The sequence below is a fragment of the Protobothrops mucrosquamatus genome, unplaced genomic scaffold, assembly GCF_001527695.2.
Source record: "Protobothrops mucrosquamatus isolate PMUCROS unplaced genomic scaffold, P.Mucros_1.0 scaffold461, whole genome shotgun sequence".
Classification (NCBI taxonomy): Eukaryota; Metazoa; Chordata; class Lepidosauria; order Squamata; family Viperidae; genus Protobothrops; species Protobothrops mucrosquamatus.
Window position 1 is genome coordinate 984112 of NW_015386782.1, and position 72089 is coordinate 1056200.

Consider the following 72089-nt stretch of genomic DNA (forward strand, 5'->3'; position numbering starts at 1 on the left):
CAGAGCCTTCTCTGTGGGCACACGCACCCTCACCCCAGTCCTAGGCCTTCAGCTGGGTTTTATAAAACCTTTTCGCTTTAGGCTTCCGCTGCCGTGTGCAAAAAAAAAAAAGGTTCAATCAGTCAATTTCAACTTCTCGCGGGGGAAAAAAAAGATCTTGCAAAGTTGGAACTGATTGATTGAACTTTTTAGTCCCACCCAGTCTGCCGTTACCACAGCCACGCCCAGCCAGTGGGCCACGCCCAGCCAGTGGGCCACGCCCAGCCAATTGGCCACACTCACCCGGCACTCGATGATGCATAAGTGGGTTTTGGGTTGTAGTTTGGGCACTCGGTCTCTAAAAGGTTCGCCATCACTGAATTAGAGCATAAACACTGGTCAAAACAGTTTGTTCAGCATAATAAACCATTAGGTGGCACTGTAACATTATGCTCAACAATTTTTCAAGGAATCTACAGTATTTTAAATATGAATTTATGCTAGATTAAAATTCTAATTGACTTCATAAAGAAAAATGTCCCTTAAATACTTGGCTATTTATACTATCATCTTACCTCTTTCCTATCCTAAAGAGCTCATTAATCAAGTGGCCATTAGCCTAGTTTGGCTATTATTGTCACTTTGCAGACATCAAAATTTGAAATCAATATTAGTTGAATGGAGCTGGACTGGGGTATAGCATAAATTGCCCTTAATTATTAGAGAGGGTGAATGTGTCTTTAATGATTGTGGTTTATGACACATTGAAATACAATCTAGTTAACCCGCTCTTAGTGCTTAGGAAGTTTCATGGTTTCAGTTCATGTGCTCTTTTATGACTTGGTGTAGTCTGCAACTCAGAAAATTAGATTAAGCCAATTGTAACTCAGTGTGTTGTGTAACACTACCACGGAGTTATATGTCTATTGCTAATGTTGTTCTAGGCATCTTTGCAAAGAAATAATCCCATTCAAACAAGTGTCCACATATCACAAAAAACACTGATGTTCTCTTGTCAGGATCCTGGCATTTCTTCAATCCCATTAAGGCAACCGGATTCATAACAGGATATGAATCATAATTAGACTTGTGTAGCGTCAGTCGAGTCGACGTCGAACCTATTCCCGGGAGAGAAGAAAACACTAACAAGATTAAAAGACTGTTGTTACTTTTAATAGATGGATCCTCCCTTTATGGGTTGAGGGTCACCACTCAAGACTAATGACATGACTTACACTATATTATTAAACTTCGTTATCACAATTATACGTAGCTAATTTTAGCGTTTGGATGGCCTTATTAAAAACATTTAATCTAAATATATTTTTGCAGCATGAAATATATACACAGTAGTCTATCTACATAGTTTGTATATGTCCAGTTATCTCCCAGAGGAGGAAGACAGCTGATGTTTTACACCACATATAAAGGCACATCTGGTGTGAATCTTGGGGAAGTTATTTACCCAGCTGTGCTTACACAATATCCTAAACTACTGTTCAATAAACAATGCTTTTTAATACAATGTCTATGGCTTACAAACTGTGGTTGAGTTTATACCATATGCTAAGCTACAAAGAAGCAAACTACATTTTGGATTAAACTAAAATGTTGGGTTTCTGGCATCATAATACATTGCCAAGCAACTTAGCAATCAGAAAGCACTCCTAGTTTGCTGAAGAATAGTTATCTTATCTTGGTTAGTTTCAGTGCACTACTTGTTTTTATTCATATGTTTAAAAACTCCAGTGGTTCTTTAAATTGAAGCTACTGACAGAGATGGAAAAATGCTCTGTCTGCTTTCACTCATCTGCTGTCCCCCTTTTACATATACAAAGAAGCTCCTCCAGAGCAGATGTGTAAAAATAATAGAAAAGAAGATATGGTGTTAATTATAGCAGTCCTTTTTTGCAGCTTCTTAGCCTCCTGTTTCTGTGTCCAAAAGCTGGTAGGAAATTTATTTAGATCAATTAATTTATAATTGGACAAAAGTGTCTCAGACATTAGGGACATCATTCAAGATTGACATACCAACTGATCTTAGCTTGTGAATTCATATTAGTTATTTGAGGAACTATCCAGCTTGCCCAGTAGAACTGTGGAATCCAGCACACTGAGCGATAATGTTTGCTTGGCGTTGGCTTAGTCTGTTCTGTGAATGCAGCTAGTTATGATACTGTATATTCAATTTAAAAAGGGTTAAACAGACATGACTTAGCAAGTTGGGGAAACAGTCCAATGAGTGGGTTCACCCTATATACAAATTTTTGGCTAACTGATACTATTGCTTCTTTTTGTTTCCTTTTTTATAAAAAGGAAACTATGATAGCCAAATGAGAGCAGGGAGCAATTGTGCATGGAATGGAAAAAAGCTAAGCTTCCCTTGTCTCTTTAAAAGCCACATGCTTTATCATATGCCTAACTCACTATTTATGCCCATAGGCAGGAGCTACTAGTTATGGACAACAGCATTTTTGATGGCTTTAGAAGATAACAGCAAAGATTTACAGAAAACATTAATGTTTTGCTGCCATCTAGTGGTCATCAGGATTTTTGCAATCCAGATTTGATAATATACATTCTGTGCTTGGGAAAAGACTGAGACAGGGAGCTTCCAATGGAGACAAAAAAGTTTCCATTGAAAGGATGATGTTAGCATAAAAAAAAAGATAAACATTTTGTAGGAACTTGTACTGGAATCCAATTTATGAAAACTTATGGAGAAATTTTCCGCAATCAGGCAACCACCCAAACAAGTTGAACTGTAATTCCCAGCATGCTGACTGGGAATTCTGGAAGTTGTTCTCCAACACATCAGAAGGGCACCTACAGTACTTCCAGTAGGAGGAATTCAATGTGTTTCCTAAGCTGCTTGTAAGAACTTTACTAAGCAATGCCGTTATTGTTTCTTCTTTTTTTTAAAAGTACTAATAAAAGGTCTCCCAAATCCTACATCCTTCAAATAATCTATAAATGCGTGCCAGTTTTGCAGGCTGATCGGTCTGAAATAACAAACCGCTCACGAGAAATACAGATCCCGCTTTGATTCATTACTTCACAGGAATCTTAAAGTCCCCCCCCCCCAAAAAAAATCACGAGGCGCCCCTCGCCGCTCACTTTTATCAGTGAAAAAAACATCTTTAGCGTCTGTAGAATCAAAAAGCCCCGCTCGCTTTCGGAGGAAAAAAAAAACCAGAAGGAAACGGGGGCGGGGTGGGTGGGTTGTCCTTCTGGCTCCAGCCCAAAGTGGCGGGATTAGTCATCTGTTGTCCTCCTGATGCTGCTGACGTGGTGCCAGGGCCAAAACGCCCACCCACTCCGGAGGGAAAGACGGACTGATTGGGATGGGAATTAGCATCTCTCCCGCCGCGTTACGTAGGCAAGGCAAGGCAGAAAGCTGGAGGCGAAGCCAAAAGCGCCTCAGGAAGGCAGAAGCGAAGCAGACCCGCCGCCGTCCCATCGCGCGCCTGCTCGCCAACGCTGCGCCCGTTGCGCCCGCCAATTTGCCTGAATCTGCCTCCCTCTGAGGCTCACCTGCAGCCGCCTCACCTGCCCAGCCGAGGGGAGGGGGGGGGCTGCTTTCTGCAACGGCATGGCCAGAGAGAGACGGGATCGCAAGGCGGCGGCATTCTTCTGCCTGGCCTGGGCACTCTGCTTGGCTCTCCCGGGCTTCCCGCAGCATGTGAGTGGCCGAGAAGACAGAGCGGACTGGACTCAGGAGAAGGTGGGTGGCTTGCTTTGTGGGTGCAGCCGGATGCGAAGGGAAGGGGCACAGGGACAGTACAGCCAAGGAGGGGACAATGGCTGTGGGGTCAGCATTTTTGGCCTTCCGGCAACGAAAGGGGGGGAAATGTATCTTATTTCTTTTTTGTCGTTTTTTTTTTTTACTGTGCACACACTGGCACCCATTAAAAATGAAATTCTGTTGCCTGATCTCAAAAGAAAGTACACATCTACCCATACACATACATAATACACATGCTATATACATACACATATTTATTATGAAATAACTAATTAATTTACGATCACCAGGAGGGTTTTTAGACAGAAATTTGTGTATATTTATCGTGGTTTTTATTATCGCCTGTTCACCGCCCTGAGTCCCGTAAGGGAGATAGGGCGGTATATAAATTCAATAAATAATAATAATAATAATTAAGTAAAAATACTTGAATTGAAAACCGAGCTTTCGTTGGGAGCTCCCAACATCTTCAGGGTTAAAAGCCAGTTAAACATATTTATACCTAACACCATATAAGTGTATACCTAGATCACTGTCCATTTTGAATACATAGCGGAAAGAGGAAACTTAAGAGTTCGCAAGGTTGATACTGTATGGAACAAAACTGGGACTGAATCTAGATGTTCTGCTTATTTCTTTTGGATGATAATATGATGCATGGGGCATTGGGGTGGCTGAGACTTGAACTTTTTGATGTTATACCATTGTTCTATTGCTATTCTTATTTGTGGAGTGAGTGGCCAGAAATCCGGTAGCATGATGTACCTCTTTTTTTTTTTTTTAATAAAGGTGATGAGGTGGCTAATTGTGTCATAAAAATAAGTGATCTGGAAGGCTGATGTACAAATAAATGCCTTTTACCCAGCTGCACTACCAGCACGGCCCTAAGGCACTAGAGAGGAAAATAGCACCCTCACCAACTGATGGGCACAGTCTAAAGGCACATGATACAGCAGCATTGCTGAAGCCAAGAAATCTGAAGTGGGTCAGTGCCTGATGAGAGAGTATCCAAACAATGGACCTAGTACAAATGAGATATCCTCAAATTCCATTAGGGGGGGGAAGGCAAAATTGGAATTTTCTATTGGGCAAATATAGTACTCTGATCCTCTCTATCTTTACAGAGGAGTAGATCCCAAGCTGGTCAGTTGGGCAGATTCCAAACTGAGCATAATGAGAATTGCACTCAATCAATTTGCCATGGAGGGATGTCTCCTGAGAAACAGGCTTAGCTTTGGTTGGCAAAGAATGCATTTATTCATTTTTTTGTTTTATATTTTACTCTGGCAAGCATTTGAAGTTATTACTAAAATCAATTAACAGTTGAAAGTCTTACGGAAGAGAAGCATCTTTCAAACTATAAATTACTTAAATCCTTCCAAGAATATGGGGGATGTCATATCAGAGCCTGGAAGCAACAGGAGAACGCAACCTTCTTACCGGAAAGAATGTGGGCTTACCTGCAAATCACAGCAGGTGCATAACAAGAAATCCAGGCCTTTGAATAAAAAGCCTAAGGTCTGTTTGTACTGATGGATTACATTTTATCAAGTACAGTAGGCAACAACAAATACTGCTGACCTTTCAGTACAATCATGATAAGATCCTTAAACCTTTTGTACTCATTAGCAGCATAATTCCTACATTTTGCATTAATTGCAACATCTGGATACTTCTCAAGAGCAGCCCCACTTATTGCACTATGATATACAACTCCTTAATTTTGTCTCAAAGTTGTCTCATTAAACATATTTAAAGGCATGTCTGCATAGAGGAAAGAGTCAAAATCCGTAAGATAGCAGGTATGTGTTGCAATCAAAGCTCAATGCCTTTTGTATGTGTATCAGTTTCCAATACACATGCAGAAATGATAGAATTTCTATTGCAATACCTCACTGTCATCTGCCAAGCCTTAGCTGCAGCGAAAGGAAGCAATTGGTTGATATTTTTCTTGCCAGCAGAAAAATCCATCAATCAATGCACTTTAACTTACCCCGCAGTAAACTATTAAGACAGCACCACCCACCAGCCTCATTAGAGAAACAGAGTCAAGATTGACTATGTAGATACAGCAAATTATGCTGGCATAATTTTGATCTGCTTTACAAACTGGAAAAAAGTACATTAAACCAGGTCTCCAGATGCACCCTGGGAGTGCATTACCAAATTGAAACATAACTAAATATAATAAATATAACTATAATTAGCAAATTGAAATATAACTAAGATAATTTCCCCCAAATTTCACTGGCAAAGAATGGCAATAATTGTAATTACGGTATGTGAACCATAGAAAGCACCCACACACCTATAATATCAAATAATGTTGGGAAATCTGATATGATGTGAAGACCACAAAGAGAAAAAAGGACAAATGGTGTCCATGACTGGATACTGGATCTCTCCCCCCCCCAAAAAAACCCCCACAATATTCCTAATCAAACTTCAGCATTCTCATGTTGAAGAAAATAGGAGCAATTCTTTCTCCATATTGTACTGAAGAAACCTTTATTACAAAATATTCAAATAATCAGCCTTTTAATTCATTTGGAATAGTGCATTCTCGGGAATATTGCATTTGTGTTTTTTTCATTCAGATTAGAAGAATTGCTGTGAGTTGATTTTCTATTCAGTAGCTATGTGGTAAAATATTTATATATAAAACATGTAAGGATTGTACTTTATAATGAGGATCATTCTGGATGTTGGTTGGATTTATTCTGCATTTATTTTAATTTACATTAAAAACAATTACCTTAGCCTGAATCTATTTTAGTAAATGTGTATTATTAATTATGTTTTACATATATTCAATTTACCATAGTAAAAATGTTCGTATCAGGCAGCCTGTATAGTCTATAACTGGAGAATTTCAACATCCTTTTTTCTTTAAATGAAAATAGAAGTGATTTTCTTTGAACTGAATGAATGCTCTACTTACCTGAAAGATTAGGGGTTTTTTAATCAAATATTTGGCACACTAAGTAAATAGTTTATTATAGTCTTAGACAAGAGTACATACACATAAGAGCATCTATGAAATATAACATCTAATGGCTAATATAATTTCAACGTACAATGAACTTTATTAACATCAGTTCACTCCTTAGACTGAGGATAACACATTGCTGCAAATCATTGTTACTAGGTAACAGTTTTGCAGCTGTATATGTCAGCTACAGATTTTTATCAAGACAATAGATAAAGAATGTAAAATTTGTCTGGGTGCCAGGTGTTTTGCTAAGTAGGAGTTCAAAAGACTGAAGTTCAATATTAAATGTATAACATTTTCAATTAATTCTACCTCTCCTAGGTCCAATGGGGAAAGTTTTTGGATGACTGGTGTTTACTTATACCTACCACCTAGTATAGTCAAAAGGGTGGTATGAAAGAAAAAAAAAAAGTCCAGTAAACTTTGTAACTTGGATTGACATGAATTTAGGTAGTTAGCTGAAAAGCGACTAGATTAATTCTTGTGGAATTGAACAGTCTTGTAATTTGGCCTAATTTATATTGAAGCTGTGTGTAGATATTCCTCGATGTACAAAGGATAGAAGTAGTCCTTGACTTACAACTACAACCACATTTGATTATGACTATTCATGTGACTGTGGGAATGTTGTAATCGTTATAAGTGCGAGGACCAGTTGTAAGTTAATATCTATCTATCTGCCAAAGGAGTTGTTCCTTCAGCAGCAGCATGATTATAAAACAGTATCTTGTTTTGTCTTTCAGTGGACACAAACTGGGATTGATAAATGTTTATACTACTTTATCAAAATCATTCTTTTATTGATTTCTATACAACTTTTTTTTGGCAGGTAAAATGAAGTTACATTTTAATTTTAATTTTTTTCCTTTTTTTTAACTGCAAGCAATCTAATCTTCATTGCACTTAAAAACTCTGTTGGCTAATGTGCATTTCTGATAAAGCTGCCCTTAAGAAAAGTCTCTTGGTATATTTTCCATTATTTCTTGGAAATCCATAATTTTTAGCAGAATGTTAAATTTACAATAGGAAAGATTTTAAAAATACTCAGAAAAGGACTTGGATCAAACTGCATCTTTCTTTCTTCCGATACTCAAGGAAGGATATGAATTAATACATAAAATTAGTATGTGCTAGAACTGAGTCTTAGGAAGAGGTACAAAATAATCTTTGCTTTCTGGAAGAAATTAAGTGACACTATGGCTTCCCTAAAGATTTAATAGAGAATAGGAATCAATTACTATACTAATAAATGCCTTCAATCCTTATCTTATGCACAGCATGTATATATGTAAATACTTTACAGAAGTACATTTCCATGCATTGTGTCAATAGATTAAACTCTGGATAACAGCTCCTTATTGCTACTTTTCATTTTAAAAATAAAAATGGATAATAACTATTTTATCTGAATATTTCCATCACAGATGCAAAGCAACGTGAGCAATATAACATCTTCTCATCCTGATTTTTCCTTTAATTCTTTCTGCAGTATTCCCATCGTCCAACCATTTTAAATGCAACTTGTATCCTACAAGTCACCTCACAGACAAATGTTAATCGCATGTGGCAAAATGACCTTCATCCAATCCTGATTGAGAGATATCCAGGTTCACCTGGGAGTTATGCTGTGCGGCAGGTAAGACAGAACAGGTTGTAACTACTGAAAGAGGCAAAATAATTCAACAGGCACAGAGAAGATAGAATAGGAACACTGCAATAGACTTGTCACAGAGGTAATATCATTGCAAAAAAAAATGTAAAAGCCTTGTTAAATCAAGCCAAAGGCCATCTAATCCACCCTTCTATGTCATAATATGACAGCGATTCCAAACAGGAGGTTTAGAGACAGGACACAAAGGTTCTATTGCTTTCCTCTTCTCCCACATTTTTTAAAATATGATGATTATTATTCAGGATGTGTATACAGGTCTGAGAATTAGTAACCATTAATTGAAACACAGTTAATGCTCCTGGAATGGGAAATAATTATGTTGTCGGCACTAATGACAGTACATTAGCAACTAATATATTACAACTTGGAGAATAACTGTACTTTCCAGTCACAAAAAATACTCACAAGTATGCAGGATCTTTATTATGCTAAATTCTGATAAATTGGAGATGTTGTTCAAAATTCTTGTGATTCTTGTTAGTACAGTTGGAATGTGATGATATGTAAGCTTGATGATCTGCAATTTATGAAGCAAAAAAGGCAGATAAGCTCTTTCAAAGAATATCTACTAACTGCTTGTTTCCTAGGAGACTGCTCACAAATAGCCTAAACAAAAATAGTATATCTAATTCTGTAATAATTAAAAACATCCAAGGAAGAATATGTACTACTGTTCCTGGAGAAGAACAGTACGGTATCTAAAAATAAAGTTTCTAGTAAGACGAATGTCTTTGATTCCACTGAAAATTACAAATCTAATTAAAGTGTCCCCTGCATATTAGGATCTTCAATCCCAAATTTATTTATTTATTAAATTTATTTGCCACTCATAACAAAACAACTAATAGCTAATTAGCACTTACAGACCACAGGTATCACTGATAATTTACCCTATGAATATGTATTTCTGGAATTAGTCCATATCCTAAAATACATCTTCATTCTCATAGTAATATTTTTTTCCCTTTTCTATCCCCTCAAATTCTCTGAAAGGTAAAAGTAATAAAAAGCTGCAAAGTGTTTACCTTTCATGGACATAGAGCTTAATATAATGGCACTTAGATTGTTGTTCTAAAAAATTCACAAAAGGAAAGATGACAAAAGTAAAATTCTTTTCATTACGTGTCTTTATGCATATACATAATTATGTCTTTCGTAGTTTCATTCTGATTAGCAATAAATCTTGTTTTTCAATGCATAGGTTTGATTTTTTACACAACACATTTTTCTAACTACTGTATCCTTCAGCCATTGTAAGCCTGTTACTTACAGACAAGTATCAACATGTTCTGCAAGATAATGAAGACTCTCTTAGGCCTTGATTGCAACAACTCTTGAGCTGCTATAGAAATGAGCAGCTGAGAAAACATATTACTAAAGAAACATCCAAAGATATATCCTCAGATGGGGGAGCAGCAATTATATACCATTAAGTGACAGCAGCTGAGATTGAGAACCTCTTACTTTCCTAAGTCTTTCTTGCATTTCAATCTGGAATTGCTGACTAAAGTCCATTTTTCTCATATTTTGAACCATTTCTATGACTTTCATATTTTGAAAAGTTTCTATTCCTTTTGAAATTATGAACATGAAGAAAATGTAATGAATATAGAATCTCATCCTGATTTTCCTTTAGTTCTTTCTGTATTATTCACTGCAAAAGCACTCTTATCCAAAGCTCAAAGTAGCCAAAACTTTATTACCTCTCTGATTCACTCCTGTGCAACATGAAGTATAGAAAAAGAGACTCCAAGAGGGGGGATGTATGTGAATGTACCTGCATTCTGAAAGAATCATTCTCATATTAAAAAGCTAAAAATGAAAAAGGCGTAAACATATTATCATTATATTTTCTTTGCCTGATGCCCTTCAGATGTATTTGATAATTGTTCCTAGATGCTACAGATAACAGGTGAGCTGGCAAAAAAATTATGGGAACTGATTACATCTGAAAGGTTACCATGTTGAAAAAGGCTGATAGCTCGCTCAGTCCAAAGTTTTCTTTTGCCGTATACAAACAGAATTCCAGCCTGAAATGGAAGACTTGTTCTGCTTCATTATAATGATATATTGATAATTATCAGTAGACTGTATGGCTGCTTGAAAAGGTCTCCTAAAGAGAGATGTATTCAAAGCTGTGAATGAACATTTTTCATAGTAGGTTTCAGGAGATAATGTTAATCTTCTTCAGAAAATTTGTTGGCAGCTGCAGGATTGATTTGTATGGACTTACTTAAAACTTAACATTATTGATCACTACTGATTTTTGATTCTATACATTTTAGCATATCAAGCATCGCCTACAAGGATTACAGGCTGGCTGGCTTGTTGAAGAAGACACGTTTCAGAGCCATACTCCTTATGGATACCGCACTTTCTCAAATATAATCAGTACTCTCAATCCCCTTGCCAAGCGCCATTTGGTGATTGCTTGCCATTATGACTCAAAGTATTTCCCACCGCAACTGGATGGTAAAGTGTTTATTGGAGCCACCGACTCAGCTGTGCCTTGTGCAATGATGCTAGAATTGGCAAGGTCCTTGGATAGACAGCTTTCTTTTCTGAAGGTATTTGCTTTTTCTTCAAGTTGCTCCTGTATTTACTGTGATCCTAAGTAAGGTGACTGACTTTCCATTCTGTTTCCCACTCATTCGATAGCAAAGCAGCTTACCACCCAAGGCAGATCTTTCTCTGAAGCTTATTTTCTTTGATGGTGAAGAAGCTTTTGTGAGATGGTCCCCTTCAGATTCCCTGTATGGCTCCAGATCTTTGGCCCAGAAAATGGCATCTACTCCTCATCCACCGGGTGCCAGGAATACGTATCAGATTCAAGGCATTGTAAGTGAAAACTTTACAAATACTGGATACTGGGCTAAAAATGGCAGAACTATACAAAGTTTTTGATGTAACATTAATTTCCTATTAGTCCAATTCTTTAAATATTATTATGATACCCTTCTTTCGAATATGTTTTTCTTTTTTTAACCTTCTCTCTATTTTTATAAAGCGTTAATCATGAAATTTACGCCAGAAGTCTCCCCTTCAAGTCTCACGACATACTGACCCCCGACACATCACTTACCCTCCCTTCTTCAGAGGGGAGGGTTCACATAGACAACTCGTCCTTTTCTAATAAACCCCCTGTCCTCTCCCTTACAAGGGATCTGTCCTGTTTCAGGCTGAACATACACATGAAGTTCGGTTGCAATCGGTTTACTTTCAAGTTTTCAAGAACTACAGGCTTTGGCAGGCAGAGCTCTGATGTGTGCAAGCACATGGACACACCAGAACACTAACAAGAAAGCGAAATCTTGCCTGTGAGCCCAAAGCCAAATCAGATCATGGGCATACAAAGATCAGGAACAGTCCAATGAACCAAGTGACATGGAAAGTAGTCAGAAAGCCCAGGCTTCAGATAACACTTAGGATTTAGTGATATAAAAATACCGATCCATGGTTAGAGTAGTTGTTCCCAATGGAAAAACCAGCTTCTGTAGTTGCATTAATATTAGCTAGTGTGACAAGACTTAATTAAGACAATTGCCATTTTTGCTTCTTGATGTTCTTCTGCTCCACTCGCCAGAGTTCACAGCATGTTTTTAGGTCAGGTAGCTGCTTGGGATCAGGACCTTTGTGTTTTATTTTGTTCTGCATCTGTTCCAGATTATTGCTAGCACAGTCAGCCTTTGGTGCTTGATTGCTCCTCATTCCTGAGTCTGATATTTGTCTTGAGCAGGTCCCCCATATCTGAGTCCTTGGATTTAGAGGAGATCATGCAGGGCTGAGAGTTCTGTCTTTGGAAACAGAAAGAGCCACTTACACCCTTGCATGGAGATCATATCAGGTCACTTTCATGGCCTCCAAGTTAATAACATGGCACATTCACAAATTTAGTCCAAACTTTAATGAAATTAATGAAATAGATTGTGCTCTTATTTTTGTACTGATAACCAATGCTTGTTCCTATAGGAGCAATCTTTTGCAGTGAAAGAATCACTACTCCTAGCACAAAACCAAGTCCCAAAATATAAAATCCCAAAATTTTCAGTTCTTTTGAAGCCATACTCCTAGATCTCAAGGATATGAATAAAGAACCATGGAATCTATGCTCTTTGCTTTAAATATGATTAGGGTTATGAAAAGAATTGCAAGCATGACTTTCTAACTATCTTTTAGAATAGCACTAGCACTTAGATGTATATACCGTTTCACAGTGCTTTGTAGCCTTCTCTAAGCGGTTTACAGAGTCAACATATTGCCCCGAACAATCTGGATCCTCATTTTACTGACCTTGGAAGGATGGAAGGCTGAGTCACAACCTTGAGCCGGTGAGGATCGAACTTCTGGCAGTGGGCAGAGTTAGCCTGCAATACTGTATTCTAATCATGGTGCCACCAACAGAATAAAATAATACAATTTACAATAAAAACTAAGCAGATAAAACAGACAAACAAAGGTGAAGTTAATTGATAAAACAAATGCAGAGGTATGCCATTAAAACGCAGTTCCCATCTGAAGTCTTTGTAGACTTATTAGTCAGAATCAAGTCCTTACTAATTACAATAAGAGTCACACTAAGGTTTGTGAATAGAAGATTTCAATTTCAGTGAGATATTTATATTCAACAATATACAGTATGTACAGCAAGTATGACTCTTGAAATACTTGTCTGAAATTGTCAACATTCACTGATTTTAGACAATCGTTAATATTCTCTTATGGGTAAAGCTCTGGAGTGGCATTTAAGGGCTAACCTTGACTGATTTCTCATAGGATCTTTTTGTGTTGCTGGATTTAATTGGTGCACGAAATCCTGTTTTTCCTGTTTACTTTTTGAACACAGCTCGATGGTTTGGGAGACTTGAAACCATTGGTAAGAACTTATTTTACAACATATATCAGTTCCACTAGTAAAGGGATATTTGAATCTTTTAGTTTTATATGGTAGAGTGTTTCTAGCAACATCATGCTATTACAATTTTACATCACACGTGTTGCTATGAACACCTTTTCCCCTTGAAGGGATGTTTAAACAAAAACTTGTGCATTATAGAAGAAGCAAGAATTTAGTTAGCCACTAATGTATATATTTTTAAAATCATTGTGGATTCTGTTGATTAAGATAAAAACTATACAAATGCTACCAAAACAGTAAAATACAAATTAAGTAAACATCTGTTCTGAGGTCATTTTCTGAATAGAGTAGCAATCATAACAATGAGTTTGCATTCAAAAGCATTGAGGGTGCATAAAATTCTAAGGAAAATTCATTATTGCTTCGAAATGTTTTAAACAGATTGAGAGCTTTTTAAAAAAAACAATCACTTTGATATCACAACTTACTATTTTTTTTAACAACCCCCTCCCCCCTGCAGAACGAAACCTTTATGATTTGGGTTTGCTAAATAATTATTCTTCTGAGAGGCAGTACTTCCGGAGTAATTTACGTCGATATCCAGTTGAGGACGACCATATTCCATTTTTGAGAAGAGGTATGGATTTTTTTAATGTGTTTTAATTGACATACATTTAGCAATATACGTACAAGTGTCATTTATCTATACAAATCTTTTTCTAGACTTAAGGAATTGTACAAACATTCATTCTTATAGAGTCAGATCTGGTCCCAAACCCATTTTTCAGAATGTGGCTTATTTTATTTTTGACAAATCATGCTGAGACAATAATATTAATACAAGAAAGGCAGTGACTATAATTATGGTAAAATATATTGCCCTTTAGGATATTCAGGGGTCCACACAGGGCACATACAAAAGAAAAAAATGGTGTTCAGACCATTTGCCTCTGCCTGTGGACATGCCTGTTCTAGAAGTGAAAAGTGGATTTTCTATTTATATGCTTAAAACATTTATATTTAGAGAGAGATCCCACTTCAAAATACTCTATTATCCCTGATAAGCAAAAATCTGTTGTTTAAAATACTTTTTGCCAAAAATGATATGGTTAGTCCTTAATCGTTCTTACAATTTTAGCAGCAATGGAGTTTTAATAATGTTCTAATATTCAGTAGACTAAATGATGAGATTAGAACATTAACACCATCGTGCTTTCAGTTTATATATTGTATAACATTGTTGAGTTGTCTCAAAAATTAGACCTACTCTTCTTTTTTTTGTTGTTCTCTTATCCCAACAGGTGTCCCAATCCTACACTTGATACCATCACCTTTCCCTAGAGTATGGCATACTATGGAGGACAATGAAGAGAATCTTGACAAGGCAACTATTGACAACCTCAGCAAAATTCTGCAAGTTTTTGTGCTGGAATATCTCAACTTGGGATAACTGTTACCCTGAAATTAATATTTTGTTCTAAATACTTAATTGTTTAGAATCCTTCCAAGAATAGGTCTTTACTGTAGATATAGCAATCAGATCTCCTACTTTACGGCTTTCCCTGTGACAAAAACTGAAAGATTATCCATCTAAATTTTATAGTTAGTGAAGTTTTAAACTTTATTCCTAAGCAACAAAAACCTGGCAGTGTAAAAGCTAATTATGTTATTATGAGAAGCTGGATGTAAAAAAAAATATACATCAAAATACCATTTTTAATTTAATGGATTTTTTTAATTTAAAAATGAACAGGAAGTATTTATATATCTTAGATGTTAACTTCTTTCTATTAATCTTTAATATACATGCTTCATAACTTTAGTAAAGTAATGTTAAAAAGAACAAAGAACTATTAAGCATCTCAGGGTGAGAATCTGAGCACCTTTACCTGCCAATTCACACATGTGCAGAAGGGCTGCAAAAAAAACACCCCACACCTGTATGTGGCTTGTTTATTGAACTGCTGTTTGAATGATTCCCAAATATGATTTAAGGTGCCAATGTTGTAGTCTTCTGTAGCTGTGAGTGCCAATAAAAAACAGAGAGTGACTGTGCCTGGACTACAATTCTGAACCAGGTAGGCAAATCACCAGTCCACATCTCATTAAATCATACTGTTAAATATATATTGGCTGATTGCAGTTGTTTATCTGATGAGCATACTATTATCTCTTTGTTAACATTAATGATATTCAACTTTGCAAGTGAATCATAGATGAGTAATAGAATCCACTGATATTATGAGCATTCCTGTCTCCTTCTTCTAGTGCAAAAGTGACCAAACATCCATTCTTCCGTTCATTTCATTCCCTGAAGCTCCTCAGAAAACAATGCCCAAAATGGCAGCATGATTCAACAGTTAATTATATTTTAAAAATATACTTCATATTAGTCTTGGCTCTGGCAACTACCTAGACAAGTTCTGCATTTTTCTTGGCAAGGTTTTTCAGAAGTGGTTTGCCACTACCTCCTTCCTAGGACTGATAGAAAGTGACCTGGCTTGTTTTGTGTCTATAGTAGGACTAGAATTCAGTCCCCAAGTTTCTAACCTGTGTCTTAACCACTATACCAAACTGGCCTTCCTAATTATATAAAAAAGGTGTGTTGATCTTAATATACTAATCAACATTATTAAACTCAGGGGAAAAAATCCTTTTCATCGATTACATCATATCAGCATCATGCACCGGCATTAATATGACAACAGCCAATTTTATATAAACTATAATGCTATGTGGACAGTTAATACATTTGCGTTCCAAGGCTGTCATTCTACAAGCATTGTTCATCTAACTACTTTTTTTTTTTAATAAGGATAGAGCAGCTTAACATTATCGTTCCCAGAACAATAGGAATTCAATAAAGATAGGTGGTTATATAAGGTAGTGTAAACACTATAGTTAATGGGGTAGATTCTGCACATATATGGTTGAACAAAAAGCAACTACAGTATCCATAAAACAATGCCTTTACAATCACATTCTGTTCTTTCTGTTCCTATAGTAGTCATTATAAAGGGTGGGGGAGAGTTGTTGGTTGAAACTAAACATGGAGAGATTTCCTTACCGAAACAGAAAAACAAAATGGGGGGAGGAAGCAGTGGGAGTGAGAACGACTCCCTCTCTGCTTCTCCATTGAGTTTCCTTGTTGAAAGCTGGCAGGGAACATTGGAAATCTAATATACAAAATGAGGCCAGTGCATAGAAAAGAAGAAATTCTATAAATTTTATGAGCTGTATAAAATTTTATATTAGGGAAAGAGAAACTATTCATATTGGAGCAATATTTAAATATACATTTTGGACAGAAGGAATTCCTGCGCATCATAAGTAGATTTAAATGCTGCTAGACTATACAATATGAGAATGGTTAAACTGTTACAGACAAGATAAAAAACAGAGTTTTTTTAAAAAAATATTGATTATAGTGCATACAACCTAAAGTATGCTGACTGAAAATAAACTGATCAGCTTCTTACAGTATTTGGTAACAGTGGCTATCATTTTATTTTTTTAAAATCTGATTTAATTAGTAGCTCCAAAAGAAAGTACCATTATAAGTAGGCATGTAACATTGCTCCTTAAAATACATCCTTGTAATTGGTAATAATTTTCCATCTTTTTTTTTTTTGAAGATGAGTCGCTTTCTCCTTTCAACCCTGCCATGCTCGTTTTTTCAGAGTTGTCCTGATGTTGGTCTTGTGAAAATTGATATTCACCAATGAAAGAGAGATGTTTAGTTCTTTAAATGTTATTCTGAGCATCAACAATTGTTTTTGGAGGTCCTCAAAACTCTCGTTTGAGCTATGACACACTTCCACATATCAGTGTTGTGAAGGTCACTTTGATAGGACTACCCAGACTTCTGTTCTTTACATAAGGCAGGACCTTCCACACTAGACCCTGATTTCAACTAATTGATTGAAACACTGGATTCTAATTTCTCCTTCAAATGAATTGATAAATCTAGAGGTTTACAAGCTTTTGTCACACACAAACCCATAGTTTTACATTCTTTTCATAAATAAATGAACAAGTACACTATTTTAACTTATTTACTTAATTGGTTCTTTATCCAGTTTTAGGATTTGTGCAGAGAGATCATGTTTTAGGTCAGTGGTGGCGAACCTATGGCACGCGTGCCAGAGGCGGCACTCGGAGCCCTTTCTGTGGGCACACGTGCCGTTGCCCCAGCCTTGCCTCCCCCTGCGACCCCCTCCTCTCCAGCAGCCCCCCTGAAGGAGAATCGCCCCCGAGCGTGGCCCACATGGAGCAGCACAGTCAAGGACATGGCAGCCAGGCAGCGTAGACAAGACTCTGCCCTCACACCCCATCATACAGTTGATGCTGCAGGGCACGGGCAGAGGGTGTGGCCACCATAGCGCTGCTGGGCTGCCTGGGCGAACTGCGGCAGGCCCTGGAGGCGGTGAGTGGTTCTGTGGGCAGGTGGGGCGGGGCAGGGGGTGGAGCGTGGGTGGGGCCAGTTTTTGGGCACTCGGTCTCTAAAAGGTTCACCATCACTGTTTTAGGTCATATTTATGCAGCAATATTAATAATTCAGAAGGGTACAGAAACTTTTAAGCACCACTGTATATTTATCCATACCTTTATATTTGCTATAGGTAAATTGCCTATAATCTCTTATAACTTCATAATGGAAATGGATCAAAGAGTTTTCAAAGGACTTTTTGTTCATAAAGGAATAACAAACCTATCTAGGGAAGGTAATCACGCCTACACTGAAAACCTCAGGGTAAACTGATACCTTTTTTATTGGAAAAAAAGAGATGAAGGGCAGCAATTCCACACTACTACTGAAGAAATGGGGTTCCCCAAAGCTGTTTAAAAAGTTAGTCGCTTCTGATTTCCCACAGTGGAAACCTTTATTAGTTCCAAACTGGCCATTCTATCCTTTATTTTATTAAAATGGAAGATGTCACCGAGGGAAAACCAATTACAACACACAATGCAAGTAGTAGGTATACAACTCCATCACTCACAAATGCTTATTACCAGAACAAAACATATTCAACCTGACACTCTTGGTGGAAAGCAGATGGGCTCATTAAATATGAACTAGGTCTCCTGTGTGAAACCTTTTGCTGCCATTCACCTAGAATGAGTTTTAACAAGGTGGGGAAAACTTACAGAGCATGGATTTTCAAATTCTTTTCAATCCCTTCCCTAGCAGTAGGCCTGAAAAGCCCCTGTATTATATTTTGTGTAACCAAGTGAAGTGTTTTTGTTCTAGGTCATATGTATGCACCAAGAATAATAGCACAGGCTATAGAAGCTCTGGGTCACAAAATCAAGGAGGAAGAGGGCTTAAAATGAAGCAATCTTTCAATCAGGCTGTAAAGAATAAATGCTGAAATAACTACAACAGTCTGCTAGATCAACAAACCCATCCTATTGTAGATTATTTCAGGATGGTAACAAAATCAGGCTGCTTTTACTGCTCAACAGTTCTGGGCTGTATTTTTCAGCATTTCTTTTCTTGTCAGCTTTCCGAAAATCCAAATGCTGTTTTCATTTGGTCCACCTGCAGCAGTTCTCCTCAGCCTGAAATTTATGTTGGTATGGAGATGATGGAGATAAAGGCAGAACCTTCCTTGCTTCACCCTGTTTCCTAATCGCCATTTCTGCTCTTAATTCCATTTCTCTCCTCTGTAATTAACCTCTCTTTGGATCTCTACCACAGATATAGGTCTTTCTCTGGAATTTTCAGCTCATCAGGTGCCCAAGATAGCTCTTTCCCTCAGGCCTATGCACTTGGAGGAGGGGAGAAACCTGTCCCTAAAGTCTAACTGTCCACATGTTCCTGTTTAAAATCTCTGATGCCATCTTTCTTTCAGAAAACTAACTCTGCATGTGAGACATGTATTGGGCATAATATTCTTAATAATCAGTTACGGGTAGCTGGATCACCTTGTCTTCCCCACACTGTCATATTTCATTGAGTTCTCCTCTGCACTCCTCAAACAAGATTACCCATAAGCACTTTAATATCAAACTGAATTTCAGGAGCGCTTGCTGAACTTGCCAAATAATCATTTTTCCATTGTTCAGAAAGTATAACTTTTAAAAATGATTGTATGATTACATCAAAGACAAACTTTGAAGAAAATAATTTTGTTAATAGACACTTTGCAAAACTGTTATTTTCTGGAGTTCCTTTCACATACTATACTGAAATTATTTACAAGACCAGCAATATAGGCAGTTGCAATAACTTTTTATAAAGCTATGCTTTACAGTCAGAAATGGATAACCATCAAAAATTAAGTCAATCCATGAATGCACGTTTTCATGATTTTGAAAACTTCTGATATTAGTTTCCAGGAAATCAAACAGTCTTGTAGAAAAATGAGCAATAAAATAATTGAAGTAATTAAGAACAATAAATATAGAAACAGTTTATTAGGGTCTTAATTGACCTTGAGTGCCAGTTCCATATCTCTGGGGAACATTGATGAAGCCAGTCCTGAATCCCTGGGTTACTCCCGTTCCTGGCAATCCAAAACCTTGAGTGAAGACACTGCTGTAAGGTACAGTTCCATGATTGAAGTTCAATCCATAGGGCCTTGCCTGAGTGTTCATGAGAATGATAGGGTTCATATTTTTACCTGGCGTGTTAAAAGCAAATTCTGGAGGTGGACTGTTTGGTTTAGTTGGAGTGGATGTAGCAAGGTCAGAATTTTCTGCTGATTTTAGAGGTGGCATTGGAATAATGTAATGATCTGAAACATTCAGCATATTGTTCCCAATAGGTCCGGTGGCCAAAGTAGGCCTAATCCAGTCATCTTTGAAAATTTGAACAGTCAAAATAGATACTAATGCATTTAGCCGATTTGTCACATGTGCAAGCACCATCTGTTCATTGGCATCTCTTCGAATTCTCACATGAACTGATCCAGCCTAGAAGACAAATTAAGAAAAGCTCATCAGTCTGTGACATATAAAACTGATAGGCTGGGACAAATGCACAATAAGAAACATACTTCTGAAATAACTTAGAACATCGTGCAGTCCCTAGATGAGAAAGTATTAGAATGTATTTCTTCATTATGTTATCCATACTTGCTTTTTAAAGAAAAAAGTCAATTAGACTGGATAAATACATACCAATGAACCAAACCCCAATGTCCAGAAGTGTTCATTCCGAACTTCTAGAACTCCATCCAAAGTAGAAACCTGGTTCAAGACATAGAAAGATACTGTATATCGTAATAATATGACTGTAATAGTTTAATCAAACAGATCTAGCATATTTTATAAACAAGAAGGCATGTTTAGATTACCATTAGAGGTGTTCCACAATTTATTTATTTGATTTCTATAGTCATCCATCCCAGCAAGTGACTCTTGGCAATAAAACATTGCATTATGTTTTACAAAACATAAAAAACAACTAAAACCATGTAAACAGTACCAAATAAATATATACGGCACCAAGTAAAAATGTTGCTATCGATGTTAATAAAGCCAGCAACTGGGGCCCTTAACACACTCACACAACTAAGTCTTCACGGCCTTGCAAAAGGCCAACAGAGTTGTGGTTATCATGAACTATGCGGGAGAATATTCCAGAGGGCAGGGGCTATGGCAGAGAAGGCGTGTCTCCTGGTTCCCACAGCTGACATTCCTTGGCTGATAGAACCTGAAGCATGTCCAACTTGCCTGATGAAACTGGGCAGATACAAACAACTAGGAGAAGACTTAGGTAACCTGGCCCCAAGCTATGAAGGGCTTTAAAGGTGATTTACAGGTCCTTTCCAGCAATCCCATAAAATTTTTCAACCGAATAAGAGAAACTTTTCAACATGTCACAACAACAATTAAAGTAAAAGGGATTCTGCCTAAAGGCACTCTCAGATTCTATCTCTGGGAGCACAGAGAAACCTCATTCTGAGTGTAGACAATTGAAAGAATAGTTCTGATCGTTACATAGATATGAAACATTTTATATTAACTTACCTCTCGTATAAGTTTATCTAGCTGTCCAATCACATGAGGTGGTGTCGTCTAAAAAAAAGTTTACATTTTCATAATGTAATTTATTCAGCCATCGCATAATTAGAAATTAGGATCCTGTTAAAGTGTGAGCAATTAACAAGGAATACATCTGACTACACTCTGTGAGTGTTTTTTAAAAGAAAGCCACATTATTCAAATATGATTTTCTAAAAAGTTTTGCTGAATGGGTGAGTTCACATAAACAGCATCCTTTCGGCGTTTGAATATAGACATACTAAATCACAATGTTAGTGCTTGACAATTTGTTCTTTTGTAGCAAAGTCCTGGTATTATTATTTTTTTTAAAAAAAATCTAACAACACTATGAGCCATCTACCTATTTAACTGTGAATTTATCTAGAGATTTAGCCATTTTTGTTATTGGCATCTATAGTAGAGTAAACCCTACCCATTCCATCTCATAGTCCACCTATTCTTTTAGCTTCCTGACAAATCTAGGCCCTTTCTGATGCCAGCTGCCATCCAACTTCTCTAAAGAGTGCCCTGATAGAGTACCCAGTTTCCTGCTCCAGGATCAGTTGCCATCATTTGTGATAGCCTTCCCCCAATCTTTGAGTCTGGACAATACTTTTCTAATGTTCAAGAATACCATTACTGCAGAACAACCTGATAACAAGACAAAGGAGGTGATGTAATTAAAGAATCAGCCCTCAAGAAGGAGATCCGTCTGGGCACAGACCTATCATTCTAATTGCATATAAGATGTTGATATTAATCCAAGCTGTCTATTGAGAATAAACTGAGAGAATAAACTGTACACATGCAACCTATAGTACAAATAAGCACAGTGGTCTGGACTCTAGGTATTCAGAGAGTCCATTCTAAATTAGCTAATGTTACTGTCTGTTCCCTCAGAAAGCAGAAGAATCAATCTCTCTTCAAAGAGAGCCATCCCTGTCTGCTATCTTTCTTTTTCTCCTATCAACTTCTAACCCCAGCTCTTCTTACTAGGAAAACCTTCCATCCCCTTCTTGCAAAGGATATACAAGTTAGCTTTCCAGTTAACCAATTCTACACTGACAGCTAACTGAAAGCCACAAAACGTTATCCATATTACCAAGCCCTGAAAATAAGATAATAAATGGATAATTAGCACTACATGTAAAGTTAGAAGTTACATTGTAGAAAGAAAGCTATTTAGTGGTAGCTGGAATAAAGGGTAAAGTTGCTCTTAGCCTCTTATTTTTAAATAACAAATTGTCAAGAAAGGGTTCATAAAGCAAGTTCTGTCATTAAAAAAATAATACTTAAATTTTTGCAGAATAAATTATTGTGGCTGTTTTGCTGACCTCAGTAACTCAGTACTCTCTGTTAGTACAAAGGTTTTAACTCCTTGTCTCACCTGAAGCAATACCTTTCCACTGTAGACACTCATGGGATACATAGTACCAAATGTCATCAAAGCAATAGCCACTGCAGAAGCTGTATCAACTGCAAAATAATTACTGAAAGAGAAAAATATAACATTATAGGCATTCCTGTTTTCAGTACCAAATGCCTATTAAATATTATCATTCCATCCAAGAGTACTTACTTAATCTCGATTAGCATGTATGTAATACAAAGAGCTAAAGCCCCAGCAAGATCAATCAAGATGAACGGATTCATACGTGGAAGAAAGATGCTACTCAGTCCAGGAATGATACCGCACAAGCTAAAAATAACAATAAAGATCAGTTAGTGAATAAAGAGAAAGCTGAGAGGTAGCACGCTCTTATTATCCATATGGCAGAAGCTCTTACAGTTGCTCTCTGAAATCTATCAATGGGATAACTATGATGCAAAAAACAAGTAATAGAAATCTTCATCTGAAATTTTAGAATGCTGTTGGAAGAGAAGACAATCTAGAGCTAAGTTAAAAAAACAGTTTGAAACCATATAATCAAATTCAATTCTTCATCACTACAAGTGTATGCCAATATTTAAAATAGTATTTTTTCCATTGTCTTATTCCAGGATTTTTTTTAGTACTCTACATAATATTCAAATACTAAAGATCTAATCTATTGATCTACTGCTATTAGTGTCTGACCAACTTCAACCAAGGTTTGTATTAATTGTTAAATCTGTGCCCAAAGACAATCCCCCCCCCACTATAATCCTATCTGAACATTAAGAACAGTTTTAGGCATTCTGCATGTCTGTCTGTGTATTTTAGCAGTTTTTATTAGTACAGGTAGCCCTCGACTTACAACAGTTCATTTAGTGACCAAAGTTACGCCACGGAAAAAAGTGACTTATGAGCATTTTTCACAGTTGTGACCATTGTAGCATCTCCAATGTCACGTGATTTGCATTCAGATACTTGACAACCGACTCACATTTATGACAGTTGCAGGGTCCTGGAGTCATGTGACCCACTTTTATGACCTTCTGACCAGCAAAATCAATGGGGAAACCAGGTTCACATAGGAACCATGTTACTAATTTAACAACAGTTGTGATTCACTCAACTTAAGTGGCAAGAAAAGACGTATAAATGGGGCAAAACTCACTTAACAAATTTCCCACTTAACATATATTTTTGGCTCAGTTGTGGTTGTAAGTTGAGGACTACCTGTATGTTGGATTGTGATACAGTCTTTTTCAAGAAACATGTATTAAGACTGCGTACCCAATGTTATATTATCAGATAACAGGAACATGACTGTAAGGAAATTCGGTACTATTTGATTTTACAACTTAAGACTTTCATATTAACTCATAAATGTGTGGGAAGGAACATGCCATCTCCCAACAAAAGAACAAAATTTAATCTAATATTCTTTTGGCAAACTCAATTATTTTCATATTCTTGTGCTGTGACTTTGATTACAACAATTTATCAACCTTCTTTATATTCAACAGAAATTATCTAGCCGTCCCTCCAAAGAAAAGTTTAAAAAATACAAATCAACGCCCTTCTGTGAGAGAGTGATTATGAACAAAAAAGACAGGAAGATGCCATTTCAATAGATCAAATTGTCACAGTAATTCCCAACAATATTATTTTGGTGATGGCAGCAAATCAAAAGAATGGCATGGTGGCCCACAGCCAAGACTTGGGCTGCTTGTCTCATTGTCTATGTCTATGTCACAGCACCAAGTTGCTGAGAAACAGAAACCTTTCAGGGAACTACAGGAATTGAGCATAAGAAAGAACCATTTTTTAAAAAATTGTGTTTGCTTTTTTCTGAGTGTTTTAAATTTATTATTGCTTAAAACACATACCAGGAATCTCTCTTTCAAAGATCAAGCTAATATCTAGAACAATTGGCTATGCAAACACATTAGGTTTCTAAACTAATATTGCCAATGCACATGTAAATGAAGAGTCACCTTCTAAACACCATCTCTGCTTAACAACTCATTTTTAGAAATATGTTCAATTTTTTGGGGAGCAGCTGACATGCTTTAAAGTAAGCACCACCCTCTAGCATCACATTCACATCACAATGGCTTTAGAGCACCTATAAGCATTCTGAGAAAATAAAAATAGTGAGTAGCTAAAACCCAGATTTTCTTTAAAACCAAACTCATCTGCAAAAATAAACACTATGGTAAGATAAACTGGCAGTGGGATAAAGTATCTAGCAGATAAAAGAGGTATGGATAACCTAAGTACCACACCTTGAATTTGGAGGCATGGGGAGCCAACACTTCAATACTGGGACAACCTGGAATGAGCTATGTTGTATTCATGGACTGAACGAGGTTTTTGATTTTTTCCCCTTGGCCTGTGGAAAAGCAGTTGTTATTTTACCTGTGCTTTACACCATAAGAGGCAGAAAAAAAGAAGTTTGAGGCTACATAAAGTCCTACAGCAATGTTTTTCAAACTTGGCAAGAATGCTCAGGGTGGAATTCTGGAAGTTGATGTCCACACATCTTAAAGTTGCCAAGATTGAAAACAAGTGTCCTAAAGTTTCAGAATGATCACTTTTAAACTATGACAAGGAACTACCTCATCATTCATCTATCTGATGGGTGTTTTAACAATGGACTCATTTTGTTAATAAAAACGTCTCTCCTGTCTATGGAGAGCACCGCAGCCCAATCTCAAAATCTGAAATATACCCATCATGCCAAAGAAGATTGCACACTCTGATTTAGAATGTCTTTCTTTTTATTTACCTCCTAGTGAGATCTGCAACATGTTCCTGAAGCCAACTTGTACTTGCAGCTGCAGAGAGAAGTGTGATTGTTCATTATTGACATAACATTCAAAATATCATAAGTCTAATATAATCCTGCTCAAATCTGTGCAAATTACCTCCCCACCATCAAAAAAAGCCAACAACCCTCTAAGAATTCATTGACTTTTTTTAAAAAAAATGTATTTCTGGAGCACTGGGTAAATGGAATTCCCTTTCTGATTATTGTTTTACTACAGTGTATATTTAAAGGAAGTTCTACCTTTAAAATCAGCCTAAAGGTAAATTTAAATTAAATAAACAACATATTATTCTGCTAATTGAAAGCACAATTTTATATTATGGTCAAACTGCACTAAAAATAAAGACATAAATGACTTTATTCAATTATAATGCCAGCATGGTTATTATATTTTCAAAATACTGTTAACCAAAATCACAAGTACAATTGAGTAAGATTATTAGAGCTTGAAAGTCAAGGATTATTTGTAGATACTATTCCAAGACTAAGCTGCCATCCAAATCACACATTTGAGTTACATTACGATTAAACACAAGATCCTGAAGAATTTGAATAGTGCACCATTAGGTCAGAAAGAATTTGGGATGGGACATGAAAGGGCATACGAGGCTCCTAAAAGTTCTTCATATATTTTTTTTTCTTTTAAAGAATTTGCACAAATTGCATTATTAAGGACTGAAAGAAGATTACACTGATTAGGGCAACAAGCCAAAATTACAGGTAGTCCTCAACCTACAATCATCCATTTAGCAACTGTCTGAAGTTACAGCAGCACTGAAAACTGACTTATGACCAATCCTTGCGCTTATGATCGTTGCAGCATCCCCACGGTCACATGATCAACATTCAGGCACTTAGGCAACCAGCATATAGTTACGATGGTTGCAGCATCCCAGGGTCATGTGATCCCTATATGTCACCTTCCCAGCTGGCCTCTGAGAAGCAAATCAATGGGGGAAGCTGGGTTCACTTAATAGCTGTGTGATTCACTTAACAGCTGCAGTGATTCTCTTAAAAACCATGGCAGAAAAGGTCATAAAATGAGCTGTGGCTCATTTAACAACCTCGATGCCTAACAACTGAAATTGTGATCATAAGTCAAGGAGTACCTGTACTTCCTCTTGTTGCCTTTTCTCTCTCTTAGAATCAGCCACGCTTTGGGGTGGAGGGCTTGCGGGCCCGTCCAGATCTTGCAACTCTTAACATTTCAGATACGCAGATGTAGAAATCCAAAGTCAGTTGCACAGCTCAGTATAAACATAACCATGTTTTTTACATGAAGCCAGATCATCTAGATAAGACAGTTTCCAAAATCAAGTCCATCAAAAGAGAAAGACCAGCAGCGCAGAGATCCCCAGGCAAGGAGTTATCATCTGCAGTGCAGTTGGGGAACATAAAAACAGAAAACTCTTCCATAGAGGAAATACTGCCACCCTTTTTCACATTTTCTAAAGCATTGAAAATGAGGAAGCCTCTGCTACACCTCTAGTTTCTTCTTAGTCCTTCTATGTGTTATCAAAGATTTAAGGCAGTGTTTCTCAACCTTGACAATTTTAAGGCATGTGGACTTCAACTCCCAGAATTCCACAGCCAGCATTGCTGGCTGTGGAATTCTGGGAGTTGAAGTCCACATGCCTTAAAATTGTCAAGGTTGAGAAACACTGATTTAAGGGATGGAAGTTGTGGGATTAGCGACAACAAATATCGTTTGGCTACTAATTAATATATCACTTTTTTAGCTTTTATTAAATTAAATATATATATATATATATTCTTTTCAAAATTTTCATTATGTACCTTCAGACACATAAGCAAATGGTTTATTCTTAATCGAAAGCATTGTAAACAAGTTGAAAGTGAGTGCTGCAAAGGTACCAACCAGCAATCGACCCCTAAAAAAAAATATCTTTGTCAATATAGCATATCATCAGGTACAAAGAATAGTTAGGCTAATTATTCTTCATTACCATTAGGCTCCATTTAACTACAGTATTTTTTTAAAAAAAAAAAAAGTTAACTTGATTTGCTGTTATATACAACTCTTATGTAAATAAGAGAAACTTATTAGCTGAGAGAGAAATAAACTACATATTTATTTATTACATTTCTGTGCTGCTGTACAGGACTTTCAGAGGTTTTATGGGAATGCATGAGCCTTTAATAGAGAGATGCCCACCCTCATGTCACCTGTTCTGTTGGTTTTTAGTCTTTAATCTATCTTAATCTTTACTTGTCTTGTATTATCTTTTTATTTTGCTGTAAACCAGCGGTCCCCAACCTTTCCAGCTTGGCGGACCGGCGGGGGTGGGGTGGGGAGAGGGAATGGTTCTGTGTGAATGGCAGGCACATGTGTGAGTGTGCGCAATTCCATTTACGCAAGCTTGAGCACTTGCCACTCACACAAATGGAGCTTCGTACGCACGTTCACCTGCCACTTGCACGGGCCAGTTTCAAATGGGCCGCAGCCCAAGGATTGGGGGGGACCCCTGCTGTAAGCCCGCTAGAGTCACTGAGATGTGATGGGCGGTATACAAATTTAATAAATAAATAAATAAATAAAAAACATCCATGGGTCCAGCTACAATCATAAAAACCCTGCAACTTACAAAAACTACAAAACTCAAAAACTAGACCTCAAATTTCAATAGCCCTTCAGAAGAGATCATTTTTCAACTGCTTCTGGATGGCAGCCAGAGTTGGAGTCAGCCTACATGGCGGTGGGAGGCCATTCTAGAGAGGATGACACTTTTCGTGGAAAAGCAGCATCTTAGCCTTCTGTCCCTGTTGAAAATGGGGAAGCACTTACTGATGGGATTCTTGAGACTAAATAAGCAAACCCCCATTCTAGTGGGTGAACAAGAATGTAACTTAGGGCCAAGTCATAGAGGCCCTTTCTATGTTAACATCAATACTTTAAATTGCAACAACAGCCCGAGAGGAAGGCAATGCAGGGTCTGTAGCAGAGGTGTAATATAGTCCCACTGGCAAGTGTAAAATAGTACACAGGCCCACTGCATTTTTGGCCAACTGAAGCTTCCAAATGGTCTTTAAAGGCAACCCCACATAGAGTGTGTTGCAGTATTTAAGTAAACAGGTAGAGCTCCAACTGGCACACTAGCCAAAGTTGGCCAAGGGTTCCACTGTCTGTGGTTTCTACTTGCTGATTAAGTAGGAGCTCAATTTGTGGGCTCCTCAAGAGATATACTGGAGCTTCCAGAGCACTTTGATGGACAAACAGTAACTCTGTCTTACTAGGATTCAAATTTAACGAGTTGTCTCCCATCCAAACCCTCACAGCTTTCAGACAAATAAAAGAAAAATTTTACATTTCTTGTAGTAGCCATGGAACCCAAAACTATAGGTGAAATTACAGATAACGAGGGCTACGTGTACATTAAATTTAAGCTTTTACTATTTAATATACATCAGACACAACCTTTTTAAAAGACTTCTGCCCAATTCATTGTGTGTATGATTTAAAGTTATCTCTCTATAAAATCCATTTGTATTAAATAAGTATTCAAGATCAGCAAATTCAAGTGGATTTTTGCCAATGACCTGAAAGTCTTGACAGCGTAATATCATTTTCAGTTTTCTGCTTTAAATAAGGTAATGTACTAATGGCCTTATTAATTATGCAAACTTTATATACTTGTAATATTTACTGTTATTTAATTATAAATGCTTACGTATGAATCTCTGGTTGTTCAAGAAATCGTTGAGCACTGAAAGACACAAGAATGTTATCTTTACAGTCAACACTTATTTCTATTTAGAAATCTGTTAGTCACATATATAACCCTGCATGCACCAGCAAGTCTATAAGATTCACTGCAGATAAAACATCACACTATCCTTTGGAACTGCTGGTTTTTAAAATAAGTGTTCTAGCACTGGAAATATTGTTATCGTTGACAATGATTAAACAGGTACATATAAGCACAAGGAAGGGGCATTCCTACCTTTCTTTAAGTATAAAGAGTGCTCCAAGTTGTGCAAGAACCGTAGAAGCAAATACTGCTAGGACTTCAAATCTCTCAAATCTGCAGTTTGGAAAATTAAGCATTTAAAAATCACTACAAATAAAAAGAATATTAATCAGAAACTAAAATGCATTAATTGGGATGGGTACAAGAAAGTATGCTTAGAAAATTAACATGTGTTATTTATTTTTGCTGTTATTTTTTTATTAAAAACATTTTTAATGTTAGCAGTATGTTAATGGAAGGCCAGATAATTTGGGAGCTGGATAATTTCCATGTATTTTGGAATTATTCCGTTCTATTAAGTTCCATGTTTTAATTCATGCCATCTAGCAATCAGGGTGTCTTTGTTAGGGAGAACCAACGATGAACAGTTCTGATTTTACATGTAAATTCCAAAAAAAAACACATGTTGAGCACCCTAAAGTTTGGATTAGCTTAATTTTAGCTTTGTGGCAGATAGGACTATTTTATGCTACTCCTGTTGATGAAAAACTATGTATTCTCTGCTGTCTGTTCATAATGAATTTGCAAAGGCTGAATAAGAGAAAAAGTGTTAACTTAGGTTTAGCTCAACTGTTGCGAACTTCACAAAGATGCCCATACAGTTATCTCAGCAACAGTATGGACGTACTTCTTTGTTTGTTGCAATTTGGTACTTATATTGTTGTTATTCTTGTTATATTTTATAATGTAAATTTAATTCATATAAGTAGCTTGCATAATACATTTGTATGACAAGAGAAGGTTATAAAATCTTGTTATGACAGATAAAATAAAATGGCTCTAAAAGGAGATGGTCTACAGACACCAGTTTTACTATTCCTAATTGAAACAGAAATGTGCATATTAGAGCTTTAATTAATTGTTCTGTCAGGAAATTTTTCCTTAGTTCTAAGTTGCTTCTCTCCTTGATTAGTTTCCATTGGTTGCTTCTTGTCCTGCCTTCAGGCGCTTTGGAGAATAGCTTGATTCCCTCTTCTTTGTGGCAGCCCCTGAGATATTGGAACACTGCTATCATGTCCCCTCTCGTCCTTCTCTTTGTTAAACTAGACATACCCAATTCCAGCAACCGTTCCTTATACGTTTTAGCCTCCAGGCCCCTAATCATCTTTGTTGCTCTTCTCTGTACTCTTTCTAAAGTCTCAACATCTTTTTTACATCGCTGTGACCAAAACTGGATGCAGTATTCCAAGTGTGGCCTTACCAAGGCATTGTAAAGTGGTATTAATACTTCACGTGATCTTGATTCTATCCCTCTGTTAATGCAGCCCAGCACTGTGTTGGCTTTTTTGGCAGCTGCAGCACACTGCTGGCTCATATTTAAGTGATTTTCCACTAGGACTCCGAGATCCCTCTCACAGTTACTATTATTGAGCAAGGTACCCCCTATACTATACCTGTACATTTGGTTTTTCTTGCCTAAATGTAGAACCTTACTTTTTTCACCATTGAATTTCATTTTGTTAGATAGCGCCCAGTGTTCAAGTCTGTCCAGGTCCTCCTGTATCTTAAGCCTGTCTTTTGGAGTGTTGGCTATTCCTGCCAGCTTGGTGTCATCCGCAAATTTGATGAGTTCCCCATCTATCCCCTCGTCCAAATCATTGATGAAGATGTTGAAGAGCATGGGCCTAGAACAGAGCCCTGGGGCACCCCACTACACACTTTCCTCCATGTAGATGCAGTTCCATTGAGGACCACATGCTGAGTACGACCGGTCAGCCAGCTACGAATCCATCTGGTTGTGATGCTGTCTAACCCACATTTTTCTATCTTATCGAGTAGTAGGTTGTGATCTACTTTATCAAATAAATGCCTTACTGAAGTCCAAGTAAATTATATCCACAGCATTCCTCTGATCCACTAATTTTGTCACTTGGTCAAAGAATGCAATAAGGAGTGGGATAGATCTGAGGGTCTCTGGCAGAAGGGGGTGGGGCCAGGGCAAGTGCCAAGGCATGGTCCACTGGAGGAGCCTCACTGTTCCTCTCAGGCCATGCGGGGGGGGGGCTTATAGAACTAAGACTGAATGCATTTCAGCATAGATGGCCACCACAAAATTATATCCACAGCATTCCTCTGGTCCACTAATTTTGTCACCTGGTCAAAGCATGCAGTAAGATTTGTCTGGCATGGTCTGTTTTTGACAAAGCCATGTTGGCTTTTGGTAATGACTTTATTTGCCTCTAGGTGTACGCTGATTCGTTCGCTGATTATCTTTTCCAGATAATTTAGCTACAGAGTTTGAACCCCAAGACATCAGAGATTTCAAAAATACAGATTACATTAAACACTTCCAGTGAAAGAGGTAAAATTCTCGAAAATTGAAAAATGCACTTTTCCCCTTATGTGACAAGAATGAGTTACTTCCATAAAGAGAGTAAAACTATGTAAGGGCCCAGAGACTACCATAAAACTCCACAAAGTCTGATCTGTTCTATCAACCAGAGACTGGTGATTTCTGGGTAGTAGTTTCATATTCGATCAAATGAATGTAGTATGCATATTTCAAATTAGCATCCTCTAATTTCTTGGACATAATTCAGCATAGAATTAAACATTACATATGTGCACTTTTAATGTGCACATTACAATTTTCTTCAACTTATAAAATCTCTTTATAAACAAACATTGATTTAATAAATTAATAACATGTTTATTTCATAGTAAAATAATATTTTCAAAAAACCAACAAATACTAATTATCCAACTTACCCAAATGAATAAGAGGAACTTGGTTTCTTCATCATTACCCAATAACTTATGAAGCATGTTATTAAGCTAAATAAAAAAGGGAATGAAAATTAAGAGAAATCTAGCTATGAAAAATTATATAAAATAAATTCAGCATTTCAAAATTCAATTGTCATTTAACATATTGAGGAATAGCCAATAACAAAATAAGTCCTTAGTTTAACAGCCTACTGAAAGGGAGGGCATTATATGAAAACTGAATCTTTGTTTCTGTTATTATACCTTGCAGTAATATAGTAGAGTTCCAGTGGTTTCTAAAACTAGTAGATATCCAGTGGTTTCCTGACCTAGCCTACGTTAAATAAGAGATATTTAAAGGCAAATAGTTTTACCATCAAGTTGCATAGAAAACAACAGTGGGATTAAAGACATAACAACGTTATTCATTAATATCCCACTTGCAGGGTTCCTATTAATACTGACTAGATTTGGCTGAAAGTAAAATGATCTCCTGTCCTGTCCTGTCCTCCTGGCACCATCAATATTGACACCGCTATTGTTTAGGACTGAATAAAATGGAAAAGATTTAAGATAAATCTCATCTGAGTTGCAAAAAGTAATGGTACTTTTAGAACGTAATGCAAGAAAATATATACTGCTGTCATAATGGGACTTAAGCATGCTTAAATCTCATTTGAAAAATGTCTATTTCTGAGCTGTGTGTGACATTAGAAAACAATGGGAACCGTTTTTATGGACTTGTCTCCTATGCAATGAAAAGTCACTTAGGCTGCAATCCTATATCACATATCTGGCAATCCTTTCCACTTAATTCCATGGGATTTAATTCTGAGTAGATATAAATGGGACCACATCTTGCCTACTAACAGAAACAGGATTTATTAGGGAATATTAAAAGCTTTTTACCATAACCCATAGATTTGGATAAAATGATAATTTTTTCACAAGTGTTACAAAATTAACTTAGGAATTTAAAAAAGGGAACATACCTGAAAAGATCAAAGATTGTTAGATAGGTATATGCAGTTAAAGCTGTGGAAAGAAGATGACCATTTTACTGTCCCATGAACAAATGATGAAAATATTTTAGTTTACCTGCCTTTAAGTAAATAAAGGTACTGTTGCTTTTAATAAACAATTGTTGGGCTTTATGCAATTTTCTATGTAATAAACATGCATCTACCAAATAAATCACAAAACACATCAAGGAAGTTGTTTAGGCCTCTAGGCCTTTTTTTGTAGGGTGGAATCCATCAGAGGGTTGGGGTTGTTTTGTGAATTTTGTGTGGGAATTTGCAGGTGTTATTGCGAATGGCATAATTGCTTCTCTAGCCATTCACGCATCTTTCCCCATGCATTAGCAGCCACTTCCTGCCTGCCAGTCTGCTTGCAAGCTATTTGGGAATTGCAATTTCCTGCCAGCTTTCACACTCACTGGTTGTTAAAAGCCAGCAGGATTTTGTGAAGAGATGCTCATTTAATGACCCATGATCCTGAATTAACAATGGCAACTGGGGACTGCAAGGATTGCCATCATAAGCAATGCAGGCATAAATCACATTGCGTCTTACAAACACATGATTTAGAGATGGAAGTTCCAGTTCCAAATTCAGTCATTATGCAAGGGCTCTCTGTGGTTGCAATATTGTCATCATAATGCATGTGCATCCATTTAATAGAATTGTAAACATCAATAAATGTAAACAGAGTTTTACATTTAGTAGAATTAATTTTGCTTCATCTTAATAGCTTTTTACAGTTTGAATAAAGAAATCATCAAATAAGTGACAAGAATGACTTTAGGAACAGAAAACAGTAAAAAAAATAAGAGGAATCAATGACACTCACAGATATAACCATTTTTGTGTCAATATTAAACCACTTTTGTATATCTACAATCATCTCATTAAAAGGATAACATACCTATGCTGTTTGTAGAACTACACCACATAAGCAGGAACGCAGTGCATATTATATTTATTGCACCAAACAACAAGATCTTCCATGACTGTAAATAACAACAGTGGAAACAAGTTTAATAAAGTAGGTATTACTGGGGGGGGGAAAACTCTATAATCCTCAGATAAAATACTGAACATTAAGCTCACATTTCCCATGGCTTTAATCTCTTTGCTGAAGAAAGAATGCCAGAGCATAATGTAGGATCAATGTATTCATAATTTTTCAAATAGTGATTTATTGAACGACAAGTAGTCCTCGATTTATTACTATTGGAACCAGAATTTCTCTTGCTAAGCAAGGTGATTGTTAAGTGAGTTGTACCCAATTTTACAACTTTTTTTGCCACAGTTAACTGAATCACTACAGTTTAGTGAATCCAGCTTCCCCCATTGACTTGGACTGTTGGAAGCCTACTAGGAAGGTCATAATTGGAAATCACATGACCTTAGGATACTGTAAATACATGCCAGTTGCCAAGCACCCACATTTTGACCTTGTGACCATATGGCTGCTGAGATGGCTATAAGTGTGAGGACTGGCCGTAAGTCACTTTATTTTAGTGCTATTACAGCTCCAAACAGTCACTAAATGAACAAGTCAAGGGCTACCTGTACAATTAAGCGCAACAGCTTTTTCTCTTCAGCACTACACAGAGTTCTTTGGCACAGAATACTACTGTATTTGTTAATCAAACTCAATAAAAATAAAACAAATACAGGTTGACAGCTGCACTATTGACAAGGAAAAGTCTAAAAGTCAAAAACACACACACATACTGTAGATATAAACTAAATGATATAACAAACAGAAAAAGCTAAATCTCAGATATTCACAACTAATAGAGAAAATACTGACTGGAACTTTTTCCCCATTTGTTTATTTGTCAGACTGACATTCTACCTTCTCATCAGCACATAACATTCAACAGGGCTAAAAGGAATAACTATAAAATATTATAAACATAATGAAAACAGAATTAAATCATATTAGAAAATTCCAGAAAATAAGAATAAAATCTCAACATGCTTCCCATCAGCAAAACCCACTTCCATGTCAAAGGCATACTTATAGATATTAAGCATATTTCAATCTCTCTATCCTACAATATTGCTTAATAATAGTATGTTAGATGCATCTCATAACATAGAAGTTAGAGTTATTATGCAATTTACAAGAATAAATTAAAAAGTTTAACAGTAACAAAGAAACAAATATAAGGAAAGTATGGGAGAGTAACTGGAACATGAAATAGGTTAAAAGTGATAGAGGAACAAATCAGAGTCATTGATTCTGTATACATATATATAAGACTCTTTAAAAAATAAGTCTCTATGAATTAAAATGTTTTCTTGCCAGTAAATGAAAACACTTACCCTTCTATCAGCAGCTACTGTTCTAAATTCCTGTGTTAACTTGCCAAGAAGAGATCGCTGTGATTTGCGAAACAAATATATTGTTCCCTACAAACAAGGTACCAAAAGTTGTTTACTGAATTTTCTATTCTTTTCTAACATTCCAAATCATGAACTTGATTTCTACATGCTTGCTAACTTTTAAAAAGTAACAAAACATTCACTGAAGGTAAATCCACTAATATATACACCCTATATAAAAAGTGTGCCTTACCCTTATTAAAATGCCAGGTTTTGAGATGTAAAAAACCCCCCAAGATAAATCACTTCAGAATTTTTCCACCTTTAATGCAAACATAAGCTCTACAATTCAAATGAAAAACAAACTGACATTTTTTTTGGGGGGGGGGAAGAAATAATAAATACTAGATTAATGGGGCTGCATAAGTGTGCATACCCTCTTATAAGTAGGGATGTGGCTGTATTCAGAATTAACCAATCACATTCAAACTAATCATAAATAGTAGTCAGTACACACCTGCCATCAATTAAGGTACCTTTGATCAAGCTCATATAAGGATCAGCTGTACTAGTAAGATTTTTCTGATATTTACTCAGTTACCTCTCACAGCAGGGGTCTTCAAACTTGGCCCTTTTATGACTTGTGGACTTCAACTCCCAGAATTCCTCAGCCAGGCATGCTGGCTGAGGATCCACAAGTCATAAAAGAGCCAATTTTGAAGACCCCTGACTTACAGCAAAAGCTACGGTCTGTAAAAAGAACTTACAAAGTATAAAAGGATCTCATTTCAGAAGAATGGTACAAAAAAATTCCAAAGCATTGGATATACCATGAAACACAATGAAGACAGTCATTAACAAGTGGAGAAAATATGGCCCAACAGTGACATTACCAAGAACTGTATGAACCTCCAAAATTGATTAAAAAACAAGAAAACTCTTCTGAGAGGCTGCCAAGAGGACTACAGCAATATTAAAGGAGTTGCAGGAATTTCTGGCAAGTACTGGTTGTATACTACATGTTACAATATCTCCTGTGGTTACATATGTCTAGGCTGTGGGATAGGACAGCAAGATGGAAGCCTTTTCTTACAAAGAAAAAGATCCAAGCCTGGCTACATTTTGCAAAAAACTACATCAAGTCTAACAAAAGCATGAGAGAAAAATGTGTTATGGTCTGATGAGGTCAGTGTTGAACTTTTTGGCCATAGTTCCAAAAGTATGTTTGGCGGAAAAACTACACTGCGCATCACCAAAAGTGCACCATACCCACATTGAAGCATGGTGATGGCAGCATTATACTTTATGGTTGCTTTTCTTCAGCTGGAACTGGGCCTTTAATTAAGGTGGAGGGAATTATGAACAGTTCCTAATATCAGAATGTTAGCACAAAACCTTGAGGCTTCTGCTAAAATGCGGAAGATGAAAAGGCATTTCAACTTTCAACACAACACCCAAAGCATACCTCCAAAAGAAAGGCTTCACCAAAAGATGATGAAAGGTTTGGAATGGCTCAGCCAGAACCCAGATCTAAATCCGATTTAAAATCTGTGGGATGATCTGAAAAGGGCTGTGCACAGGAGATGCCCTTGCAATCTGACAGATTTGGAGCACTTTTGCAAGGAAGAGTGGGCAAAGTTTCTCAAGGAAGATGTGCCATGCTGATAGGCCCCTATTCCAAAAGACTGAATGCTGTCATAAAATCAAAAGGTGCTTCAACAAAGTATTAGTTTAAGAGTGTGCATCTTTATGTAAACACATTATTGTACTTTTTTTTATTTTTCCCCCTTAAAAAGATTTGTTTTTCAATTGAAAGCTTACAGGTTACATTAAAGGTGGAAAAAAATCTGAAGTGGTTTATCTTGGTTTGTTTTTTATATCTCAAAAACCTGCCATTTTAACAGGGCTGGATAGACTTTCTATATCCACTATATTGCCAGCTAGCTTTAAAATATTCATTCGTTGCATTTTTACCCTATTTATTTCCTAGGAACCTCAAGAGTCTTAGGCGGCTTTATGATCACCAAAACATTTATTGGGTTGAGAACAGACACCTTATGGATACCCTCAGGATTTTTATGGCTGAAAAAGGATCTGAACCCAGACAACGCAGCAAGCTCATTGTTTGCTCCTGTCCCTTGAACAGAGACCTCAGGTACTTATTTATTCACACAGTGTTTCTCAACCTTGACAATTTTAAGGCATGTGGACTTCAACTCCCAGAATTCCACAGCCAGCAATGCTGGCTGTGGAATTCTGGGAGTTGAAGTCCACATGCCTTAAAATTGTCAAGGTTGAGAAACACTGCACTAGTAAGTTACACTTTTGCTCTTCCGTAGAGGTATAAGGATACCGATGCTAAGGGAGGCAAGTAAATCTTTTTCTTGACATGTGATTAAAAACAACTACTTGTGACTACTGATTGATCAAATTCCTAATTAAACACTTCCGGGCTATCTACCGTAGTCTGAGCCAAGCCATCCCTCCAATCACTGCACCACACCTTCTCTTCCCAGGGAAACCCCACACATCGGATACAGCGGGCTACATGCATCCCACCTACATTTTCGCTTTTAAAATGAAACGGGACTCCCAGTGCAGCAGATTAACAAGTTTTGCCTTCTGCACACTTGGAGCTTTCTGTGCAGAAGAGCTTGGCATCTTCCCCCTGGAAAGCTGTCTCAGCCTTGACAGCCACCCTTCCCTGCTGCAGGGAGGTCGCCCCCTTTCCAGAACTGGGAAGCCGGTGTCAATGTCTTCCCCCCCCCCCCTAGCATCCCTCTCGCGGCTGCACCACGTTTGACACCGACTCGCCACGCAGCGTCCAAGGCCCTCAACCGCCCCCCCAAGATGGGAACTCACCATGTTGCGGAACGAGCGGCTCCCAACGGGGCCGGAAGAGGCGGGCGTCTCCTGTCACCAAAGAAAGGAGTACGGTAGGAGTCGAATTAGCTTGACGTGTAATTGGCCAACCCCGGAACTAAACAGGAAGTGACGCGGCGGCCTCGTTCCGCCCTCGGCTCCACGCTCGTCCCCAGTCGAGGCAGAGAGTGAGATTCGCGTGTGCCGGTGTTCCGTTGCCTTGGAAAGTGCATGCGCTACTGCGGTGCTACCAATAAAGTTTAAATTGGATCATTTCTCGATGGGGACAAACTCATTATTTCGGGATGCTGTCCGATAACGGTGATAAGAATGCCTTGTAGCAACGGTAGAAATATTAGAGCTGTGGGCACAGTTGGCATCTAAATCGGAGGTGGGGAACTATGGCCCCTTTAATGACTTGTGGACTTCTATTCCCAGAATTCCTGAGCCAGCCCTCTGGGAATTGAAGTCTACAAGTCATAAAAGGGCCATAGTTCCCCGCCCCTGATTCAGTACTCTTCAGAATTCCTCAGCACAACCTAGAACTAAGGAGAAACTTCCTGACAGTTAGAACAATTAACCAGTGGAACCACCTGCCTCCAGAAGCGGTGAATGCTCCAGCACTGGAAGTTTTTGAGAAGAGACTGGACAGCCATTTGTCCGAAATGGTATAGGGTTTCCTGCCTGAGCAGGGGGCTGGACTTGATGACCTCCAAGGTCCCTTCCAACTTTACTATTATTATTATTAATTATTATTATTTTATTTATTTATTTATTTATTAGTATTATTATTAACCCAGCCCGCTCCATATGTGTTGGACTTCAGTCTTATAATTTCCAGTCAGATCCCTGGGAATTCTAAGGAACTGTAGTTCAGCGTAATTAGGGGACACCAATGGAAGAATCGACTCTTCTTCCCATTAAATACAGGGTGCAGTCTGTCACAGATCTGGCTCGCACCTTTTAAGGAGCTGCAGTCATAACGCATTAGGTGAAAATGACCGTTTTGTGTCCAAGTCACAAACCAGCTGACCGCATCTTAATCCAACATGCTGGAACAACATTAAGCATACAATCTGGAAATAAGGAATTTCCTGACAGAACGATTGATGAATGGAACAGCTTGCCTCCTGGAGTTTTTCAAGAAAACACTGGACAACCATCTGTCTGGTAAGGTATAAAGACTTGGGTAGGCGATTAGCCTAGATTTCCAAGGTCCCTTCCAACCCTATTATTCAATATGATGCGAGATTGTGCATCAGGTTAATAAAATGTAGACTTAAATGACTTCTGATTAGTGGTGCTAGGAACCCTTTGCATGAAAACACCTCTATTTTGCAAGCCTTTGAAAAGTATGCAAGACACATTTTAAAGCGTACCATTTCATTTTTGTTTTGTATAAACTGAGAATACTGTTTGTGCATGATGCCAATCTGTCCTTCACTAAGACTTATTTCCAAGCATATTTAATACCTGGTTTTCCTAGTTCTTAAAAGCAGGAAAGTTTACTTTCATTTTTATATAGTATTCTCTGTCAGATGCTATCCAAATAAAAATGCCAAACCAGCAAAGAAAACCAGTTGAAAACAGCTTTTTCCGAAAGTCATGGCAATACCAGTTGCTTTTTAAAAAATGTTTTTATTCGCATGCTAACTCTATAGTATGCCTTCCTAGTTGGGTTTTGTTTGTTTTTTTGTTTAGTTACAGAAGTAGTGACTAATATTCTGAAGCGCCACGTAATAGCCATGCAAAAATATATTATTGTGAAAATTATCTTGTGGCTTAGTTTATAGGATAATTAAGGTATCAAGATGGAAGTAGGTTGTATTTTATAGTTGTTTTTGAGTATAATAAAAAACGTGAATGTAAGCATACATCTCACAATCTGTTTTAACTTACTTAAATAAAATATTGAATAGTCAAATTACTGTTTCCACATTTTTATTTAGAATCTAACAATGGAGGAAATGAAAAGGTATATTTCAACACAATAAATTAGAATTTCAATAGTTAGATTTTAGTCTTATTTCAGAGCTAGCAAATGGAAAAATCCCACAACAAAGTCATTATCAGCAGCAGAAAGTAATACTGTAGGCAAGAGATTTGCAAGTCATGAGTCAGGAACTCAACATGGAATAAAACTGAGTATGAAGACAAACTTCAACAAATAAGTTTGTCAATCTAATTCTACATGAATATTTTTCATATTTATACACATTCTGTTTTCCTAATATTTCACATTGTGATAGCTAATGCCAACAGCTAGAATATGAGAATTTTTTCAAAATGAATTCAGAGTTGTCTCTTCATAGCTGAAAATCTGTTCAATAAAAATCCTAATTTTAATAGCACCTTTGATTTAAAATTAAAAACATATTTACATGTCAGGTTTTTATTAAATGGCATAACTAATTGAGAAGAACATTCTTTACAGAAAAGGTAACAAAGGCCTGTTAGGTCTTTCAGGAAGTTATATGTATGGGTAGGAGTGCTTCCCCCCCCCCTATAAATAGCATAATTAAAGGAAACTTTAAATTTATTCCATAGTAGGTAATCTTACAAATGTTTGCTGAAATAGCACAAAACCTTTTTTAGAAAAATCTGAAAACAAAATTTTAAATTGTCTAGGATATCTGTTCACTAGACATCCAAGAAGTGTTACATAAGAGCCCAGATGATAAGGTAAACAAACATCAGTTAAAAATCCAACTGCTACAGTGGTTGCTTGATAACTGAATACACATATGGCAACAGTTTATGCTATTCAATGAACAAATAAATCTTACATCCATCTTGGAATGAATTTGGAGCCTTCATCAGATTCTTATTAATGCTAGCACATTAAAAAAAAACTGGAGGAGCCTAGTACACTATTTTCCTAGAAAACCCAGAAGCATTATTAAAATGGTATGATACAAATATCAGTTATGTTTCTCACACATCTTTCTATTAAAGAGAACTGAAATAAGGACATGCTTACAATCAGTACTGGATTATGGCTTGAATGAAAATATATTAAGTGTTGTCTTTATCTTAAAGCAACATTTATTGCATAAAAGCAAACAATATCCCACCATATTTCAAAATTTGCTAAATACTTGTATATAACTGAGATTTCAGATGTTCCCCCTCCCAAAAAATGCTTAAGAATAAGAAAAGTAGCATTGCCTTTATCAAAGATAATATACACGAAGCTAAAAATTCAACCATTTGAATTCTTATGAAATAAGTTACAATACAGAGAATATACTAGCTAGGATCTGTAGAATCTGTTCAAGCATCTGAAAGCACTTGCTTAAAAAGGAATTAAACGAAATGACTTGGCAGTTTTAATTCTATTTTTATACATATAAATCTCCTAGTAATACTGATTCAAACAGCATAACAATTCTTGCCTGAGAAAATTTTTGCTTTAATTAATCAGGCTTTGATTGCAAGCATAATTAAGAAATGTTTTAGCCCTTAAATTAAAATGAGACAGATTACTGCAGCCTTTACTTAAAGCCTTGGATGAGAAGTGAAACATTTTCAAAGAAAAAAAAAGTTGAGTTGCCTTTTCGAAAAAGCACCTTTGGGACAACCCTGACCTGGATGATTGAGAATCTCCATAGGCAGTAATTTTTTTTTGAAGTCTGATGTATTTGTACATTTAAAATGGCAATTCTGATATTCCTAACTGAGATTTCAGGCAATTTTATTTATTATTTTAAAAATAAAAATGTTCAATGACCTTGGATTAGATTATCCAATTTTATGTTTTCCCCCCAGAGCCCTGGGGAGAAACGGAGAGGAGCTACAGGGATTTCCCCCCCCCCCACCTCCTACTCCTCAGACAGCAATTCAAGTTAGCACTGATCCCAGTGTAAAGGAAGGTATGGGAAGAGGATGTCAATTAGAATTACCAATAAGGGATTTGGTTCAAATTAAGTAATTAAGGGAGAATTCACCAATGGAGTTTTCTGACCTGCTATCTGCTGAGAGCCAAACCTGAAACGTCTTACAAGAGCTGAGACCAAGTTAAGACTGGCCAGCAAGAGGGGGCGTGTCAAGTTTGACTACTTGGTCTCAAGAGCAGGCAGACAAAGAAAACCCATCGGTGGATTCTCCATCTCCTGTACTGGAGAATAAAGAGTTATATGATCAGGCAGCTGTAGACAAGTATAATTTGTTCAAGGGTTAAATCTAATACAACTTTAAATAAGACTGTATGATTTCTTTATTGTATACTGTACCAGTATGAAGAGATGAAATGTACAGCAGGAGTAGCTAGTGTCATCAGTCTTTCACAAATGTCTTTTCCTGCAGGGGTCCCCAACCCCCAGGCCACAGCCCACTACTGGACCATAAGCTCTTTGGAACCAGGCTGCGGAAGTGGTGGGTGAGCGTGGGCATGCATATTCCCCACTTGCCCAGGCACATGCCTGGGTACTCCATGTGCACGAGCAGCAGGCACACATGCCCGCCGCTTGCTCAAATGGAGCTGCACATGCATGCTTGCCAGGCACTCGTGTGGAACCATCCCCTCTCCGACCCTGCCGGTCTGCAAAGCTGGAAATGTTGGGAAACTCCATTGTATAACAAACGGCTTTAGCAAGAATGTTTATGCTATGCATTATTTCTGTATTCAGCTGCATCAAGATGGCCTTGAAATTATTTCAAAGATAAAACAGGAAAGGAGGCTTTAAATTTATTCCATAGTAGGTACATCTTACAAATATTTGCTGAAGTTGGAGACATGCATGTGTACATATCCCACACACACATACTTTACGTGTAAGCAAAGAAAATTGGAGGGAAAGAGAGAAGTATATTAAAGGGTATCCACAATACTATGAAACCTAGATTTCCAAATTCTCAAAGATAAATCACAATTAATTTACTATTAGTTTCAGATATTAAAATACTTGCCCTATTCAATCAAGCTGTAAGAACCAAGTAATATACTTTTATTATATTTAAATAAAGCTGTGATGGTTTAATATAACTTATACAAAATTTAGTAACAACTAAACAGAATAATATCTTATTTTTTAGATTTGCTTTTGCACATAAGGCATAATTTCTTCAATAAGCAACTGAAGAGATCTCTATAAAAATGTGAAAATCTTAGTTTAAGATTAAGAGTATTGTTGATTTGCCAATAATATGTATTGTCAAATAAAATTTAAATAAAGTTCATAAAATCCTGCTTCAAGTTTAAAAGTACTTTTCAAAAACCAATGATAACATTTTAACAGAAATGTTACTCTTACTCTTCTATCCCTGTTTCTCTATCCTTTTGCACAATTACTAAATTTAAAAAAATGAATTAAGTCTTTATTCACATATCTACTTCATACCCTTTCTATTATAACAAACATATAATTGAATAAATTATTCATTTTGTAAACACCAATCTTATTAGACAGAGAAGTAAATCCATCTGTTCCTTTAATATTAAATGCTCATTATATTACAAGTCATTTAATAAAGTTTTTTAAAAATGGTTGTATAACTATAAACTGAAGCACATGGTAGATATAAAAGACCAATTATACAAGTAATTACAGCTATGATCACTTGCATATCTTAGAAAACCACCAGAATGGAAAATTCCCTGGCTTTTGGTCATTGTGGACACAAAAACTAGCACTGAAGAGAAACTGTCGTTGATTTAAATTAATACTATTTCACATTTTGGCTATGATACCAAAACAAGATCTTACTATGGATATTTATAAATGCTCTGAAAAAATCCTGCAGAAAGAAATGGACAGCTTTAAGCCATTTGGTATACCAATTTGTTGTATTACTATATTGACTGTGGAACTTCACAAATAGAACAGATTACATAGATGCTTTATATTGTGGACCTTTCAAAATAATATTCTTATGCATATGGATTTATGTTTAATTTGGCACATTATCAATACACAAAGAAACTGAAAACAAGGCTTAGTGATTAAGAAAAACACAACCAAAGCAAATATCATGAACAACCCTTTAGAAAATACAAAAAAAGGACACAACGTACATTTTTCCTATCATTCATTTGGTAGAATTCTCTTCCCCATTTTACTGTGCTCTCAAAATTTGTTGGGCATTAAAGTTAAGGGAACGCATCATCAACTATTAAAAATCAGTCTTGCCTTTTAGTGCAGATACTGCTGATATCTTGTAAACATTCAGCATTAGTTTGAATCAGCTGTCCCTTGCTGACAACATTCTCCCCTCCTTTGATAAAGTTGTTGATCAAACTGTAGTGTCTCCAAAGGCTTTGTTCCAGCGAATGTAAGCTTCTAGGGTTTGAGGGCTAAGGCTGCATTTTATTTTCTTCAAAGACTCGTTGAAATCTGACAGCCGAATGTTTCTCATCTAAAAGGAAAGAAAAAAACAAGCTGCCTTGGGTCTCACGTATTATTGGATTTAAAGTTTGTTTATTAAACTTATTTTTTCAAAAAATTATTAGCATGGGACTACCAGCATTGAGAGCAAAAATAATTCAACTTGGATAAATAATACTATGTTGATTCCACTAGATGGCGCTAAAGTATGTGAATCAAATTCAGCAAATCATTTCAGGCCATTCCCCCCCCCCCATTTCTAATTTACTAACACGATTTAAAATACAAAGTGCTTAAGCCAACAACATATTCTGATCTCTCTGCTCCCTATTTCAGTCTTTACATTCTTCACATCTCTGAAAATTTAGAGGACAGAGAATCTACTAACACAGTGCCATAATAGGAAAGGGAGAAGTTCAACATTAAGCTGGGAAAACTTAAGAACTTTCCAGAGCATACTAAAAGTTGAAGGATGGAATAGAATAATCTATTCTGTACTGATGGAACGGTAATTTTTACACTACAGTGCTGTATAAGTGGCTATGTGTCTAGTCTTCTTTATGAAGTGTTGCATATTTTTAGTTGCATTTGTGTTCTCAAATATAAAATTATGGTTAGTAATTATCTACTTAGAGGATTTTTTTCTGTGACATAGTTTTGAGGTATTTGGTTGCTTTTTAGTAGTATTGGGTTTTTTTTGATATTACATAGAACAGCTTGACAACTTAGTACATTATAAATTGAATACATGTGATCTACTCTCAAAAAAGGGTATCCAAATACTTAAAAGATTTTGAACTTTCAGTTGTGCTCTGAAAACAATAAAAATACAAAAGATTACAAAATGACTGAATTATTTAAGTTAGCAAAGCACATACCTCACTAGCAGACATGTTCTTCACCTGTTCTGGTTTTAATTCTGTAAATTAAAAGAAACATAATTAATGAGTTTCAAATCAATATATCCTGTCAGAAGGCTTAATATCTAAGTAAGACAACTCTGAATTCTGGCAATAAAGCTGGTTTAAACCAAATGTTTTAAATTCATGTTTCTTCATCTTGAAGATCATAAGGCTCTAGGCAGGTCATGAACACATGACCATGGGAATGCTGCAACAGTCATTAAGTGAAAACTAATCACGAGTCATTTTTTTCAGTGTCATTGTAACTTCAAACAATCACTAAACAAATGGTTGTAAGTTGAGGACTTCCTGTATTAGGCTTTCAAAGATTTGGGGAGTTTTTACAAGTTGAAGAAATTTGCTTCCCAAAAGGCTTTCCACTCTCACTTCCATTCTTAAAAGATCCCCAAACAAGAAAAAAAGTTAAATATTTCTTTAAATATTTTCAAATTCTGATACATTGCTATAGAATGCAAAGAAGACTGTTGTTAAAAGATAATGAATATATAATCATCTAATTAATAGATATTTGCTAATGTTATCTATGATAAAACAAAAAGAAAATATTACAACTATTTTAGATTTAACAATCTGATCCACTAAATTTGTATAAGTTTGCATCTTGTCTTTTTATCACTCTAGTTATTGCAGCTTTTTAGACTTCACTTTAATGTTATTCTTTTTATTGTCACAATAATTATATTTTATTCTAGTGTTATCAGGGACATGAGGGCTCAGCAGTTAAAATACGCTGAACTTGTCCGCTGGAAAGCGGACAGCACAGGTTCCAGACCCGAGCGCTGCAGGATGGGGTGGGTTCCCGTTCTTGCCCCAGCTCCTATTTTGAAAAGATGCAAATGTGAGTAGATAAATAGGTACCACTTCCCAACACTTTGGTGGGAAAGTAACAGTCAACAGTCTTCCGTGTGCCTCGGTGTGTATAGTCATGCTTGCGACATGACCACAGAAAATGTCTTTGGACAACACTGGCTCTCTTGGCTAAGAAACAGAAATGAGCATCACCCATAGAGTCAGACATGATGTCATGGTTCCGAAAGTAGAAGCTAACATCAGATGTTCTTGCTTGACACATGACTGGAAAGAGGAAACCTTTATATTTTTTTACTAGGTTTCAATGTTTAGTTTGATTATGTTGTACTGCTAGCCTGTCCTTATTGGATTGGTTGCAAATTCTGTTATATTCTGTTATATACTGTCTCAGTGCTAGACTACAATCCTACTGAAAGTTTGATGGGTGTGTGTGTTTGTGTGTGTGTACCTATGTATGTAGATACATGCATGCATCTAATTTACAAAGTACAACCAATGTTAGCTAGTTAAATTTGATTGTTTAAATTCTTTTTAAAATGCTACTAGCTATAGCAAAGAGTTGAGCCAACTAAACTATTTCTTTAGATCTTAGCTTAACCGAGTCACCTTACAGATGCATTTTATTCAAAGCTAATCATGCTTACCTCGTATAGGGCCCAACGCTGCATCTTTTGCCAATGCTGTTAAGTCACTACCTGAATATCCATCTGTCATTCTTTAGAAGAGAACACAATTTCAAAAATTTATATCCTCTATAGAAAGCTAATAAAAGTTTACAGTGTTACATTCTTTCTTATAAAGCAGTACAATAAAAATTAATTAAACAGTTTGAAAATTTTGGATAAAATAATTAGGTCCATAGTTCAGAAAGACATTTCAATATTTAATGTCTAATATTAATGATATTAAATTGTAGTCTTATCATTTAAGATGTCAGCGTACTGTACGCGATGAGAGATGTTTCTTTGTAAACAGTGAGGAAGAGAAACATGTCTATGCCATTACTCAGAGCCGGTTATATTTAGCATTTCTTTTTGTGAACAACAGCTGCAAATATTACTATGCATAGTCTACCTAGATTTAGCAGTAAGTTAGAATTTACTCACCTAGCTAATTGTGCCAATTCCTTTTGGGTTAATGGACTTCCTTGTTTGCTCAAGAGATTTTTTAGTAGAAGCAGTCGAGTCTGCAAAATATAACATTCTCTATTTGCAATCTCACCTTTGGTTAAAGCAAGCAAAGACACTATACATTTGAAAATTGTGCAGAATGATTTTCACTTTGCAAAGAAGATTAGATCTGAAATCATATGGGGTAGAAGTGAAGCTACATTTTAAAAGTATTCTTATGCTTCTATGTCTTGCTATTATACAAATATTAGGAAAATACTAATAGCTCAATAGAAACACAGCAAATTGCAAGAGTTCAGCATTCTTCTATTCAATCTATAATACCAGTTCCAATCAGACTATCCTGGCTTCTCACATATTTTAACATATTCGTTAAATATGTGAAAAGCTATGAAAATCTGATTGGGACTGATACTGAAGGCAATGAACAATTCACAGTTGGCTATAATTTGCTGTAATATCTAGTACACTGTGGGTTTAAATAGATATCCCATGGCAAGCACTAGATTTGGCTTGGCCCACATGCAAATATACCATTTAAACTTAATTGCCTGTTGCTTGAAAGTTTTCTTTCGCATAAAAGTCTAAGCTTAGATTTCCAGATATATGAAAAATAAGCAAACTGCAAAGCAGAAAGATGAATTCTACTTATGCAGTCCTTTTACAAATAAGGCATTCTCAAAATTGATATAGTGACAGTTAAACTTCCATCCACATTTTGATTAATTCTGATGTAATGGTAATTTGTCTTTCAGCTACAATCTAGGTTCAAATTGCAACTTATTTATAGGAAAATAATCAGATAGTTAAGAAAGAAAATTTACAGGGCAGGGAAATGAGCCAAAAGGGGACAATTGACAAAGGCAAAGGATAAAAAAGAAGGAAAACAAAAGGAAAAGAGTATCATTATAGAGATTCTAGTAGCCCTTGTGATAGAAGCATTCATCCTATAATTAAACATGAACAAACCAATTTTTGTATTATTAGTCTACATTCAATAATTGAATAAGAGACATTCTTACTTAAAAATATCACATACCTCTTCATTGGGTAATGATACATATACTCGTTTGGTGAATCGCCTGAAAAATAAATATTAATATAAAAGTTCTACTTAAGATTCCAGAGATGATAAAAGTTTCAAACCGGGATTGTGGTTAGCAAAAATTGATTTTTTAACTTTAAAATTTAAAATTGGCACTATTTGTATTGCTAGCAATTAACATTAGAATTTCAAGTTCACATTTTGTTATCAGCCCAGCTGGCTCTGGGAAGTGAGAATTGTATATGAGATGATGAGGAAGAAAGATACACTGGGCTTGAGAAAGTGGAACACAGACACAAAGAGAGAAAACGGGAAAATGAGAAAACGGGAAACAAATAGAAATAAATAAGCCTCAATTCAACATCAAAGCAGCTGTACTTTTCACTTAATTGCATTTACTTCGTGGGTATTTATTTTGTAGGTCTAAGTTCCAATTCTGTATGAATGTGCCAATTTAATTGGCTAACTTAATAATTGTTATTAATACATAATTTATTTTTAAATAAATTAGTAATTGTATAAAAATGACATCTTACTCATAAAATATATAGCTCAGGGTGGCTTTACTGATTAGAATGTAACAGTGAAAAAAGGGGTGTTGTCATGAACAATAGGAGGAGGAAGGAATCACAAGTGTCATTAATAAATTTTAAATCCAAGCCCAATACATTTTAGAAAATGTGTTGCTTTTTCAATTGTGCCATAAAAACAGAAACAATGCAAAAATTGATACCAGAATAATTTTCAATATATACAGGTAGTCCTTGACTTATGACCAGTCGCTTAGCAACCATCCAAAGTTACAACAGACCCCCGCAAAAAATTACCTGTGACCTGGATTTGAAGTTCCAACAGCTGGCATCCACCACCACCACTACCACCCCACAGTCACATGACTGCATTTTGACTGCACTTGGAAACCAGCCTGCTGTTTGCAGCATCCACGCTCACATGACCATGATTGATGTGTGTTTTGCTGGAAACTGGCATTTACGCCCATTGCGAGACAATGGATTTGCTTAATGACCGCTGCAAAAACCATAATAAAATCATGTACCTGCCTTAACTTATGATTGTCATGATATAACAACAGAAATTTTGGGTTACATTATGGCTGTAAGTCGAGGACGACCTGAACCCAGTCAAAGTCTAAAATAAAATAACCCAAATTATAAACAATTAAACAAATTATTTACAAAAAATATCCTTTTGTTTTTTAAACTCAAATGTCAAGAAAGATAGTATTAACTTCTACTGAATTGCCCATTTTTAGAACTACTGTTTTCAGACTCCAGTATTGCAAGTCATTCTTGTGTCTTTTGTATTGTGTACGTTTCTACAGTATCCTTGAAAAAGCAATAAATATTCCAAAATACATAGGAAAACTAAATTTTCCTGGCAGCTGGGATTCTTCCCTCTATGATGACTAGAATTTGGTCAGTTATTTTGAAATAACTGATATACATGTAAGAAGGGACATCTGAGAACTGAGAGATGTTTTGAAACACAACGGCATTTAGCCAGAAATATCTCTCCATTTTCAGTGAACAGAAGTTTATATTCCATTTTTGGTATATTTAACCTGTCTTCAGTAGCAAAATGAAGATAAATCATTGATTTGTATCAAAATATAGTTAGAAAATTTTTCCAACAATTCATTCCAACAATATTTCCAGTAAATATATCATCTAGGAAAATATTTACTGTGCATTTTTTTCATTTTAATGATTTTGTTTATATGAAATATGTACCGCATAGTTTAATCACAAGTTCTTATCGTAGTTTCCATTTAAATGTAATATATAAGGATTAATTAATACGTACTCAATTTTATGGACTCATGTCGTAGTAGTTCGAGGACACCGGATAACCAACGAGGGTAATGATTTTACGCTAGAAGAGGACTTCTGACATGGAAAAAACCCCCAGAAAGCAAAATTCAGATAGAATCAGAAAAGGAAACATCACACTATAATAAAATATATATTGTTGTAATTGGGAACAAGCCATTTGCACATCACCATGTAGTGGCAATGCAGAAACCATTATTATTTTGAGGAGTTTAATGACATATTATGATTTTCTCCTTATTAGGAAAAGTCCAGAAGGTTTTTTTCTTGTTTACTGAATAAAGGAGAAAAGGGGAGGGGAATCTTCAGGTAGTTTCAAAACTTTTCTCACTGTGAGAGTCATACACCACCAAGTCAAGGGGAGGTCTTGCCGTCTCCTGACAATAACAGTCAATAACAGTCATGATACCAGGTTTTGATAAAAAACGTGGGGTTTGTCATGGTTGATTCACTACGCAACCCTGCTCACAACCAGATAATAGTAACGGGAGGGGAGAGGGGAGGCATTGGCATGTAAGGAAAGTTTGTGAGGGAACTCTGGAATGCAAGTGTACCACCGGGAAGTGTGAGACAGACCCAAACCCCAAGGTCATTAACTGGGCATGTCCGAGGCAGACAGGCTGTTTCCAAAATAAAGCAAGTGCAACTGATAGATGGACAATGGGAGGTTTGTGCACGAAAACATCAGAACTGACTTTTCTACTTCTGTACCTATATGGCTTTTCAGTAAAGTTACATTATTGGGAGAAAAAATGTCCCAGGAGTTTCTTTTGCTGTTTAATGTATAGGACAGTTGACAGGGATGTTGTTTGTTGTGAGCTTCTGCACTGGACCTAGCAATGGGTACTGTGGAAACTGGTCGCCCTTGTGGTATTTCTGCTGTTGTTATTAAGATGCTCCTGGCAGTTTGTAAAAGATTTGGGTATTATCTTGCTTGTTATGTATGCTTTTAACTCTGCCTGAGGTAATAATAAAGCTTAAAGTCATTTTATTCACTAGTGTGTTTACTGTCTCTAGATCCAAAAGAACCTGATAGCTGCCCTGAAACTTGGCAAAACATACCACTTTGCTCTTATGTATGAAAACTGTATTTCACTGTAGACTACATTGTAAACATGTAAATAATTTCATTGCGTTTGGTGGTCTTGAATTTTAACAGCAAGCACATTGAAAAATACTTAAAGCTTAGCAAAAAAGGGGGGGCAAAGAACAGCAACAGTTCATCTTTTAGCTTGACTGTTTTCTTTAAAAAATAATAATAAAAAGTTTAATCTTTAGAGTTAAAAATACTATATAACTGCCTTTAACACTCAGCACCGTAATACTGTTCCACAATTAATACTTACACCATCAAACTCTATTAAGAATTCTGTTTTTAAACGTCGGCTAGCATCATGTTCACCTTCTCTTCTTTCACATAATAAACTATCCACTTCATCTAAAATATAAATATAAAATAAGATAGCTTGTCATTTTATACTGTGAGCACAGTGACACACATTAAAAATGAAATTCTGTTGCCTGCTCCCAAAAGAAAGTATACTGTATATCTACCCATACATACACACACACACACATATACGTTTGTATGTATATGTATACACACACACACACACACACATATATATATATATTCACACACACATACATATATGTATATATCACTGTCCATTTTGAATACATGGCTGAAAATATGCAATCAATAGTAAATGTATACTTTAAAACAGTTTACAATTGTTTATATAATGCAATACTCTATATTCTAAACAGCATATATTGTTCAAGAGCTCTTAAGTAAGTTACCAACATTTTTAGGAACGACAAGAATTAAAATGTATGGTCCAGGTTATTAATATATTATCTGCGCAGCACTTAGCCAAACATGGCTTATCTTAAAAATCTAAACAAAGCAGATCTGGTTAGTACCTGACTAGGAGACCCATCAGGAAATCTTATGATAGGAGGCTAGACCAAGAAGTTTAGAAAAAAGAGAAGGTAATGGGAATCCATTTTGATTCATTGGTTAAGAAAATTAACATGTACCTGTCAAGGTCATTAATTGGGGAAAATTTTGTTTTTTAAAAAAAAATCCTGTTCTCCAGTATGAATTATCATAAATGGAATGAAATAAATTTAAAACTGTGGATTAAGAACATATTTTTGCAATTCAACTCAATCTAATAAAATGGATAGTAAATAGTTATTCTCAATGAAATGCTATTTTTAAAAGGTTTATGCTTTAAATTTAAGTCAAAATTTTGACTAGTCAGATACATGAAATTTTACCAATAAAAATGATAGAAGGCTGAAGTTCTCTAGCTACTGCAAAAAGTGCACGGACTAGTTTCTCTCCTTCACCAACCTAAGGGAAAAAAAACAAAGAAGATATCTACCTCAAATTGATTGAATAACATGCTTAACAACAGGCATATTATCAGTGGATACTAAAACACAACTAGCTTGATCTATTCTATGACTCTGACATTAAATTACTATATTTAATATAATTAAATTATTTTTAAAACATTCAAATTTTAAAGGTAAAGATGGAGAGAGATGTCGGTCCGTGTGTTTATTTCGGAAAAAAGTCGTATGAATAAAGACATCGTGGTACAGGTTCTCCTGAAGTAGGTGTGTCCGTAAAAAGTCTCCCTGTATTTACTGAATTCTCCCCCTTCCCTTCTGTGACTTTTTAAAAGAAGATTCTAGAAAATATTATGTCGAAACTGACTTTACATATTCCAGTGGAATAAAATTTGACACAGATGTAGATGTAAAATTAGAAATAGTTTAGAAACAGATAGTTATTTCCAATGTACTGGAATCTGGTACAAATGCAGCTCCATTTATTTTTTTTTCAAAACTTCCTAAGATATCTCTTTAACCACAACCATAATATAATATTGCTACTCACATATTTTGATGTCAGACTTGCAGCACTTATGTTAAAGAAGGTTGAATTTGATTCTGCAGCCACTGCTTTGGCCTATATTAAAAAAAATACTGGTTTAAGACTGCAACATAATACAAAACATATAGCATCTTTCAGCTATGTGTAAGCGTAATATAATTATCCTTATTAGCCAGAGTTCTGCTGAACTGTAAATTTCAATCTATCTTTAGCAACATATGTTACACTTTTAAATGTCTGCTGATATAGTTCAGAATTTACATTTTCTTGTAAGATACTGTGAAATTCTGAGCAGTCTTCCAACTGGAGTACCCATGACCCAACATGGAACTACTCTCTTATTTCAAAATGATAGGACAGAATATTCCTTGTGTACACATGTTTGTTTCCTGTCTTAAAATGACAGAAAAACACACTACCAATTTTCAGCAAATATAAACAGATTTAGAAGGCGTTCTGGGGGAACAAAAGAGGACATTGCCTGCCCACGTGATAGAGGAAAGCAGCTCTCTTACCAGCATCGTCTTCCCGTTTCCTGGTGGGCCAAACAACAACAATCCACGTGCAGGAGCCCTAAGTCCTGTAAATAACTAGAAGATCGACTGAGTTACATTTTGTTCCATTTTAGTAATTTTACTGCTGAGAGAAGTTATTAGTAATGTGTTTTGCAGAAGATATTAAAAACACTGGCCATCCAGATCACTGGATACTTTGCCCCTGAGCTCTCTTTTTTTCTGCTTGATAAGAGTCAAGGAAAAATAGGCCAAAACAGACCACAGACAAAAAGAATCAAATAATACAAAAGAAAATTATAAAATGAATCCTTAAATTACTAAATTTAAGAGATATTATTTGGAACTCAACAAGCTATAAGTGCTATACAAACAATACACTTTCTAGAATAGAATTAATTTAATTTTTTACTATTATAACTTGTTAAATCATTTTTCAAGCAACTAATGCTATTATAGCCTATTTTCAACGTTTTCTTCACAATATCTAGGTGTAAGACATCTGATAGAAGAAAAAAGAGACAGCAAAACTGCCTCAAATTGGCTGTTCCAGCAATATATACTGTGGATTTGTTTTGTTAATTGCCTTTAGTCTTTATCTTAAGAGAATGAACATATAACATACAGCATATATTAGTTGGAATGATTGTATTATAGCATCAACAACAAACTTGTCAATTTTTCTTTCTTGCAGTATCTTTAAATATAGCTTGAAGAGAATGTAACTAAGATGTGAAAAATTTGATGTACAATAGTATATAAATGAAACACAATGGAGGTCTTTAGACTTTCATTGTGATACTTTTCACAAGAGACCAAACATTAATAAGAAAAGACTACAATAGCCACGCATCATCAAAATTCACATCTCAAAAATTCACACCAAATGGATACAAGCAGGGTTTTTTAACAAACAATGAAACACAAGAATTATGCCTCATAGGCAAATATAAAACATATAAATTACAGAACAAAATCAACATTTAATTACCATTTGATTTTTAAATATTCAAGAATATGGTTTCTGGTAATTTAGATTACATTTTCCCACCTTCTATTATTAGAGATGGATTGCAATGGCAAGCATTTGTTCATTCAATTGCCAGAGAACTGAACCTGGACTAATTGCACTTAACTACTTATTAATGGTGATGTTATTTCAATTGTCAATTGATGCGAAAATGCAAAATCTGAACTCTGGTGCCAAAGTCTACTGAAAGATTTAGAAACCAAGATGACTTGGTCAAATATTTATATGTATGAACTCTAAATCAAATATTCACCTGCAAATTTTTAAGAGTCAAATCAAAACTATTTTCTGAAAGTTGTGTTCAAAAATGTTCAAACTGCAGCAGAGATAGGAAGGCTGGGGGTTATTAAGAATGGCCATCTTATTTAATGGTCATCACTGCTTGCAGCTGTTAATGGGCAGGCTCCATTACAGTCATAAGTCAAAGATTATCTGTAGACTGATTGTATCTTTCATACTGGTTTGGAGATACACTTTGCCTGCCAACAAACTAAACAGAAGGGCAACTTTCACTTTCATTAGGTTTCTGATCCAGCTCAGCAAGTTCACTGGCAGAATAGAAGAGCAATTTTGTCAGTTCTTCCATTCTACTGTAGATTCCTAGAACAAAAAAATCTGGTTCTAAAAATTGACCATCTGGAGAATATGGAAGAGTCAGTGGTAGGTGGTGCATATGAAGAGATGATTATTAAAATTGTTTCTCCCTCTCTTCCTAGGAAGGGAGGATTTTCAGCAGAATTTCATTTAGAAATTGATGATGCCAATTGGAAGGACCTAGAACTGTTTTAACTGAAAATATAATTATGCTTTGTTTAAACTTTACTACTGAAGTCCTAGCAGCCTGAATGTATAGTGGGGGAGTAGATAACATTGATTTTAGCTCATTATTGAGCATGTGATTAATTCCTACTTATTAATCTATGGAATACAATCAAAGTATTGGACCAATAAAAGCTTTTACTCCAGCATTTAATCATATACTCCAATTGGACTTTGATACTCACAAAACTGTGAGTAATAATTACACATTATAATAGATGCAAATATAATAAGTATACATGTTACTTGAATACATCCAAAATGTTAAATTTTTTAAAAAAATCCAAGTAAAATCTACCAGATAATGAAAACATAGAAGATGCAATAAAACAAGCCAGGAAACAGATTGCTTACTTCAGGTCTAAGTGATGGAAGGATAACAATTTCTTGCAGTGCCTGTTTAGCCAACTCCTGCCCAGCAATATCATCAAAATTGACAGATGGCCCACTAACAAATACAGAATAGTAATTAGTGCAACAATAGGCATCTCATTCTTCCAGAGTGCAGCTGAGTATTTCACACTCTTTGTCTCAACTGATTTATTTTAAAGAAAAACCCTTACAGTTAAGAAATTATTCTCATGTACTGTATGTTAAATATTATTATTTTTAAGACTATTTTCATTTCTTCCGATCCAAATCTTAAACAGATGCAGAAAAAAATATGAACATTACTTGCCTTGAAAATAATTACACTGGATATTTACTAAAAAGCATTCCCATCCCACCATCCACCCATAAAATACTGCTGGCATTTACCTGTCTACAATTTCATTGAGAATAAGATTAGCAAGGTTACTATCCACATTTCTGAAAATCTTCGTGTCTTTCTTTTTTCGTACAGCAGATGAAGGAGTAGAAGGCTTGGTGGTTCTATTATTTTTGGGAGTAGCCTAAGAAAATGATTATTTCAAATGTATTTCAAAATTATTTTTAAAAAAAGAATCAGATACCAGTTTCAGTAATCTAAAGGAAGCAAATTTCCATTCAGCATCTGGCTAATCATTTAAACAAACCTTTGATATGATACAAGTTAACTTTACTTAAAAAAATACAGAAAAAACAATTAAATGTTGCAAAAGAAATGAAAGATTGATTATGTGGCATAAAGGTAATGTCAATTCTTAGCAACCATATATATTTTCTCCGTGGTAATATAACATATTGTTATAAATTCAGGAAAGGAAAGAAAAAAGAGAGCATAAATATATAATAGAATGTGGAAAGGAACTGTTATAGTAAAATGCATAATTATTCTGTAGATAAGTAGAGTTCTATATCTCTAAACAAAAAAACTTATATCCCATATTATTTATCAAAGATTTAATTGCTTTTAAAAAACTAATTGTTTGAATAAATAAGAGACAAAATGTAATAATCCTTCCTTCCAATGTCTCACATAGCATGCTGATTAAAAGCAAAGGTAAAATCTGTATAAGAACTCTGTATTACCACTTTAAGTTTATGGCAGTGATATTCTAAACTATTTTTTTCTACTCTGAAAATAATAAACCCAGAAGAAAATGAACTCAGTATCACCATATGCACTTTCTAAATCTATGGTTTTAAAACTGTCAGCAAAATAAATTGGAATAGTTGAATTCTTAACTATCCTTAATAGTTCTACTATACTGAGAATAAAAATATCTGTGTGCATCATACAACATTGACTTTATATTAATTTTAAAAATGACAAATTTTAGCTTTTCCAACAGAAAAAAGTGTTCTACATTTTTGATCATTTTGCTTCCTCTTCTCCATATATTTTTTCATGCCAATATTTTCCAGGCATCTTCTTGCAAATACCCATAACCCAGAAATCATTTCTCACCCCTTCTCCTTGGAGCAGTTTTGCAACCCAGTTGCCAGCTTGTAAAATATGGGCAGAATCCAGCTATTTCCAATGGTAGAAGCCTCCCATCGGCAAAATGGGGAATATATACCAGGGGTCCGCAACCACCGGTCTGTGGACCGGTACTGGGCCGTAGCATGCCAGCACCCCGTCCGCACAAACAAGGAAAGCCCCATCTGTGGAATGCAGGCAGCACACTAAACCATGCACCCTCCAGTCCATGGAAAAACCTCTCTCCACAGAACCGGTCCCTGGTGCCCAAAAGTTTGGAGACCTCTGCTATATACTGAATTCATTCTTCCCCTTGTTATTTTCTGTCAAATCACTGAAAAGTATTTTTCTACTCTTATAGCAGATATCTTCTACTGATACATCCACAACCTTAATCAAAATTAAGAGCAAAATAACATGAAGTAGTCTTTCTTCCTAAAATGAGTTAGGGATTACAAACTTATACAATTCTCTTATAGTAAATCACATCTTTGCTCCATTAGCTTGTATGGTATATTCTAGATAACAGTCTCTACCAGCCTTTCCTAATAATATCAATAACTGAACTTAGATTTTGTTGCATGCAAAACATGCCATTTATAAAATGCAATTCCTTAATTTTGAATTGCAATTTTTCTATTTCCTAAACTGACAAATGCAATATACTATACATAGAAGCTAATGTCCTACCTTCTGAGTTGCAGCTGAAGGAACTCTAGGTGCAGAAAAATTAGAAACTCCGGTATAACTAGGTGTTCTTTGGTGCCCAGAAAATCCTCCGGATCCAGCCTTTGCCACAGATTTTGAACGAGGAAGTGAATTACTACTGTGAGACAATGGATCCTTCTTTTTCGGAACAGTTCCATTTTCTACAAAGAAAAAGAACAAATTTGTTACTACGCAAAACATTCAAGTCAACTAGTTGCACATTTACTTATTTTTAAATTGTTACCATCTATTAATTTAATTGATTTATAAGACTGATTTCACAAAACAACTCTAGGTAATAACATAGGGTTAAATTTCATAATACAAAATAAACAATAATATAAAAACACACAATTTAATGTACTTATCTTAGCCATTATAGAAAAGTGGATAAACTCATTATCAGTGTGAACAGACCACCTCTGAAACATAACATGATTTATTTTAATAATGTTGCTTTCTGTTTGCACTGGTATTTTGTAAATTTTATTGAGTAAGCTAAGCTTTCTAAGTTTTGTTAGAAAATTTTAGAACTAAAGCTATTATCATTTCCTGCAGGCATAGCCAACATATCTAAACACTGGGCTACACTATGTATACTAAAAATGTCCAAAGCTTAAGAATTCTTATAGTTTCTTTTTAAAAAAAACTCTTAGAACTTTGACCAGGTAGTGTACAAATATTGCAGTATTCAAGCAACATGAATTTAGTATTCAAGCAACATGAATTTAGAATGAAAGATAGTACAGGTTGTCTTTGCTTAACAACAACAATTGGGATCACCAACTCCATTACTGAGAGAGACATCACATGGCTGTGACTTGCAATTTTACCGCTGGCTTCTCCGTTGACTCTGCTTGTCATAAGTTAGCTGTAGAGCAATCAAATGGTGATCATGTGACTGTGCTATGCTGCAACAGTCATAAAGAGCCACAGGCTGTCAAGCACCAAATCTCAATCACGTGATTACAGGGATATTGCAAGAATCATAAGTACAAGGACCAGTCAGAAAGTTATTTTATACAATACCATAGCTTGGAATGGTCGCTAAACAGAGCAGTCATTAAATGAGGACTACCTATAATCAAAAATTCAGCAAAAAAGGTACATCTACAGAAGCATAAAAAGAAAGGTATAATGTAACTATGAAGACCAATATAAAAACTCTAAAGGAATATATTGTCCCACTACTTACATACGTCCCATTTACCAGTGACACATGGCTCCTGACAGATTACTGTCTTGAGAATGCCTCCTTTGATGGCAAAAGATTACCCACCCCTGACCAATGCAGTGAAATTTTGTATCTAAGTGGAATTAAATTAACATATATGGACTTTTTTTACCTAATTATATTTTCACTATTCTAGATTATTTGATAAAGGTTATCAACAAGAAAGCAAGCAGTTAAAATATTTCTGAATGCATCTTAGAAAGTTAGATTCACTCTTCACTTAACATTATGCACTTATTTATCAAATTTATATGGTCACCCAACTCATGAGAAGTGACTCTGGCTAGTATACAACAGTCAATAAAATATATATTTATAAATAAATATTTAAAAATAAAAAAATCAGCTTTAAAATGGAGATAATTAAAACTAAAAATACATGCAAAATATGTAGCACCTCTCAAATATTTTCAGAATGAATCATAAAGGATTAAAAAGTATCAGACAAATCAAGCAACAATAAAGTTGTCAACATTATTTGCTTTGATATCTAAAAGATGGCAGCAAAGACACCATGTAAGATGCCTAGGAATAAGACTCTATCAGATGGATACTAGAGACACAAGAGTAACAAAGAAGTTTATATTAATGTCTGTGAAAGTTATAGAAAAACTAGGGCTCAGGACACCCGGCTCCAAATAAGAGTTTAAATTCTGTTTAAAAATAGTGAAAAGATGAAGTACTAACTAGATTTCCAGACAAGCTTCACCAGACAGTGGAGTGGATAACTAAAACTTAAAAGATGCTCACTTGTTGTAAGCCACTTAGTTGCCTTGAACCGTGAGATGTGCAACAAATAAATTTAATAAATAAATAAAACCATGCAATAATTATTTTTAAGATTACACAGAAACTGGCCCATCTGGCTCAAACAGTGAAAATATTTCACACCATTGAACAACAGAATTTGGGTTTTGGCGGGAGGGGGATGACCATGCATTGAACTTAGATACAAGTGTATGTTAAATAAAAATATTACAGTAATATCAACTGGACCAATGTATCATCAACCGGCATTCTAGCCAAAATGGGTTGATGTCTGCTTCGCTAGGCAACCATTTTCTATTTGTGCTCCTGACAAGATCTTCAGTCTCCTGGTCTTTGTACAAGCCCACTGTTGATTCTAAATAACATTTTAGTATTTACAGTGCCTCACCTGACCCAAGTATAAAAATGAGATAGAATATTTGCCTGTTTAGTACATATCTCTTCAATACTATGTATATTATCATAATATCCAACACCCAATTGGTTAATGATTTTATACAATGATTCCTTATATGTTAAAAGCACAGCCAATGTGGATTTCAAATAAATTCGGAATTTGAGATGTGATAAAGGTACTATGTAATAATAGAAAATACCCATAGCTCGAGTTTTAGTTTTTGGCAATGGTTTGCTCTCCAAGCTTGTTTCAATTTAGTTTCTGAATGTTTCGTTACCAGATTAGGTAACATAATCAGTAGGATTTTCTTGTTTTATTGCTGCATATTTTGTTTTGATACGGTAGATATGAGAGACATCCCCCTAATTAATTAGGTGCTGGGAAAACCAAACCCACCTGACTGGAGATGTCCATTGCGGCATACCAGGTTAGTATTGTCACTACGGACTTCCATTTGCAGCTTGGGAATTGGCTTAACTGCCTGCATCTTCTCTATGCAACAGAACAGAGGGAGGAAAAAGGACAAATAAAAGACAAAAAATGAACCAATGAAAGTTACGTATACTGGTAATACCAAAATGATTTTGCTTTTAGTTGGCTTGATTAGGATTAAAGTTACAAAGCTAATGTTTACAATGTTATGAAGTCAAATCTGATTAATAAAATACAATGTATGTAAAACTGTGAACTGCAGTCAATAACTGCGTATTTAAAAATAGCAAAGAAAAGAACTAGTGGGGTACTTTAAAATTAATGTGCAAAGAATTATGATGAGTTCTACATATCATCTAAGACAATCTACAACTTGTTGGTTCAATCTGCAGCTATATTTATACTAAATTTTGTTAACAAATATTTGTTTATGATAAGTATTTCATTTTAAGCAGCTAATGTATATTTGTAATCTACAGGTTATTTCAAGTTGCTACACAATTCTATAAATAAGAGCACAAGAGCCCTCCTTTTTGATCAAGTGAACATTCCCTAATTATTAAGTAATTGTTACATAATTGAAATAAAATTACTACTTTTCTATCAATAAGATTTAGCACTGCATTATAACAGAATTAGACAGATGAAGCTCACAAGTGATCATTAAAAAATTATAAAACTTCCACTATTCCTTATACTACTTTTAGTTATCAGTTATCACCTTTTGAAATGAACAACTTATTAGATATCATCCTGAATGTGACTGTCAGCAATATTTAGATTCACAAATAACCCCTTTGTAAAGTCATGCTCCTTTTCTTTTTTTAGAAAACAGATCAATACCCATCTTTTTTGTACTTCAAAAATAAAACCATTTAAAAAAAACAATAGCTCTTCAATACACATTTAGCTAAAAAATGGTATTCCGTAATTACAACTTTGTCACTATCTCAGAACAACCTAGATTCCTTTTTGATACTATCATATATTTTCACGTAAAAGGGTACTGCAATATACCTTTAACTAAAATAGGCATCACACAAAATACAAATTCAATTTTTAATATATGCATTTTTTTGAAAAAAGATTCTTACTCAGCCCTTCCTAAAATATTAAATAAGATGGCCAAAGTTTAAAGAAACTGAAGACTGTGATACCTATCTCACATTTCTTCTCTATGGTCCTTTCTTGTATACTATTACCCAACAGTCCATAGTCAAAAAGATGGTCATTTCATCACATGGCAAAGACATATATATATACAGAACATTTATTCCATAACATCTACATCAACCTTTCTCAACTTGGAATCTGCAAGAGGTCTCTAAGATTCTGTAAGACATCATGATTGGAAAAACATTTTTTTTAACAAATGCAATGCTAGCATTCATAATGATGGGGATTTTTACACATCACAACTCAGCTTCTGGCCCAACACTTTGCTATTGTTGTAAATGGTGACAAATGTGGGTTGTGTAGGTTACAAATAATTGTATTGTGAACTTTTCATAATTTTTTGCGAAAAATACTTGTTTATGCAAGGATTCACTAAGATCTAAACATTATTTCAAAGGTTTCTCCAGAGTAAAATTTTTGAGAAAGGCTGATCTAAGACAATTCATTAAGATTGCTAAATCCTTTCTAAAAGTTGTATGAAAATTATACTTCCTTTATTCACCTCAAGGGTAAAACACTAGTTTAGAGCTACTGTTCATATGCATGAAAAATATAATCAGTAATGAAACAATTCCACTGCCTTCACGTTTATTTCAAAACATAATTCACAGGACTCATATTTGCTTACACATAAAATCTTGACCTCCCACAAGAATTACTGATAACACAGCTGAGTGGAAATAGAAACTGGGCATACTGCCAATTATATACTATGGATAAGAATATCAGTAGCAAAACCATACATAGATTTTCAAGCTACTTTTATTTCTAAGTGCTTTCTTCCCTTTACAGATCCAAACTGTTTATTAAAGAGCTGGGAAATCAATGAAAAGGACAGGATAACAGCTGAAGAATAAATGAAGGAATTTAGGCCATAGATCAAATAGATCTGAAGATCAATTTGATGTTTAATATCATGGTGGAAAAAAACATTTATACCTCTACCTCATTATATTTACACAGAGCAGAAAAGCATTGCATTTCTCAGTGTGTGACATCTCCTTTGAAGGGAGCCAGAACATATTATTCTCTGTAGTTAAAACTGAGAAGACCCACTTGAACTGAATGAATATCATTGCTGAGGAAGGTCTTAGGGATATAACCCATACAATTGCTTGTATTGCTTTGGCTTGCACATCACAAGGATGCAAATGGTGTATGGCAATATAAAAACTAGGAACTACCTACTCAACTGGCCTCAGGTTAAGAACAATTATCAGTACCTCTTTGTAAGTGATAGTCTCTCTCAGCTTAAAGGAACTAATAAGACCTTTATTGAAAACACTCTTTTTACCTGGGGAGATCTGCGCAAATATTAAATAATCTGAAATATTCTGACTGATGTGGGCCTTGCAATACTCTTTTGCAGGTTCCAGTAATTCCTTACAGGCCTAGTTCAAAAGGTAGTGTTGGATCACTATCTTCCACATCTAAATCATTAACACTAGAGTCCCAAACAGTTGTATCCTGCCCCCTATTCTGTTCGGTATCGTCCTGGAGAGTTTCAGAGTAAGATATCATAAATATTAGTTGGTGCTCCCTATCATCCAACTCCAAGAAAGCAACTGAATTCTGGAAAATGACTTGAATGGGCCGAATAAGCTAAAATTAAATCCAATAAGAGAGGATTTCAATTATAAACAGAACTGAAATGTGGGACTGATGCTCAACCTTCCTGGAAGGCAATACACTGTTTAAAAGCTGACCAACAGTCTGCAAGTACTATTTTATCTTCTAATTCACAAGTGACAAAGATACTTGAAAAGCACCCAGAAGCTTCAGCTGATATAGAATGCGGCAGCGTAAACAACTTTAGATGCCCCTAGGATGATGCATGTAACACCTCTGCTGTGTGAAATGAACTGAGTGCCAGTTTGCTTCTGGATCCAATTCAAGATATTGGTTAAGACCTTAAAAACCCTGCATGGCATGGGCCCAGATTACTACAGAACCATTTTCACCCTATTATGTTGGCCTGTCTCACTTGAATCGGCAGGGAAAGTATGCTGTGGATCAGTTAAAGAATGTTGACTGACAGGGTCCAGGTAGAGAGTCTTCTCTGCCTTTGTCCTCACCCTTTGGAATATCCTCCCATCAAAGGTAAGAGGTAAGGCAGGCTGCCACTTTCCTGGCCTTTTGTAAATGCTTGAAGACCTGGCTCTGTCAACTCAAAAATGCTGGGGTATATTTTTGCCTATTTATCTTGTTAGAAACATTATATGAGGTAGCCTTTTTATATCTGTAACAGCAAAACCAAACAAAGTAGTGTCCTATAGCACCTTAAAAATATAGCTAAATTTCTATGCTTTGTCATGGCCCACACTCTAGATTGCTCCAGGCATCCAGAAAAGAGCAACAGCAATTGGAAACCTTTCAGGAAAACACTAAAGTTATATTCTATAAGCCCTGTGGGGGAAAAAACTCACTATTATCAAAGCTGCAGGTACAGGAAAGGGTGAGGAATCAGCAAAGGTACAATTCCACACCATAGGATTATAGTTTACGTTTGACACCTCATACTTAATAGCAAGTTATTTTAATCCAACATATGTTGCAGCTGCCCAACATTATTCTTGTTAAAAAGTTTGTTTGTCATTGGCTATCAAGCATGTATTTTTATATATTTCTATCTCACAATTTTTCTGACCACAGTCAATGACATTTAGAGATGCAATTTTAGCAAACCACAGACACATACACATACGCAATCTTATTGGCACCATTCCTCCAACCTTAAAATGTTCTGCTCCTGATTTTATTTACTGTACTCTAAGGATTCCCAATCTTTTTAGCCTCTGAGGTACATTTGAACTTTAAGACACTGTTGGGTCCCACAACAAAATGGTGGCTATGGAAGCTACCTAATACAAAATGGCAACTAGATCTACCAGACTAATTACAAAAGAAATGTCCAAAAAATAATTGGATAATCATGAGAAACACATTGAGAACGCACTACAACTGTTTGAAAGAACAGCTAGGAAACCTAAGGAAAGTATCTACTGTATTTTTTTAATCTATATTTCTCAGTTAATACTGGCTTCCTAAAACAATCAAAGTAGCTAAAGAGATAGTAAATGGGATTTACAAAATCATAACCCATCTGGTTTAGGAGCTTCATCTTTTCTAGGTAGGAATTCTATGTCCTTATTTCTCCTAATAAATAAGCAAAGCCAAGCATGCTATCCCAGCTTCAACCCTATGAGACATAAACCATGTAATGTGGATAAATGATTTAACAGCATTTTCAAGAAAGCCAGCAGAGAATAAATTAGTTTAGATACTGCTATCCTTAGAAGTCCACAGCTAATTGTGATGACTGAAAATAACACGTACGTGATGATGTGATAAAACCCAACCCTTATTTGCATCCTAACTTTTGATCCAAGTAGGTAAATTGCAGAGCTTGCCTCGTGAGATCATTACATGTTTCATTCCTGGCCCCTTCGGACATTTTTGCTGCTGTCTAGTTTAATTTTGCTTCAATCAATACATGCTTTGATTTAAAAGATTTCAATTTATGATAATGTGTCACTGAATTCATTAAGTATTTTGTAAAGGTCTATATTCATGAACTGATTTCAGGATTATTTTGTTCAACAATTTACTGCTTTTCATCAAAGTAATCTGCAGTTAAAACTTATTTAGCTTAAAATTTGGCAACATTTTTCTCTATGGGTTTTTCTTCTAAGATGCATTTTATATTATCTTCCATTAATGCTAATTCTGCACCAGTTGCTTAGCCATTTCAAAAAGCAAGTTACGTTCATGCTGCATTTTAAAAAGTTTTTTGCAAAAAAAACCCAAAAACAAACTCCTCACTAGTTCTTCAGCTTCCCCTTTAAAATATCAAGAGGCCAAATTTTGATAGTATACTTGCATCTCTAAACAAGTACATTGATACAAAATGAAATCTATTGGTGAAACATGTTTCATTTTTTAAAAAAAATAGTTTTAAATCATTTTTCTCTTCATTATTAATAAATCTTAAATATATACACTATCAGTTTTACAATTTTCTAAAGTAACAACGTTAAGTAGTACCTAACAGCTGCAAACGGTCCTTGGCCATTGCCAAATTTGTCATCATTTTAGACTGGAGGCGACGAGCTCGATCATAATGGTCTCCTTAAAGAGAAAGTTAAACATTCAGCAAAGGTATAATAGCAATATCTATCTTATACTCCAGCAAAAGTAAGTAATTAATATAAATGGTAACTAATAAAATAATATAACAGTATATCATACTGTACCACTTGGAACAAATGAAACTAGAAGCAACAGGTTTGGCAAAAAAAAACAAACAAAAAAAAACCTCTAGGATGCTACTACAATTACACAGGATTCCAAACTATAGACTCCCAAAATACTCATATGAAAATACTATGAGTTTTAGAATTCCTTTGGAAAAGTGATGCATTATGATTACAGATTTGTAAATCTATGCCAATATTCCGCCAAAGAAAAGTACTATTGTCCTATTAAAGACTATTAATTTCAAGGAGTAAATGATTATTTTTAAAGCATTTTTAATAAAAATCAAAAGTGTTTCAAGGTGTTTATTTGATTGGATCTTAGCTTTGTGTCATAAATTATCGAAGTTAATTATAAGGTGTTAACTCACATTGTAATTTTTATACAGTACAGTAACTGTTAATTAAGTATACATTTGTTGCTATTTTAATACCAGGGAATCAAACATGATCCAAAATTCTGACTTTTATGTTACCCAATTTTCCCAGCTAAAACTATTATCAGAAAAACTCACTAAAGCCATAATAACTAAACCAAACAATACAAATATAAACTATATGTTCAAATTTTTGATTCAGCTAACCAAACAGCTACTACGTACTAAACTTAATCCTAAAAATTTGGCATTAGCTGTAATTTTGAAGAAGACTTATTATTCTTTGTTTCTATGACTTCTCCATACAATCCCTTTCAAAAAGGACATGATATAAACAATGATAAAAGATTCAGGTATTCAATAATTATTCTATAATTATTATACTCTATCCAATTATCAATATCCAATTATCAATTTCAATATATGTAATAGCCAATCTAATGTATCTAAGCAGATTATCTAATAACAATCATTAAAATCATTAAAAGCTTTTTTAAACACTAAAAAGCAAAACAAAAACAGTAGCAGAATGCAGCACAATTAATCAGTTGTGCAGAATAACTATAAAATATAAAATACACTATTGCAGAATAATACAAGTAATAAAAAATCAAACTGAACACAAACTATAGAAATTCTGGTATTAAAAAATGAAGGTTTTCCTTGACAGCAAAGCATAGGAACCAGACATAACTCCTTGCGAAGTGCTTCTAGAACTCTACAACAGAAGTCTGTGCCTCATTTCACCTATCAGAGAAACACAGAACGATTGATCAATCTAAAAGCATTTATAAGCGAGAAAATTCTTTTCCCAAATTTTTCAGAGGTTTAAGGATCAAGCCTCAAAAAATTGAATTGGATCTACTATGTAGAAACAATAGAACAGCCAATGCAGTAGATGAAGCGCTGACATTTATATATTTATTTATTTACTTATAGGACTTGTACAGCTCATATCTACTTATATACATCTTATACATCTCATATACTGTAATGATTCTGATGATTCACAACAATAAAAAAGCCAAAAACTAAAGTACTCTTCTTCCCAGGTACCAGATTAAACAGCCTCCTAGCTCAACCTTCATCCTAGCTCAGGGGTAGGCAACCTTGGCTCTTTTATGACTCGTGGACTTCAACTCCCAGAATTCCTGAGCCAGCCACGCTGAGGGAAAAGGGAGAGGTTTCCAAGCTGAGCCATGCTGGCTCAGGAATTCTGGGAGTTGAAGTCCACGAGTCATAAAAGAGCCAAGGTTGCCCACCCCTATCCTAGCTCAAAGCTTGAGAGAAGAGCCAAATCTTCACAGCCCTCCAAATAGCTAAAAATATAGGCATCTCAAATAGGATCTCAAATGGGAGGCTGGGCTGGGGCAGCCCCCAAGAAAGCATACCTCCAAAGTCCCACCATGTGGCAACTTTTAAGGGAATGGATCTGGAGTGCCCCCATCCTATCTTAGTAGGCTCTCTGCTGTGTAGGGCTTTAAAGGTGATAACCAGCGCCTTGAACTGCAACCAGAAAGCAACTGGGATCCAGTGCAGCTCATGCAGTAGTGCTAATCAAATAAACTGTAGGGCACACAAAACTGCAGTGCCACTGCTTTCTGAAGCAGTTGCAGCTTCCAGATGGTCTTCAAAGACAGCCTCATTTAGAGTGCATTGCAGAAATTCAAATGGGAGGTAACTAAGGCATAAGTGGCTGTGAGCAAGGCCTTTTGGTCCAGAATTTTTTTACATTTATTTATCAAATTTTAAAACCACCCATCTCCCTCACAGAGGGACTCTGAAATGAATATTTGGTGCACAAGATGAATTTGTGCAAGGGCTGCACTGGCCACATTTGCTATCTGCTCTTTCAGCAGGAGCCAAAAGTTGAAGATGATCTTCAAATTGCACATTATTATCTGTCTGGGGACTGTTACCCATTGCAGAATTTGATATGTCAACTCTCCTGATTCTAGGGGGTCAAAAATCCACAACCACTCCGCTTTGCTAGAGTTGAGTCACAGCCAGTTTGTCGCCATCCAAGTCCCCACAGCCTCCAGGCATTGCGCCAGCACCTCTAAAGCATAATTTGTCCAGCATTGGCTAATGGAGATGGCTAATGGAGTAGATGACACCCCATCTCCTTCCTGTATGCACTTTGCTCCCTCCCTCTTTAGCCTGGTTAGTTTTATTTTAATTGAATTTTAAATGTGTGATCTTTATTGTTTTAATGTTTTACAGTGTATTTTAATTAAATGTCTGTAAGCCCCCTTGTATGGGCAACATACAAATTTAATAAATACATTGGAACAAGATATACAATTGGGTATCATCAGCATACTGCTGGCAGATGACCTCCCCAGTTGCTTTATATAGATGTTAAATAAGAGAGAGCATCCCATATAACATGGGACTACGGCTGGACCTCTCCATCTGCAAAAACCACCTGGTACTTGTCATGGCAAAACAAGAACCACTATAAAACAGGTCATACACTGTGTCACCAATGCTGTCTGAGTACTATAGGCCAGCCTGAATCCTGACGGAAAAGCTATGATGTGATATTAGCCCATTCCAATTACAACTCAGCAATTTTATTTTGGAACAGGTTTTTTTTGTTTTCAAAATTATAAGCATCATAGTAATCCAGTTTTGCCAAATGTATTTGATTTTTTATGATTATATACATTATAGCAATAACCAGGAAGTCTTCTAATGGTAGCTGGCCCTGTTGAACATTACAGTAGTCCTCAGTTAATGACCACTCATTCAGCAACCATTTGAAGTTAGAACAGTACTAAACAAATGGTACTTACATCCAGTCCTTGAAAATCCAGCTGTCCCTCCACACCCACAATTCAGAAGCTTGACAACTGGGTCTTACTTAAAACAGTTGCAATATCCAGTTGTCACTTAATCACCATTTGCAATCTTCGTTGCCAGCTTCTCATAAGCAAAGTCAATGGAGAAGCAGGCAGGGAAGGTTACATGCTGCTCCCGCTCCTTTACTCCTGAGGAGCTTGATTAGGAAACTCACATTGCATACCATGGAACACATACCTCCAGCCGCATTCTGTAGCGTGCACCTACCAGCCCAGTTGCATTTGTACTAAGCCACAGCATCCTTGTACTCATGCCACAACAGCTACCTGTGCACTCTCTTACACTCTGGAGCACCCACCTACCCATCTGCACTTGTAAAACAGCAACTACCCATCCATCCCCACCTGGTTGTACCCCTCATCCACCCACAGGCAATATGGGATATGAGACTTCCTGCTGTCTTCCTCATTGACTTTACCTGCTGGAAGCTGGTAGGAAGTCACAAGTTGTGGTCACATGAGGTCCTCACTTAACAATCCGTAATACTTGCTTAATGATAGCAACCAGAATTGCTGGAATTGCCATTGCTAAGTGATGCAGTCATGGGACATTGTGCTTTACAAGCGTTATTGCTTAGCAATTGAAATTCTAATTGTTAAGTGAGGACTAATTATACATAGTACAAAATACAACAACTCCTTAATGGAATTCCTACAGACTAAGGCTACTTGATAATTAAATCAGCGATAGGAAACTCACGTTTCTTCAAATGATGCTGGACTACAATTGTAATCATTTCTGAGCATTGGTTATTATAGTTAGGATTAACAGGAGTTATAGTCCAACATGAGTGGTTAAAAGTTCCTCAATCTTGAACTAAATAAGGATTGACACGAACACCTGAATTTAGTCCTATTCTGATTGACATCTCAACAGAGATATATTAATAATATAACACATCCAGAATTTGGAATAATTCAAATTTATTGTACAGAGAAATATTAACAACGAAGTAATAAAGACTGCCAAAATTAGCCTCAGTGAACAGCTATTTTAATAACGGTTTGCTGTGTGATCACTGAAGAAAACTTTATATGCTAATTTTGCATTCAAGTGCAGGTCTAACCTTGCTTTTCATCAACTTGAAATCTTCATTTTTATACGAGTTTGTTCAAGGTCCTGCCTTGGTGTGACATGAGAAAAGTGTGCACTAGAAGGCAGGACTTCTCAGTGGTTCTGTATACAGTACAACATGAAATATACTGCCCCAACAGCGTACCTGGGCACCTCTCCTCTAACATTTAAGATGCTACAAAACATCTTTTTTGTATCTAACCTGAGCTAAGAGACCAGTATGTCATTTTATTAAAAGGCGTGCATTTTATATGAATGTAACTTTCACTAGAATGCTTATTTATTATAATTGGGTGGTACATCATTTCTGAAAAAATAAATCCTATGGATTTTACAGATTTCAAGATTTCTTCTTCCAAACTGTCTATTCAGAATTTTCAAACCATATTGACAGCTTTTCTCCTTCATACAACACTAAAAATGAACTTACCTTGACCAATAACTAATATAGCTATTCCTTTCTCGAGTTCTTCAATTCCCTTTCTATACCATTCAACAGCTTGTTCCTTTTGTCCTGCTGAAAAAAAAAAAGAGTTCTATTATTTTATTGTGAAAGAACATCAGATACTACACAAATCATAAGTATCTGTACCACAATAACCAAAATTTGAAAGAAAATATAAACACAACTACTCCAAGTAGTCTTAGACAAACATTGAGAAACTTAAGTAACTTTCTTTTATTAAAACAAATATATGCAGAAAAAACAATACTTTAGAATAAATTTGATCCTCCTGTAGTTTGCCAATAAAAGGTAAATGCTAATTTTATAAATAAGATCTGTTCAATTCACAGCATTTTAGTAGACGATCACATCTAGGGTAAATTGTCTTGTACCAGACATCACTATAGGCATGGGTCTGAAGTCCATCTATATACTCCAGAAAGCTTGGATTATGGTGAATGGTAATCCAGAAAGGAACAAGACAGGGGTGTCCTTTATCCCCTTTATGACTTAATCCAGGGTTGGAACTGTTAAATAGAGATATTAGATAAGATAACAGAGCAAAAGGACACAATTAAAAACTATGTGCATTTGCTGGCAATTTGGTATTGATTGTGCAAGACTCGCTAGAGAACATTTAATATGTTACGAGAAAGATCAAACTGTTTGGAGAAATGGCGGGTTTAAAAATTCACAGCATTTTAGTAGACAATTACATCAAAGGTAAATTGTCCTATACCAAACCTCACTATAGGCATGGGATTTAACTGAAACATGTTAAACTGGTTATTGTTTAAAACAAGTGAATAATAGTAGCATAATGACTATATCAGAC

General features: G+C 35.8%; 3 protein-coding genes across 3 annotated transcripts in view; 1 reads left to right on the plus strand and 2 right to left on the minus strand.

The window, feature by feature from the left end:
- The first annotated feature begins 3561 nt into the window (after nucleotides 1-3561).
- QPCT (glutaminyl-peptide cyclotransferase) lies at nucleotides 3562-14703 on the plus strand. Its single transcript, NM_001323250.1, is given in 7 exon segments — nucleotides 3562-3703; nucleotides 8206-8352; nucleotides 10674-10955; nucleotides 11047-11226; nucleotides 13162-13261; nucleotides 13764-13880; nucleotides 14545-14703. Coding segments are annotated over 7 exon segments (1107 nt in total). The 5' UTR covers nucleotides 3562-3571; the 3' UTR covers nucleotides 14694-14703.
- A 4757-nt stretch (nucleotides 14704-19460) lies between these two features.
- On the minus strand, nucleotides 19461-38375 carry SLC30A6 (solute carrier family 30 member 6). Its single transcript, XM_015816497.1, has 14 exons — nucleotides 38330-38375; nucleotides 35468-35554; nucleotides 34056-34140; nucleotides 33122-33164; nucleotides 32133-32198; nucleotides 29397-29477; nucleotides 29124-29159; nucleotides 27232-27326; nucleotides 25393-25441; nucleotides 22815-22934; nucleotides 22623-22725; nucleotides 21221-21268; nucleotides 20369-20437; nucleotides 19461-20161 (listed from the first exon to the last, which is right to left on the minus strand). Exons 1-14 carry the CDS (start codon nucleotides 38330-38332, stop codon nucleotides 19664-19666), a joined length of 1383 nt encoding a protein of 460 aa, XP_015671983.1. The 5' UTR covers nucleotides 38333-38375; the 3' UTR covers nucleotides 19461-19663.
- Nucleotides 38376-43004: 4629 nt separating this feature from the next.
- SPAST (spastin) overlaps nucleotides 43005-72089 on the minus strand; it is a 35707-nt gene continuing 6622 nt past the window's right edge. The window contains exons 2-16 of the mRNA XM_015816505.1: nucleotides 71240-71326; nucleotides 66285-66368; nucleotides 61029-61124; nucleotides 58216-58394; nucleotides 56442-56575; nucleotides 56037-56130; nucleotides 53837-53911; nucleotides 53325-53396; nucleotides 52697-52772; nucleotides 51728-51848; nucleotides 48555-48597; nucleotides 47492-47571; nucleotides 47030-47100; nucleotides 45531-45571; nucleotides 43005-44683 (exon numbers count right to left, since the gene is read on the minus strand). Of these exons, the coding sequence (XP_015671991.1) occupies nucleotides 44561-44683; nucleotides 45531-45571; nucleotides 47030-47100; nucleotides 47492-47571; nucleotides 48555-48597; nucleotides 51728-51848; nucleotides 52697-52772; nucleotides 53325-53396; nucleotides 53837-53911; nucleotides 56037-56130; nucleotides 56442-56575; nucleotides 58216-58394; nucleotides 61029-61124; nucleotides 66285-66368; nucleotides 71240-71326 (1376 nt within the window). The 3' untranslated portion in view covers nucleotides 43005-44560. The remainder of the gene's footprint in view (nucleotides 44684-45530; nucleotides 45572-47029; nucleotides 47101-47491; nucleotides 47572-48554; nucleotides 48598-51727; nucleotides 51849-52696; nucleotides 52773-53324; nucleotides 53397-53836; nucleotides 53912-56036; nucleotides 56131-56441; nucleotides 56576-58215; nucleotides 58395-61028; nucleotides 61125-66284; nucleotides 66369-71239; nucleotides 71327-72089) is intronic.

Excerpts from the sequence above, each read along its gene's own strand:
- SLC30A6 (XM_015816497.1), bottom strand. Across the intron at positions 34,141-35,467 it reads CAGTAGCTGCTGATAGAAGG|TCATGGAAGATCTTGTTGTT; the intron begins GTAAGTGTTTTC and ends TGTTATTTACAG. Across the intron at positions 22,935-25,392 it reads GTTGCAGATCTCACTAGGAG|CTTGTGCGGTATCATTCCTG; the intron begins GTAAATAAAAAG and ends TGTTATTTTTAG.